Here is a 60,948-nt window from a genome sequence, read left to right as displayed (position 1 = left end):
TGTGCTTTAAGGTCCTTTCCAACCCAAACCACGCCACGAAGCTGGTAAAAAGGGCTGGAGAACAATCCTCATGAGGAGCGGCTGAGGGAACTCTACTTTAGCCTGGAGAAAAGGAGGCTGAGGGGAGTCCTCATCAGTGTCTACAACTGCCTGAAAGGGAGTTGTAGCGAGGTGGTTGTTGGTCTCCCAAGTGATAGGATAAGAGGGAATATCCTCAGGTTGTGCCAGGGGAGGTTCAGATTGGACATTAGGAAAAATTTCTTCACCGAAGGGGTTCTCAGGCAGTGGCAGAGGCTGCCCAGGGGGTTGGTGGAGTCCCCATCCCTGAGGGGGTTAAACCACGGGCGGATGAGGCGCTGAGGCACCTGGCTTGATGGTCTCAAAGGTCTTTCCCAACCTAACGATCCTGTGATTCCGTGATTCCAAGCGGCAGGCTGGGCTGTCACCTGTGCCCCGAGGCTCCCCCCCCCCCCCCGCCTGCCCTCCCCCCCGTCCCTGAGCATGGAGCGCGCGGGACGAGGCAGCGCCGCCGCCGGTAAGAGCGGAGCCTGAGCGCTCCGAGCTCGCCCTCTCCGCCGCCCCGCTCGCTTCGGCTTCCCCCGGGGCTGCCCCGCCGCTCGGCCCGGCGAAGCGCCCCCAAACAGCGGGGGTTTTGCAGCAAAACGTTGGTGGGGCGCTGCCGGGCGAGCTCTGAGCTGCGGGGCTCGTAGCGCCGCGGGAGGGGCCGCGCTGACCCCACAGCTGCCCGAGACGGGGTTCTTTCCCTTTTCCGAAGCATACACGTGACTCCTCCAGGTTTTAGGGGAGTCCAAACGTGTCCTGGAGCAGAGAGGAACCGGGCTGATGGTTTCGGTGAGCTTTGGGGCACAGGCGGATGACAGAAGGGACCTTAAACATCAACCAGTCCCACCCCCTGCCGCGGGCAGGGACACCTCCCGCTCAGTTGCTTTCTGGGTGCTTATTCCCAGCTTGCCTACACCTTAAAATATGGACAGCGTTCAGTGTGTAGCAGGAGCTGCTCTGTTTGCTTTATCTGTTTTGCAAGCTGAGCCCTTGAGTTTGAGCTCTGAGAGCTTCGGGCTGTTCAGAATTATAGAATCACAGAATGGTTTTGGGTGGAAGGGATCTTAAAGCCCATCCAGTTCCACCCCACTGCCGTGGGCAGGGACACCTCCCATGGGATCAGGCTGCTCAGAGCCCCATCCAACGTGGCCTTGGGCACCTCCAGGAATGGGGCAGCCACGACTTCTCTGGGCAACCTGTGCTGGAGCCTCGCTACCCTCATCGTAAAGAATTTCTTCCTAATGTCTAATCTAAATCATCCCCCTTCCAATTTAAAGCCATTTCCCCAGTGCTGTAACTACGTGCCCTTGTAACAAGTCCCTCCCCAGCTTTCCTGGAGCCCCTTCAGGTACTGGAAGCTGCTATAAGGTCTCCCGGGTGCCTTCTCCAGGCTGAACAACCCCAACTCTCTCAGCCTTTCCTCACAGCAGTGATGCTCCAGCTCCTGATCCAGGTGAAAGGCTCCTCTCCACAGGCCTCTTCCCCGCATGTGTTCAGAAATGCTGGTAAAGGCTCCTCTCCAAAGCCCTGTTCCTGGTGTGTGTTTGGAGATGTTGGTGAAAGGCTGCTTTCCAAAGGCCTGTTCCCAGTACAAGTCTGTGCGTTTGGGACTGCGAGAGATAAGTACTTAAGAACTGGGAAAGAGCAGAGAGAATACCATATGAAAATACTTGCGTCTTTAAGGCTGAGTCTTGGGCAGTATCAGCAAGTGTTTACCCAAACTGAGCAGAAACATTGTTTAACAAAAGAAGCGTGGTTTTAAAGTAACAAAAGGAGCAGTAAACACATTGATTCTTGACCACAAAAGAATAGTTAGTTGGATTATTTTGGTGTGGAGATGAGATAGAAAAGGTTTTCTGTACTGCAGAGTACTTACCCTTTCTTCAAAAAGTATTCAGTATATACTTTCCTGATCATGAGGTGACTGTAGGAAGAGAAGTACGTGGCCTCTAATGATGAATTTTTGGGTAAAAAAGCCCTTCTCCCCTCATCTTTCAGCAGAAGTTAATTTACTGGTGCACCTGACAGTCGGCAAAGAGCTGCTCTGCCCAGCAAAGGCCAACAGAGAGAACTCAGCTATTCTGTACTGGACAGACTGAACACTGCTTTGAAATGAATAGACATACTAGTTCCCAAACGGTAACACTCCTAGTGCTTGGTAAGGGAGACGATTTTAAGACAGGTGGATCTTCGGCTCATGCTCCATCATGAATTTCCAAGGGAATCTGGTGTGTGTGATGTTCCTGGTTTATATTTGACTAGGAGCACTTCCAAGAATCTCTCTGTTCATGCACTTGTTTGGATAAGGGCCCATTGCATCACCTCAGTTAGCTTTTGCACTGCTTTTGCTCCTGCTCTGTTTTTATACTCTTCCTTCTTAATTTGTCACGCTAGCAGGTAAATGGAGAGAAAGTGAATTTATCTTCTGAAACTCATTTTAAGTTGCTGCCATTTATCTAAAGCACCTACTTCATCCCCTTCAGTAAAATAATGATGTTGTTCATTAGTTCCTCTAGCTGCTCATGGCTAAATGCACCGTAGTCAGATTGCTCTTTTTTCCCCTCCTATCAACCACTTATGAAAGTCAAACATTCATAATAATTCTATTGGGCTTTTTTTGGTAGTCTCTCAATTCTACTGATGTTTTAAAATAGAATATCTCTAGATGAATGGGACTTGGTTTTTCATGCCCAAGCAACCATTGTACTGTTGGGCACTTCAGTTAATGTCTACATTTTTCCCCTTACTTTTTCATTACTCTCAAATTGTATGTTTAGAATAGTTCTTCTTCCATCACTTTGCTCATTTGGAACAGATGCTATCATTTCTAGGTATCGTGTGAAGTTTTGTCTCAGTTATTTAATTGGGTATACCAATGTTTAAAATAATTACGGAACAATTGGCCATAGATTGAGTATACAGCACACTTTAAGAGTACATTTGGGACAGCCATTAGCTCTTCTTGTGCAAATGGTGCTTTTCAGTTTGTCATGCTGTGATTGAGATGCTACAACCGCATGTTCTTGAGGTCTGTTCCTGTACCTGCTTTTCATCGAGAAAGATTGCTTATGCTTCTAGGTTTCTAAGCCCCTTTATAGGGCCTAGGCAAACCTTAGAATTGAGAAACAGGCCAGCTGTTGTCCTAGAACCTGAAGTTTTAAATGTTTAAAATTTATTGTCACAAGTTCTTTTTGATTTTAGAACACATTGAAAGTCAGATTGGTATATGTTAACCATCTAATAGCAAAGCTAAGACAGACATTCAGTGAGTAACAATGTATATACAGCTCTGGAGCCTGAGCAATAGTCACCAGATGAGAAACCTGTATGTCTGGTTTAACAATTGCTCTAATGAGGCCTTAAATTTCCATCTGTCTCTCTCGGAAGATGGAAAGCTCCCTGCCTGCTATGAAATCCATGTTAATCAGTTTACAGGCAGGAGGTCAGCAGCCTGGAAGGTAGAACCACAAAATTCAGGTAGTGTATAGGTGCTATATGTCACAGAAACATAGAATGATTTGGGTTGGAAGGGACCGTTAAAAGACATCTAGTCCAGACCCCTGCAGCTGCGGTGAGCCCCTGCAGTGAGCAGCTTGATCAGGTTGCTCAGAGCCCTGTCCAACCTGACCTTAAATGTTTCCAGGGATGGGCGATCTCCCACCTCGTTGGGCAACCTGTGCCAATTTTTCACCATCCTCATTATAAAAATTTCTTCCTTATATCTAGACTGAATCTCCCCTCTTCAGTTTAAAACCATTACCCCTGGTCCTGTCAGAACAGGCCCTGCTAAAATATTTGTCTCTATCTTTCCTCTAAGCCTCCTTGAAGTACTGGAAGGCTGCAATAAGGTCTCTTCGGATCCTTCTCCAGGTTGAACAACCCCAACCCTCTCTGTGTGTTTTCATAGCAGAGGTGTTCCATCTCTCTGATAATTTTTGTGGCCCATATGTGATGAATGTGGCCCCTGCACCTAGAAAAGCTACTCAAAGCCTTAAGATGACACTGATCGACAACAATACTCCTTTGATGTAACTAAAATCTCACATATGCAACAGGTAGAATTTTATTCAAACTGAGCAGTGTAATTCAGAGGTAACAGCTGTCATAACCTTGCTTCCCATTCTACAGGTCAGGCAAGTTAATGAAACCTTGTTTTCTTTAACATAAATACGTAGTTATGGCTTATAAGGTAAGAAATCAGGAAACAAAATCCTATTTCCCTTAAAGAGAATACACAGTCCAAATCCCAGCAAACAAACCCGAGTCCTTTTCCATAATAGCATTGCAGTGAATACACTCCTTCCCTTGGGGGAAAGTATAAGAAAACAAACAACACAAGAGAAAGTCTAGCTGGTTTAAATTTGCAAGTGGGAGGAGTGCAGACATTATGGTTGTGAGTATGTTATAAAAGCCTGCGTAGAACGGGCTGGTGTGCATTTTCTATGTTGTATAATGGTTGTGTACTAAAAGGCTCCCAAACACTTTGCATGACAATTCACAGTTCTGCTGTGTTGTCTTTGCAAAATGATTGTCAGAGCTTTAGGCTGCACATATCTGAAGTGAACTGTGTCCTGCTCAGTTACCGAGAGGTCTGTGGATGCTTAAAAATGTTGTGTTTGTAACCTTTCAAACTGCTGTCTAGTGGCTGGCCTTTATAGTATTGCTGACAACAGATGGCAAATGGCTCTGCTGATGTAATTCTTGCTAGTGTTTCATTCCTGTGAAGTTGCACAGTTTCAAAATCTCAGAAAGTGCCTCCATGTTTTTTCTGTGTCATGATTTCAAGCCAAACTAAATAAAAACATTTTATATTAGTCAAATTCCCAGGGTGTCATGTGACATTTTTGTAATGATTGCCTTGCAGCAGTTTCAGATAAGTGCACGTTTCACAGCAATTTAAGGCCTGTGTCCTTTAAGTAATGCTTATTAGTACGTAACAGATGCCGTTTAGAAACATTATGCCTTTTAATAGGCTCTGCTTTTAGACTACATGTTCTCGTTCCAGGCAGACCGTGGATCAGGCAAGCTTGGAGGTATGCTGTCGTTTATGCAAAGCCTAAGTCAATTTTCTGCTCTGAAGTCAAGCCATGTGTTTTTCCTTCTTTCTTCCATTCTGGCCATAGCTGCCTTGCTGTGTTCCCCCCCACCCCCCGCCCCAGTCATATCTTTGGCTGATTGTCAAGCCATTACAATCAAAACCTTTTGCATTTTTAACCACCAGCAGTGGTTTCTTTTGTCCTTACAGAAGAGACTGTGTAAACTGAATTTAAACAATCTCAGCCTTACTGTCAAGAGCACAGCAAGCACAGAGTTAGCCCTCTGTTACCAGCCTGTCCTACCTTCTCTGCTTCTTCTTCCTCCCAAAAGGAGAAAAAGGGAAAAGCAGAGCCATGCTGATTTTGGAGCACCTTCAAAGACATGTAGAATAGCTGACATAATGGCATAGAGAAACAAGAGAGATGTTTACATATTTCCTCTACTATGCGCAGCTGTTTATGAAAGCAAGTTCTGAGACAGGCTGAGAGGCTTGTAATTGCTAGCACAGGTGACGTATTAATTTGTAGCCATACAATAAATTTAGCAAAGTGGAAATTACTTTTTTTTTTTGTTTCTTTCCCTTTTTTTTTTTCTCAAATTAATTGCTTTATTTTGAGATTAGTCTGGCTGTATAAATTGCTTCTTGCAAGTACTTTGGAGAAAGGCTGCGGGCAGACTTTTGCATTGTGGTGGTGGGAGCAGTAGATTTGTCAGATGTGCAAAGCATTTACAACTCAGATTATGCAGTATCTGAAACTGATATCCCTGAAAATCTAAATAGTATTCTCATATTTTCATTGCTGCGTTGTTTGTTTGGGGAACCTTGTCCTTGGTGATAGCAAGCAAGGGCTTTCAGGAACTTTTGGTGTGCCCCCATCCTGCCATAGTTGGTGTGAAATGAAAAGAGGAGCTTTGTATTGTAGTGCAGCCTTAGGTTTCCCGCACCTGACTTGAACAATGGTGGTAACAAGGAAATGTATTTACTGTGGCACTTGAATAGTAGCCCTGGTGTCAGGCTCTGACAGTGGGTGTTTCAGTAAACATTTTAAATACTCCTTAGTCTTAAAATACGGCTGTTTTCCGAAACTATCCTAACTGGCACTCTGGCTGGCTTCTCTCCATGGGATGAAATCATGTTCATGCTAGACCGTTTGCCAAACTCAGTTGTCATTTCCTGCCGTTTCACTAGTCCTTGTTTATTACTATGGGAGACATTGTCTTCCTCTTTTTACTTAAGTTGTGGGATGACTTTTGGCCATATCCTCGTTTCTGTCTTCCAATGTTGTAAGGGATCAAATTAACACTATCTGCATTTGAACTTGTGATTCATAAAAGCTCTTCTATTGTTCAAGGAATCTTTTCTGTCATCTTCCTTTCAAATCAGCCTCTTTGAATAATGAAAATACTTCAGTGATGTATTTCAGTGTCATTCAGGGCCTCCCATTTCTTCTTTGCTTAGAGTTTGAGTCAGACTGATTTAAGCTCCGGCCTGGACTATGAACTCCTGCTGGCTACAGATGGGATGCAGTGAGATGCAGCACTGACATAGCTGTGTTGGGAAAAGCACCTGCTATGGACGTAGTTGTTCTGGAAAACTTGTATATTTTTCTTGTATGTTTTATTGTAGTTAGGGGGCAGACAAATAATTAAATTGGCAAATTTATGTTTGGTTTTTTTTCATATGCAAGAAAATCCATAGCACTGCCTTTAGTAGCTGAAGTTACAATTTTCCAGGAATATTTCTGCCCATTTTTTGTTTATATGGAAAACAGTACATACGAAGAATTTGATTCTGATGTTCAAAGGTTTAGAGGTATTAGCAGCAATTTGACTGAATGAATGGCATTTCCTTGCGGAAAAACCTGATGAACCTTAAAACCTTAACTGATTATAATCCTGAAAGTCCCTTTTCTTTGGGACATCTTCTCAGAGTTATACTGCAAGCTTCCTCCTCCTTTTTTACATGTAAGCTCTGTGATGAAGAGAGTTAAATGTGCAGAAGTATGAACTCCTGGTATATCATCGTTACAGCTGGTAGCACTTCCATGGTTTAACAAGATGATACAGTTTTTATTTATAAAGTCTGTTTCTGGACCATAATACCTCAGCTTTTTTCAATTATATTAGGTTAGGACTGTGCAAAGCATGCCAGTCCAGATGTGCATTCACTATGTAATAGGACAAGGGGTAGCCTGTTTACACAGATGTATTTGTATTTATCTGTACTATGAGTTGGGTGTGGCTTTATTTTTCTAACTGTTAACACTGCTGAAGATCCATCTGAGGGAAAATAGATATAGTTGAAACGTGTTTGCTGGAACTTTTAAGTAGGGAGTACTGCAGGTTAGAGGTGATTAATGCCATGATGTGATCCCATCAATATGCACTTGTTTTTCTAGCTTTGAAAAGATTTTAAATAATGTGGTTTCATCTAGGTATTATTTTAAGAAGAGCTAAATAATTAAATCACTTATTTAATTACTTTGTCTAATTTTTTTTTCCTTTCCTAAGTTGCAGCTTACTTTAAGTATTGGAAAATTAATGACACATGTCACATGTGATCCCAGTCATACAAGGTTCTGAGGGCCTGAGAGCTCATTGAAGTGAGTATAAACTGAAGGTGTTTGACATTTTTCAGAGTTAGACTTGTCTAGTCTTTGCCTTTGCTCATCTACGTTTTATAAATAGATGTGCATACTTAGAGATTTTTTTCTTCTCTTCTCTGGAATCAGTAGTAAAAATGTGTTTGCAGGTGTGGGATGGCTAATCTGATAGCATCCTACATTTGGGATGCCTGGCATTTGGCCTGCCCTCCATTAGAGTGACAGAATTTGGAGTAATGAGATGTATAGCTACAGCTGAACTAATCTATTTAATCTGTTTGACTTCTTAATTGGGAATGGGATTAGGATTATTTATTTTCTTTATGCCTTCATTTATTGATTCCACAGCAAAGATTATTTAGGGACAGAAACATGTATTTATTTAGTTTGTCTTCTGAACCCCTTCTTGCTATTTGAATTGTGATAGAGTGGTAAGTAATATACAAATGGCATTTTTTTTGATAGAAACATAGAAACTTGTTAACGCTAATGCATTTTTTTTTCATCTTTTGTATACCAAAAGTGATTGCTCTATTAGTAATGGTGAAAAGCAATGCAGTGGGGGAGAGCATTATTTTAATTACTGATGTACAGAATGTGTTGAAGAGCTGCCTTGTCACGTTGGACAGATATCACACGATGGCATTTGCCCACCAGCTCCTGTGCTGCCACACATTGTTATGATATTGAAGTTTCACTTATGCTACAACTTGGGCTCTTGGTATGTACTTGCTCAGTTAAACACAGGATATGAGAGTCAGGTTCTGCATATACTCGCGGGAACGTGCCAAAGACCTCTTCCTTCCTTTGAAAGGTTAAACAAATATGGTTGTCTAATGATAACCACATGGGTACAGTTGTTCAAGCTCATTGGAAGGAATGGAGAAGAGCTGTTGTTAAGCGCTGCTGGTTAACACACAGTTCCCACTCCTGTTGAGAGTGTAATGGAAAGCACTTTCATTATATGTGCACAATTTAGAAGGGTAAAATAAGTTGCTTTTAGATCGTAGACACGGTTGTGGTTGTACTGCCATAGTGTGGCAGTGCCAATCTACAGGAGAACAGAGAATAGTTTATGTTATATGACTTCTTTGTCTTTTTGTGTTGTGACTTCAGAGGCACTGATAAGGAAAACGTCACATCCTTTTGAAGTGGTAGATAACACATACAGTGAACTGATAAGAAACCAGACAGAAGATGAAGTGTTTTGTTTGGGGGCCACAAAAACACACCTGTATTAAGAATAAATCTTAACAAGTTCTGGTCTCAGTTGGCTGGTATAATTGCAAGAACATTCCTTCCTAAATATTGACATGATAGACAATCTTTTTGTACTGCTGCACACGTGTTTGTCTCATATTGCAAAGTGTTTTCTGAAAATACTTCTTGGACAAAAAAATCACAATACTGTCAGAAACATTTAGAATCTGCTGAAGGGATTTTTTTTAAAATTGTGAAATATATTGGCATGAAAATAAAGCCAATAGCAAAGCCAATAAATAAAACCAGTACTGCTATTGCAAGCATCAGAAATGGCAAAGCTGAATAAAAAAATGACACTTGAAAGTTAGAAGCATTAGGTTCTTTTTATGGATTTTATTTCTGCACCACTAGAAATCACACAAGTATTTTTTCATACTTTTATATGTAAAAGTACGCATAAACTTGCACCAATGTACAAAGATGCACATTCAAGATACAAAACCTGTGGTGACTGAGGGCTCTTCTCTAAACATACAGTTCTTAATGGATGCGTGTAGTATCATTCTCAGTGTTTGTAAAACATGAAAAAGTAGTTGTAGGATAAATGATTAATTCACTTCAGACGTAACTCTTTTCATGCTTCATCTACAGTGAGGTTGATGTATTTTACTTTACAATCTGGCTGCATCCTAAATGCTCTTAGAAATTTCTGAAATGGACTTTTCAACAAATCGCTATTTCCTAGGAGTACCAGCAATACCTTAATGCATTTTAGCAGTCCAACATGTCTAATCTGAAATAACTGCATCACCAACTCATTGGCTTAAAGAAACAGGATTAATAAGCTGCATGTGAATGCAGGGAGAGAAAAATCTTAACAATGAAAGCAAGTGTCTTTTGTTTAATAAATTGTGTATTGGGTTCATGATCAAAAAAGAATTGAGTATATTGGCAATATATACTAATTTGAAATGTAAATGAGTATTTAAAATATCTTTACAAAGGGAATTGATTGTCCAAAGTTGTAGCTGATTTGTTAGATAATGGCAAAATAGTAAAACTAATATGTAGGTATTAAAATGACCAGTCTAGTGAAAGAGAGCTGGAGGAATATAATGCCGACTTGAAGTGCTGTAGCATTATATTCATGAGATACCTCTGTGGTAATGTATATTATAGTTAAATTATTTCTATTATGGCACAGGGTTCAGATGCAGAGGATATAGAAGGATCATCAAAAAGGATTTTCAGAATATATAATTAGATCAAAGCATGTCATTTACCTCTGGGCATTACAGCAGTCTGTAGTTACACTTGTGCCATTTCACACACAAGTGTGTGCACCATGTGTTTTCTGTTGTATTGAGAATAAATTCTTTTGCCCATGGAAAAATATTTCCTGCTTGCTTTAACTGATAGAATGAAATTCTTGCTGAAATCTGTAGTGATCGGGGTCTGTCTCTAATCTACAAAAATTAATTTCTAGTTTAAGATAGAGTATTGTCTTCTCTTTTATGATTGCATCTTAATCAGATCTAGCTTGATATTGATCTTTTTGGATCATAAGTGGAGTGAACTTTGCCTGACTTTTACCTCTCAAGAAGAATATTTGCCCACTTCATGAAACCACCATAAAATTCGATGCTCTATTCTGAAGGAAATCATAGGAGGAATAGCAGTGGGTTTAGAAAAAGCTGAGTTGAGGGATCAGGACTGAAACAGGGGCCTTGGTTTATCTTGCTCGAGTTGCATGATATGTCAGGCTGAAGTACCAGGAGATGCTGAAGAGTGGTGTCTCACAAAGGTGACTGACTGGTGTGGACAGTGCCTGCTTGTTTGTATAGCTGGTTTTAGCTGTGGCTTTAAAAATCAGATCCTCAGTGCAAACTGATGGCAGATCACTAAAGGGTGAGGAGACTGCTTACACATCCTCGCTTGAGAATGTAGCCCAGACTGCTCCATGGAAACAAAAGAGAGGAGAATCAGAAGCAGTGTTAGTTTGTACTTTAAAATCTGTTCTGTATACTTGAAATGGAAATATGCCTATTCAGATTTCTCATTTATTTATCTCTACCTAAGTTTTTTTCCAGTGGCATGGCATACGTTTCCTCCTCCTTTCCCCTGAATGCCCACACCCCGTAAAAGACTAAGTCTGGTACCTGTCTGCAAGCCTTTCATTGTCACTGCTGCTGTAGAACCCGCCTAGATGATGTCTTGACCTTGTTTAGCAGCTTTGGCTATTTCAGATGGCCGCCACTTCATCGTGAATGTCAGGAATCCCTCTAATGCAGTGGGCCTCCCATTCTAAATTTACTGTCCTTATGGTTTATGGTCCCTCCTCTGTGGCTGCAGCAAGAGGCCCCCTTTTTATGACTCACCCCTCCTGCCCCCCTTCCCTGCTCCCTCCCTCTCCCCGATGGTAACCCTTTGTGCACAACGCCTGTTGGAAAGAAGGGCTCCCTGGGTGTCTAGCAAACTGGCTGCCAAAATGTAGTCTTTTATTGCTGCTAGGTAAGATCAAATTTGAATGAAATCCTGTAATTCAAATCAGGTTAAAAGGCTGTCCTTGGAACTTTGCAATTTTGGTATCCCAAGATGCTGATAGGGGCCTCAGACTGAAGCACTCACAGGAGAATAGCACTGCTTTTATTTTAAAATGAGGTTAACGAATTATTTTGCAATTGATTTTGGAACCTTCGTAACATCATGTTAGCCAGTAATAATTACTGTTGTAGTCATACATTTAATAACAATAGCAATGCTTATACTTTGTCCGTTTTGGGGTTTTTTTTGTTTCTGTATACAAAAAAAAAAGGGACATATGTAAAGGGCAGATATAATGTCTTCATTTTGTACTGGGGAAAACTGGGAAACACATTAGTTAATGTAAAAAAAAAAAAAGTCAATCTAGTAATTTTTCTCCTGCCTATGGCAGCTGAGCAGCATTACTTGTCTTATGATGTTCACAAAAGCCAGCTTTAGCAAACTGACTTTTGGGGACACTCCAGGGTACCTATAGTTGGACTTATGCTCTGTATTGTCCCTAAAGGAACCTCACTTTCACTCTTCCTCCCTCTCCCTTATATACAGAATCTGGGACAGATTTGTTTTCTTTGTGAAATTTTTTTGGACTTCCCCTTTATTGGAATGTGTGCTCCTTAACTCACTTAGGTGTTTTCAGAGTATTACACAGGGAAGACAAGTTAAGTGGAAGTCTAAAGGTGGTTTTTAGAGGAAAAAAATTACTGCAGTGGAGAGATGTATTGATGGGAAGTTGATCAGAAGTTTTCTCTAAAGCTTCATTATTTAATCTGTGACATTATTTCATCCTTCAGTGGTCACTGTTACCTTAAAATAAAAGTGTATTATGTACCACCACAAAGTTTGTGTAACTTTGAAAGTACTAGTTGTTCTGCTCAGTGAGGAGAAAACACGATTGTGCTTATTAAGTTGCTTTGGTTTAACAATGGCAGGATGTAGCCTTGTACAAGGCATCTCATGAATAGTATTTATTAACAGGGCCAATATTTTCCTCTGTGCTAAAGATTTACAGGCTGGGTTTTTTTTGCAAAGAATTAATTTACTAGTAAATTCACTTCAGTAAATTACTGTAGTTTTTAATAATGATATTTAATTTCTTTCCCTTATATGGCTTCTTTGCCTGATGGTGTTACATAGTACACTGGGGAAGGCCACTGCCGAAGAAAACTGCCACTGCTAAGTGCGGACTGGGATTTTATAATGTGACTTAATATGCCAGTGTTGCAATGCTATTTTCTCTCCCATTTTTTCACATAGAAACATACTATGAAAACCATTTACAGAGTAGCTTCTGTTCAGCATTCTGACTACACAGCTTTGTGTCAAGCTTCAGGATGTAAGCTGATTGCCTGCAAAGGGCAGGAAAATAGTGTTTAAAGCATTTTAAGTAATGATGGGTGGCGATGAATTATCAGTTGTAGTTCCTTACTCTTCTGCTGAGGAATCAGATACGGACTCACTGCCAGAGAGAAGATGGTGGGACCATGGGTGAATAGTCTGACCTGGTACTGCAAATCCCATGCCTCTGCTTTTATGTGGAAAGGTATCATTTTCAATATGGCACCTCTATGAATCATTGTTTTTGAATCTTAATATAGCCAGTTCTGCAATGGCCGTGATAAGACCATTCATTGCCTCAGCTGTTTACCTTGCACTCACTATCAGTGCAGTTATTTCTCATTAAACTTGGGTCACAGGAGCTGCAATGTGAGAGCAAACCATGATTAAAAATAGAGGATTCAGGACTAAGATTCTAGCAATAGCAGTGTGGTAGAAGATTTTGTCATCAGTTTGGGGCTTAGAAGAGTCACAGGTACAGTTTGATGAATGAAAGCCTCTTAAATTGAAACACTTTATTTCGTATGGTAGAAGACTGGCAGAATACTATTTGGATTTTGTGACATGGTTTAGTAGGCATGGTGATGTTGGGCTAACCGTTGGACTGGATGATCTTAGAGGTCTTTTCCAACCTTAAAGATTCCGTGATTCTGTGACTGTTAACGCATTTCTCCTGATATTCTTTATCTTGAGCTTGTTGATAAGCCACCAGTCAGTCTGAGTTGTTATAGCAGAAAGTGGTGGCTTGGTTCCTCACAAGCACCACATTTAGTTAACAGGCATCAGATGTTTGTATGCAGTTAACAAATACCCTGCATGAATACCCTTCACCACTGAGTCACGTGGATTAAAAGTTGTGCTGTATAAAAAGATGATGGTTGCTTTTTTGTGAGCTCTTTTGTAGGTTAATATTTTTGAACACTTCATTGTTGTGAAACTGCCCAATTGAAGTTACTCAAAAAAGAGAAAGAGAAAACAAATGATATAGAGAAGATCATGGGCTGACACATAAAGGGGCAGTCTTCCAAGAAAGAGTGGAAGCTTTGGAATTCTTTTCCTGTTATATTTTTGGGTAGTACTAAATCTCAGGCTGTGTTTTGACAAAGTTTTTTTGCTCTTCCAGCTCTAAAGCGATTTACTTACACCTAGAGAAATTTGAGTCTGTGCTTGTTGGATTAATAGGAGACAAATGTGATTTGATGCTGCTGTGGTTCTGCTCTGTAAAATTGCATGTCAAGAGGTAAATAACGTATAGCTAGGTTTTGATCAGCCTTGCTGTTTTAGACTACGATTATACAAAAGTCTCTAATGGGAATGATAAGGGCCTGGCTACGCCAAGCAGCTGCTGGGGAAATTGAGGTTTTGAAATTCATGTTTTTTACTTAATTAAAAAGTAAAAATATCTTGTGTTTTATTTTAATTACAGGTTGCCTTTACTTGGTAGATACATTAGCAGGAGATCCAGAGGTTCTGCAAGTTGATGCTGAAACATACTATGAAAAACTCTTGAAGGAATCATCCTCCATTCAGGATGTTTTTTCGATCCCTGGAGGAGAAAAGGTAGTAGGGTGATGTTTTTCATACTGCAAGTTAGATACTTGTGAACTAGTTTGTTGGTTTTAGTCATGGTCTGTCTGTAAATATGGGTAAACTGGTGTGGCTGGATTACAAATCTCTTGAAATCTGCAAATTCTGCATAATTTCAAATACTTTGCATGTTGCAAATGAGAGATAAGATTAAACTACAAGTCTGAAACCCTCTGGGGGTTCATGAGGGTTTGAAGTACTTAGAGGAACTTTCCATCTTGACGTGCCTCCTTACAGGACTGAATCAAAAGTGAATTTAATTGTTGTTTATACCATGGCACAGCTTTGCCTCTACTGTGCAGTTTACACAGGTGTTGTGATATAGTCTATCTTTCATTTCCATTCTTTACAATATTGATAATTTTGAATATAGGTTCTCCCAAAGGAATTTTGATCAGCTGTGATTGATCCATGGTATAAATAGTGTAGATGCCAATGCTTTAGGGTCCATTCCTAAGCCACCTGGGGAATACAGTGGAGGTGACTGAGGTAGTCTATTAAAAATTCTGTCCCTTCACTCTGGGCATTTTATAGATTACAAAAAATGTACTGGGCTAACTATTATTGTACTATCGAACCAGTAGGTGGATTAGTTGAAATAAAGGCTTGGAATACGGCGGCTTTTCTACAGTTTAGGAAGATGATATGCAGTAGTTTCCAGAAAAATGCTGTTTCAGGTGGGTAGCTTCATCTCTGAGCCGTGAATGTAAATACTTTAAATACTCTTTTGTTGCCCTCTAGTGGCCCATGCACAGTTAAGTACAAACAAACCTGAAAATGCAAGGGATCCCCCAGTTTAGGGTTTCTGTGTCCTTTACCTCAGCTTTTCATGCCTGTCTGGTTGTACTTCTAGAGGCTCATTTGCTGCGCCATTCGAAGGGCGGGTGAGTTAAAATCCCGAGCAGGACTGTGTGTATTCTCGCAACAGCCAGACACAGCGAGACCAGCTAAGAGTGGACTTCTGGCTTTTGATCCAGAACTGTCTGGATTTTGTGGCTTGTCATCAGACCTTAAATACATCACATGACTGATTTGAGTCTCATAGCAACACATTTCTCTTTGCATTCCTTGAATTCAGGTCCAATCTAATCTGCAGTCAGGCAGCCAGTCAAGAGCATAAGTAGTGGTAATGTTCCTGCTATATTGTGTTTTTCCTTATGCTCTGTAATGAGTAGTTCAAGAAGACAGATATTTTATAATTAAAAATAAATTAAATGTAATAAGATAAGTCTCCCATCCCCAGTGAACATCAGAGCTAACAATCCCTATATACCTGCAACTTGAAGGGTGAGGATTTTGTTGTTCGAATAATGGCTGCAGTTATCATGCTTGTTTTTTCTTCTGGGCATCTCAATTAAAGCAGGTTTCAGGTAGCAGGAACAGCAACCATGCATAATTATTTAGCAAGAATTAAGTGGCTGCAGCCCACTTGCTCGGCTCACAGACTTCTTTTTGGTATGGCATGGTCTTTGGTCAAGCATTCACTACACAAATTAGCAAGGATTATTGCAAGTCAGGATGGAAGTGCATTGGCAATGTTCATGCACAGAAAGCTATGCTTGGCTCATGCTGATGTTGTTAGCACATCGGAAAGTGCACATTACCTTATAAAACAAAATAACAGTTATAGCAATATTGGAAATAGTACTGGCCTTTTCATTCTAGTAATGCTCTCATTTGCCATAATGACACCAATGCTGTTATATTTGAAGCATGCAAGGAGCGACTGAATCCTCGGAACATACTGAGATCTTGGGAAGCTCATGAATACAGATTTCGGGTAGTTTTCAGATTTTTTTTTCCTGGAGTTCAGTGTTTGCATAGATGATCCCAGGATTCTGGCACTCATAAACTAGTGAATACTGGTTTCATCTTAAAGTTGTTACCTTGAATCATCCATATTCATGCTACTCCTTCCATGCAGCAAGAAATATTAAATGTATCACATGACTGATTCGAGTTTCATAGCAAACTGACAAATGGGTGCAATTAGAGAGAGAGGCACACCCACACATACACAATGGACGAGGTTTTTGAAAGTACAGTACATACTGTGCTAAATTATGCATGCTCTTTGCCTGTACCTAAACTTACATGAGAGCATTTGCAATATTCATATGGAAATCGTAATTTCTGTGCATTAGAGCTGTTTGAGCACAGTGATTTTGTGTTTATGTGCCACATAATTTAGAAGTTTAGTCTAAGACTGAGAGCTGTATTTTGATTTTAGCCTTGCCTGCAACATAACCACCTTTTGCCAATTATCTACCCTCCCTGTGCCTCACAGATAAACTGCCCAGGCACTGCCCTAATGCTTTGATACTCCCTGTACCCTGAGGCTTAATTCATTGTTTGCAAAACACCACAAGTGCTCAGCTAGAAGATGCTGTAAGAAGTGCAAGTTGTGTTTGTTTTTATTTGATGTGTCTGGTCTTTCATAACACTATTTGTCTGCATGTAACAGTGTTGAAAGCCAGGTTATGTACTAACTGTAGTAAGTCGGCATTAAGGTCTTCACTAACTTTGGTAGCTTGATTTCTTTTAAATTAACATTACTTACTGGTATCATTAGAATATTTCGTATGTTTCAATGCCTTGAAGATCAGGATTAAGAGCATGTTGTGCTAAGCTAATACCATGCATGTTAGTAAAACATACCATAAGTGCATCCAGTACATGAAATACTTCTTGAAAGCTTTGCAGTACAAATGGCTACAGGGCATGTTTGTTTTTTAGGTTAAACTTGAAGATTCCTGTGTGTGTTTTGTCCCTCTCTACCGAAATAATCCTACTTGCAAAATGTTGCTGTTAACAGACCCAAAGGATAAAGAGACAGGTTAGAATTGGTCAAAATATTTTGAAATTTGAGTAGTTGCACCTTGTTTACTTTTAAGATAATCTGCTGGTTCATATATTTAAATATTTTGGGGTTTGTTTTGAATATGAAGTGGATTCAGTTTACCTCTCAGGAATTTGTGTCGGTGGGCTACTGATTTGAAAGCGAGGACTGACAGTCGAGGCTTTTTAATTCTATGCATAACTCTGTTGGTAGCTGAAAAATCACGTGGGTAAATCTGTTATTCTCTCTGAGTTTGTTCAGTGGGGTAATATTTTTCTTATTCCAGGTGGTGTGAAATGTAATGTGTTATTGTTTGGATAGAAGTCTGAAATCCTTAAACAAGAGCAAATGGGTATGTGGAATTGTATTAGGTCTTACTGATTCTTATTCATATTATTTTTACTTTAAGATGTTTTCTTCAGTCCTGTGTTTAATTGCCTCCTGTTTCTATACTGAGAATCTGAGTTCAATCAATTTTATTTGTCAATTGTCCCAAGATGTTCTTCAAACTCTACTAGCCTTGCCTTGCTTACTGTTAGTAATGCTGGTGCTTTCCTATTACAGCTGTGTGTCCGCCTGAAAGGCATACACTGCAGTTGAGTAAAAGGCAGCAGAAGTCAGCATGTACTTACTGGTGCTTCTATTTCATGAGTCACTGCTTAGATTATCAACAAGTTCTTCAGATTTGATCAATAACTGTATCGGAGTTTTCTTTTCCTGCTATCAGGATCTTGGGGTCTTCAGTCACAGCCTGATTTCTTCCTTCTCACTCTCTTAGACAAACCTCTTTAACTATGGGATGTGAAAAAATCACAGACATAAAAGAAGTAATGAATCCCGACACCACTGTCATTAACAGGAAACTTGACTCTAAGTTGCATAGTACCAAAAGCACAGGTTACAACCCACCTAGAGTAAACAGTTTTGGAGCCGTTGTGCAGCAGTGGGCTATATGATTTTTGTAACATCTACAACAAATACATGAACCTGTGCTTTGACTCATTATTTCACTTAGGGAAGGAAATACAGAATACATGAAGCCTCTAAAACTTCCATATTGCTTCCAAATATGGCATCAAACTAACAAAATCTATCATTAAAAACACAGTTGTTGGGATTTTTTTTTTAAGGATAAGCTATAAATTATGCCTGAAAGGGTTTTGTAGCTAGCGCTTCTAATCATACAACAGTGCAATCAAAGAAGTTTAGCGTTCTGGTGTCGGTTCTAATGTGGGTCAGGTACACCTAAAGCAGCTACTGTTACTGCAGCTGAGTGCTCATTGTTCAGTCCAAACCTCGTAACCAGGCAATTTCTTCGTAAGAACAAAAAACAGATTAAAATTACCTGTGGTTAGAGCTGTACTTCGCGAAGTTTTCCAGCTCCTTTTATGTATGCTTTCAATGGGATGTTTGCTAATGAGTTGTAATCCATATAGTTGAAGGTAGGAGACTTTTCCAAGTGTAGTTGAAAGACTTGCCAGTACCTGTGAAATTATTGATATAGAATTACTTTCCTGGTGTTAATTTGTGTATTCCATTAACATTTTTAAGAAGAGAAATAGGCACTGGTTGATGAAGGAGAGAGGCATCTATACCAGAGGCCAAACTTGCTCAGTGAGTGCAGTTGTACATACCCTACTGACTCGCGTTCAAAGGAATGTAGTTGAAAACAGCATTAAGTTAGTTGAGGCTGCACGAGAGGATATGTGACAACTACAACACACAAATAAAAATTACTACATAAATGTAGTTGAAGGCAGTGCATTTAACATAAATCTTCAGTTAAATGATCTAATAGTATGAGGAACAACAAGTATTAATGAGATACATGCACACAAGGAAAACACGATTTCCCACAGGAACAAGTCAAACAAGTCCATATTGGAGCCTAAATTATATGATAAACATCTACGTGAAAAGCTTCAGCCTAGCAGAATAAACACCTTATTATATTATAAACAACAGACTGACTGACTACTGTGCCCCCCTTGTCAAACTTCAGCATGAGTCACCAGCCCATAGTGGCAGAAACAGTCTCATGGAGATTAGTAGGTCTGGTTATTTAAGTAAGGCCTGCAGCATCTGGCTTTTAATATTCCCTTTTAAAAGTATGATTTAGTGGATTTTACTGGAAGTTCTTTGTTTCTGGATTTTATATGCAATAAACATGTGGCCAGCCTTCCTACACACATCAAATTTGACTGACGTGATTTTTTTCTTTAGATGAGGTTTAATAAATTTTCATTAGTTCTCTAAAGTCTGCTGGGGTGTGTGCGTATGTGTGTGCATACCTGTACACACAGGTATAAACATTGGAAGTATTTTGTCAAAATGCTTTCCCCACAGTTTGACAGATTTTGAATTGGCTCTTCCAGCAGCAGACTGTGTTAATGTCTCAAGTCCATCTGGATTTGTTTACCTGTATAACCGTTTGTTCTGACCACTGAACAATTCACATTGTTTCAAAACCAATTCCTTCAGAGGAAAGCAATATTTATTAATTCAGTCGTTCAGTTAAGGACATGGGCAGAAAGTTAAAACACTAAACAGACTGCATGACTGTTTTTCCTTCCTTGAGCTTTACATTTTTCTTGTGAACTTGAGTTTCATCAAACAATCTTTATGTAGCTGATGTCTTCTCTTTCTTATATGTTGTTGGGTGTGCCTGCATTTTAGTTGTACTTCACAACAGGAGTGCTCTCAGAAGCAAATTTCCTGGCTGTCCCCACGTACTGTGCTTCGTTTCATATTGAGGAGCAGTCTTGGAGTGTGTCAACTGGATTACTTCTGGCTGAAATGAAATTAGAAGATGCACTCCAGAGGCATGCTGATGTGCCTCAGCCTCTAACAGGCTTTTAGTTTTCAGCACCAGGCTAGAATTTGTGAACATCAGGCTCTCTGCACCATATGTTTTGCTCTGTGAATTCAGTTTTGTTAGTGTTGGTCTTACCAATGTAAACATGGCCCACCAATTATTTTTTTCTCTTGTAATTCATTGCTTATTCCTGCCATAGCTGATGTGGTGCTCCAAGACCATATCATACCACTCCCAAGAGCCATAACCTTCCTCTGCTCCAGTGCTTCTACTGACTGGTGGCTGACAAAGCCCTGGCTACAGCCTTTTCAGTTTAGTTCTCCAACTCTGTCCCTGACACCATCACTTCTTTCAGCTTCACTCCAAGATCTCCATCTTTGCTCCCCTCATCCCTTAAACTGAACTCTTTACAAAGCTTTGGCAATTGCTGGGGTTAGCAACGTGCCTGGACACTACCTTAATCTCAGTGAGAAAGCTATATACAATGTATGTCTTATGTTCATATGTGATGACATTTCCTCTTTCAGCTTGTGTTTACACCTATAATGGTTAATGTCTATAATACTTATGAAAAAATATCTACTGTAATATACTTATTTTCCCACAATTGCAAAAGAAAATATTGTCAATCTAGTAATTTATGTTTGAAATTCTAATAATTTAGACTCTGGAAAAATACTGAATTTAACAGCCTAGCTACAGGTTTGTGTGCGAAGAGCTTAAAAGTTTCATGGCACTCGATTCTTAAAGATAGGTTAAAGAGGGGTTGATTCTGACAGTGAAATTTACATCCAGATGGGTTGTCCAGAAGTGATGTGTAGCTTGTGGTCTGAAATGACCTGCATATTTCGAAGAGAAAGTGGATGTGGTATCTTTTCCATAGGACTTGGTCTTGGTTGGGAGCATTTTTAATTTATTTTTGATGGGCTGAGTGTTCTGTTCTGTTAGTATATCTGAACAGATACTGTTATGAGAATGTAAATTGTGTTGTAAAGGCTTACAGAGCATAGCATGGGTGATTAACATCTTTATAACACTAAATAAACATACCCTATCGTGGCATTTTCTGTATGCTGTATGTAATAATTTACAATAACTGTTAGATGCTATGGAACATTTATCACAAGACATTTGCAACAAATCACTGACTAAAACTGGAATTGCAGAAGAAAATGTAATTGGTTGCAGGAAAGATATCTATCTTAGATACTTGAATGGCTGCCATTACTGCAGCATCTGCATGCCTCCCAAGCTTTAACGTATTTATTTCAATAAGACTCCTAGGGGAGAGAGAAATGCTCTTATTTCAGCTATTCACGGTATGTCAGCATTGCAGAACACAGTTCTACGTAGGTACTCCGAGCTTGCTCCATTATCGGAGCTGAACTAAGCTCAGTTGCATGGAACTACTTGTTGGAGTAATTTACTGTGCTCCTTCCAAGGTGGGAATCTGGCAAAAACAGCCTCATTAAGTGTACCATCAATCTGAAATAATGCCAAAATTAAGGTAAAGATGGCTTTATCTGAAGTAAAGAACTGGTAAATTTTGTATCTGTTAAACAAACTCAAATTACGTCTCTCATATATAGCATTGCCTTTAATTTAGTTTGTAACTGAGGTCCGTGTTTCAGCAATTCAGATGAAGGCTGAGGAAAAAGAAGGACCAAGCTCGATGTTGCTTTAATTTTTCTCCTTTACTCTGTGTGTAGAGTCCTGATGTACACATTTCATTCAAGTAGTTGCACACCAGCGTGGGAATGTTTAACCAACATAGCCTAGAAAGTAAAAATATAATCCAGACCTGGGCTGAAAAGGGATCCATGTTTGCCAAGCTAAAGGAGGCATTTCATAATCACAATTGCATTGTACTTAGTGCTTAATTCAATTCAGTGTTTTTCAGTACTGTATTCCAAATACCCGTAGCGGTATGGAAGTGTGTGCTTCACAGACTCTCAGCTTGTTGCAGCAGTCTGAATGTATTTGTCTGACTGCAAGCGGTCAAAGTACTGAGGTTTAGCAAGCTAGTGCTTACAGGTCAAGCCACCCAACTGAGCATGTTTATACTCCATTAATTGTGAGCTGAAATGTGTCAGAGTGAATCCATTTAACTTAGTTTTGCAATTGCAAGATCACCCAGTTTTGGAGTTGCAAGATCAAGCACATTGCATCTTATATTGCAAGATGATTGTAATCTTGTACATCCTGACTCACAGGATTCAGGTGATGTGTGTAACTTACTGTTGGCGATAACTTGATTTCTTGTAATCAGGTGAGCATAACCAAATGTCGTTGAAAGAGCAAGAAAACTGGGAAAGGAGAGAGAAGAAACATGTGGTCTTACAAAATGTGTTTGCATTTGAAATAGTGTTCCTCAAAGTTGATTATAAAATGAAAATGAGAATATGGGGAAGCATGGATGGATTTAACTGCAGACCAGATGTTGACTTGAAAAATGATAACAAAAAGCAAAGTACATATGCTTGTGTGAAATCTGGAGAAATGTTTTTCCTTCAAGGAAGGCATCCATATAGATAAGGTTGCTCATGCAATGTGATGCGACAGTTGCTATGTCAACTAGTGTTCCCTTCCACACATTTAAATTATTGAATAGCACAGTAAGTCTTCTATAAAAGTAGCTCCTTAGAACATGGTTATGAATCTTCCTATTTTCCTCAAAGATTTGAAAAACTTTTCTGACCTTTACTATGTGTCTTGTATGCGTCTGAACTATGTGCCAAACCTCTGTGTAGCTCCCATTAAACTCAGCATTTGGCCCATTATGTCCCCTTTGTCTGAGTCAGCTCCCTTTGTGACTGCATGTTTCATGGATGTGTAATGGAGCAGTGGCTGCTTTGCATTTGATTGAGGGAACAGATTGAATCCATCACAGAAAGAGTATGAAACTCCCATGCAAGTAAGTGCATAATATTTAATGAATTGGATCTGGTGCTATAAACAGACATCTGCTCTTGCGTGCAGTACTTTCTTCATTGTTAACCCAATACACAAAGTGCAATGCTTTTTGGCGCATGCTTTAATGATTTATCTGAAGTACAAGTTAGCTAAGTGGAATCTCTAGCCTTAAAGCCAATAGGAGCTGGTAGAGGCTGAAGGTACAACAGCTATTTGATAAAATGGATGTGAAAACATTTGTGTTTGACTGGCATGGGAGCAAATATGGATATGGATACACGTGGAAAGTGTGAAAGAAACTTCAAAAATGTAACCTTTAGCTCGTAGCACTCTTTGTCCCAAATGCCATTCAGGCTTACTGTGCTGCTGAACAGATGCCATGCAGGAAGTGCTTTATTCATATGGTACACTGGTTGTCACACCAAAGTGACATCAATTCCTGAGAAAAATTACCTTCACTTGTTGCCTCCTGTGGTACTGAAAATTGGATATCAAGGGACGTGGAGATGAAATTGAAATACAATCATTGTTCTGCTATCTCACAGCCAGTCAGACTGGAGTCAGCTGGAGGGAGAAGTAGATCTAAACCTGCTTGTGGAAAGGTTCAGAATCAACTTTGTGTTTATTTGCAGGTAATATGTTTCCTCTGTCTTTTTCTTTTTGTAGTTTTGGCAGTTTATCTGAACCGGTGCTGGTGGCCTGTTGAAGATGTAGTAAAGACAGCTGATCCTTCGAGAGATGGGCTAATTTCAGTAAGGATGCCATTTTTAACAGTTATCTTTTCCTAGAACTTTCCAGCTAGAACAATCCTATGTACTTGTCCCTGGTCTCCTATAGCTCATACCTTATAACCTATGGTACCTGGGCTATATATGTGCCTTACCAAGTACTTCATATCTTGCGTGGCACAGTGACATCACATTAACCCTCTTCAAACAATTCTGTGCATGTAGTTTATGATTCATCAGTAGAATTTATTGGGTTTTGGTTTTAGTTTACCCTCACTATCTACTAAAGAAATAATCAGGTAAATTGAACTTCTAAATTAGCAATAACTCTTCATGTTACAGTGTTGCTTGACTGACTGATGGGGAGTGTTACTGCCCTTTGGAACAATATCTTATCGGGCTAGTTATGTTGGTTTTTTTTTTTCTTGCCTTGAATAATGTTTCTATTATGTTAATTTTATGAAATGGTTGTTACTTAATAATTTATATTGCTGTAATTCTTTTTTCCAAATAATTTGTCTTAGTAGGATACAATTACTTTTTCATAATTTGAGAGATTTGGGTGGTTTGTAGTCTGTTTTCAACTAAGGAATGAGATACCTGCTGCAAGTGAGCTTTGTGTTGCCATGAGGCTATTTAAGTTAGTGCTGTTTCCTACCCAGCCCTTTGTGTCCAGCTTTAGCCTTAATTCTTTGGTTCCTTTATGATCTTTCTGTAATATCTGCTGTACATAGAGTTTAATTATTCACAGAATTAAGTGGGATTTTTTGGTGGTAACTGAAGGGAGGGATTTTGAGATACAAATCATTGTAAGGCAGAACTTTGAGCAGAAACATGGACTTTTGGGCTTTCAGGCATCTGCTGTATCAACAGAGAATGCAAAATATCGGAAAACAGTAAATTTGCCCTTTTTAGCTCATTGCAAAAAAATAGGTTGTCATTATTTGTGGGAACTAATTTTCTTTTCCAGCTTTCATATAAAGCTTGTTGGCACCACTTTTTACGTGGATAACCAATATGATCTTGTTTCTTTATATTCCTTCATCTTCCTGTCCTATTGGTTGTCTAGTAAGAAGCACTGCATAAAATCTAATTGTTCATGTTACACCTAGATTATAACCTGCCTGGGACATACTATATTTATTTTCTGTTTTGTACAGTGTTTACCTCAGTTAGGTCCTGGGCCACTGACATGGTAAGACAGGTAATAGGGGAGAGGTGACCAGAATAACAGTGAATCTTGTTTTTATTTTGCTTTTGGGTAGGGTTAGACTGCCTTGATCCTGTTTCCAAAATCTGTGACTAGTTTGCTGTGACTACAATCAAGATACTTCTTTTCCTGCTGCTTTTGAATTTCTCTGTGAGAACAGGAGACATCTCAAGCTGTATAAATTGTTCTATAAATTATTCTATGTCCTGTGGATAGAGGGTGGAACATTGGGGAAAACTGTTTTTTACTTTCTATCTGAATCAATTCATGTGGTATTTTCCCCACATCAAGTATACGTGTTTCCATACCTCCTTCTTCCCAGCCCCTTTTAGTTTTGAAACCTTTTATGAAACACAAAATACTATTCTCTGCTTTATTTTTCTTTGGCCTGTTTTTGTTTGTTCTCTAAGGTCCAGACATTTGGAGAAAGGATTGTCCTCTTTGTTCTGAACTGCATTATTTTTGGAATGCTCGAAGGGAGTGCAGCTGATGATGCATTCTTTCTACCTCACTCTGCCACCGAATGTGCCAAGATACTCTGGAGAAATGGCGAGGCTGTTGCCTTTTACTCGGTCAAGATGAAAGGTAAGGTCATTTTAGAGACACATTTCCATTGGTTCCTAATAGCTAGAAAGGTAGTCCTTTTGTTTATCTTTCAGTATAAAAAATCCTGGCTCTCATTTACATTTTTATATCCAATCTCTCTCAGAATGAATTTGGGGTACAAACCTTCCCAGGATTTGGAAGCCATCCATATTACTTGCATTTAAACATGATGACTCCAAACTTTTTTCTGAGTTACACTGAGTCATCTAAGGTACTGGCTTAGTGCAATAAAATATATTTTAATGTAGCCAAATAAGAAGGTTGTACATCTAGGAAAAAGGAATGCAAAGTGTGCCCACACATGGGGGACTATATCCTAGAAAGAATGATAACAAAGATAAGAAGTATAGTTCACAGAGGAAAACCAGTGTATCAGGCGCAGCTGGTGCTGAGAAGCGACAATGTCCTTGGATACGTAAGAAGCAGTGGCTGGATTTTGTAGAGGAATGTGTGGGCGTTAGGTTAATCCTGGAATTTTGTCCAGTTCTAATACTACCAGTTTAAAGGATGATGATTAATTGATTTAATGATTAATTGATTTAATATTTAATTGATTAATTAGCCGAGAAAAGAAATAATGTATTTGATTCTTTAGAGATACTTGCACTAGTATAAGTTTAGTGAAGGTCTTTTATTAAATACAGAGCTTGTATTGATGCAGGTATATTGCTATTAACCAGCCTAGACTGGAAAAGGTTTGTTTAGAATAACTCTGGGTATGCAGTTGAGTACATACTCCCATGTAGAAGCTGGTTACCAGTCTGTGTTTAAGATCCGTGGGTGTCATCTCAATAGCAGCAGCTTAAACACAGAAAATTTTATATTGGAAATTTTGTATCGTTGAAGGTAAATGTATTGTTCTAGTCAGTAGCCACCAAAAAAGAGCAAATAAGAAACAGCTTGAGAGCTATACATATATGGGTTGCTTTGGAGTCCAGAGGACAGTCTGAAGATGCCTTCTCTGATAGAATTTTGAAGGCCATCAGCAATAAGAGGTACTTTGCTCTTCAACTGCCTTGGGGTTGTGCAAAATCCTTGTTTATACCACTGTGCTGGTACAGTGCCACAATGTTGAACCAAGTCTCAGCCTATGATGAAGGAAGTCTGTGACTATGCCGATGGACTGGTTTGTATTTGGCAAACACTTCAATTGCCATAGTACATTTTCCTTTAAGTTCTTAAATATTTCTAAGCAAAGCTTTTGGAAAGAAACACTTGTATGGGCTGTAATGATTCATGCTTCGGTAATATAAATTTGCACAGTAGTCTGTTATGGGTGGAGTATTAGTCAAGCTGAAACAGTTTCTGAGTAAGTCGAGAGTCACAGTTTGGTTTAAAACCAGGTCCACATAAAATACAGATTCTTCAAGTTCAACTTTGTCAGCATCTGTCTTTTGTTGCTAGTGTGGGTTTTTTTTTCTCTGTTTGTTTTGTTCCCCTCTCCCCCGTTTTCAAATGAAAATTTGTTAGTTTCTGGCCTGTGTCACAAATTACTACAGCCTTTGGCCAAAGACTTTTCAGGAAGGTTGAAACTGATTGGTTTTGCCCCTTTTGCTTTTTGCTGTATGCATTTAGAAAATAATTCCTCTTTCTGAAGTTCTGTGATATCAATTTTATAACAGTCATGCTCTGGCTGATCCTATTCTCTCTACTTTCTAGAAAAAGCATGGATTTATTAGGCCCAAAACAGGTTAACATAAATGTCTTTTCTTAGAAGATTTGTTTCACATGGTTGTTTTGGATATTTTTTAACTCTTTGCTTGCTTTTCTTTTGTCACAATGAAAGTTCTTTTTTCTTTTTCTGTTTTACAGGACATTTAGTAGGGGCAGCTTTAAGTACAGGACTTCATATTGTGCTGGGCCTCTGTTACAGCTTCTCCTCCTGGGAAGAAATTATTTTCCTCTATGCCCACCATGTGATTCTAATTCTTTATTTCCATGTTCTGCAATTACCTGGCCATACTTTATAGTTTTATTTTCTTCACTTTGTAATTGAGACTCTCATGCTGATGTTATATTCAACTGTATTTCTCATCTGTGAATTTTCCGTTATCTACAGTATGACAAAAAAATGTGCTTTGGTGGAGCCAAATAAGTCAGAACAGATCTTTGGAGCATGACTATTTCATAAGTCACTTGGGTGAATCATAGAAATGGTGACCAAGGAGGAGAGAGTCTGTTCTATCATTGCTACAAATTTGGAGTGCTGTTATGCAAACTAAATTTTCAATGGACCTCAGTGATTCCAATTAACTATCTTGGCAATATTGTGAAGTCATTTCCATTTACCAGTTCCTCGGTGGCCTGTGCCAAGTGAACGTGGTAATTTCGGCCTGGTTCCACATGTACATCGATCTTATGAAGATCCTTAGCTGGATCTCTTTTGATAGCTAAAGAGGGACAGATGGTCTTGAGCATCCGCCTTTCTCAGAGATGCGGTAACTGCAAGTCAAGGTTTTGAGAGGATTTGGCAGCTACTGACACTGGCCATCCTGCACCTGTTGTGTAGATAAACAGAAGACTCATTCTTCAAGGCTATCACTTTTCGTGAGCATTAGACACCTTTATTAAAACAAAATTTATTCATGACTACACAGATCATCACCCTAGCCTCTCTGGTATGTGCCTATTCCTGTCCAATGACAGGCATGCAGCATTTACCCCTGGGTATACTAAAGATTGATGAGATGTACTAAGCCACTAATGAGGCTGATAAGACACTTTGTCACGTGCCAAGATAAATGTCTCCAATTTTATCTATGTCAGCGACTTCCATATTAGACAGCTAAGGAGTTAGACCTCACTGAATGTAGCTACTTAAAGGTACAGCAGGAAATTACAGTTCCCCATCTCTGTCTTTGCAGACAGCAACCTGAAAATGAAGTATTTTGCAGAAAGCCTTCATATAGATACTTTTTTTTTGAGATCTGTTTTATACTCTAAGTATTTATTTCAGATCTTTTTTTTTTTTTTTTTTTGGTATGCTCTAAAACTGTGTGAAAGCCTGAAAAAGAATGTGTTTTGTGTAGTGATGTAGGATTAACGACTATGGTTACTGACACTATTTTTTTGTCCAATGTGACCACGTAATTCCCTCACAGTTTTCTCTTCTTTTATTTACCGAGGATTACTAGTTATTCAAAATGGACTTTTACCACCTTCACATAAATGTCAGGAGAGCTTAGAAGATTCATCATGCAAGTAAATCAGTAAGGAAGTTGGAGGATGCTATGAGCCAGGAATGTCTTGGTCCCTTTAAGGATAAAACAGAACACTTCCGCTTTTTAATATACAGAAAAAAGACCTCAGCTTTTTTTGCCTGCCGTTGTATATTACCATTTCTGTACCACATAGGAGCTGCCTAGTTGTGAACCAAGCTGTCTATGATATAGAAAGCAGTCAGATTGCCAAAGCTTGTCCCTTCCCAAGCTCACTGTGTCCCTTTTGTCGAAACATTAAAGTGTGGAGAAAGATAGTATTCTCTGTGCTGTGAGTCAAACCAACCTTAACAAAATTGGGTCCTCTGAGAAAGCTGTAAAACATGCAATTGAACCAGGAGTAAGTGCATTGTTGCCTTCTCATTCATTCTTTCCAGATGCTCCACAAATCACAGTTTAGGAACAGAATCACAGAATGCCAGGCTGGAAGAGACTGCAGGGATCATCTGGTCCAACTTTTTAGGTAATATATAGTTTAAATGAGGTGTCCCAGAACTGTGTCAAGCTGAGTCTTAAAAGTGTCCAGTGTAGAGGAATCTGCTACTTCCCTTGGGAGGTTATTCCAATATTCGGAACACCTAACTGCAAAAACTTTAAGCTGATACCAAGTGGGCAGCACAGCAACCCAGGCCTGGTCTCTGCTTTTAGGTACCTCAAGGCTTAGAGTTGGTCTTTGGAAGTGGTTACCCAAGTTCATTTCATGCCTTTCTTCATACAAGACTTCACAAATTCCTTTTAATACTTTGGCGAACAAGGTGGTGTTCTCTGGAAATAGATCCCTAAAATATAATAGGATTTTATTTTTCACTGATTACAAATATTTCTTCTAGAAAAAAAAATTAAATCAGAATTGAAGTTAACCTGACAGACAATTAGCTGAAATCTTGTTGGATAATTGCTTTTCTCTCCCTCTGTTTTGTAGCAATAATATTTTTAATGTGCATTTCTGAGGCAGACTGAAGTTTCTGGCTGTAATAAAAATTAAATGACTACATACCAGTCAAGACATGAATTAATTTAATTTTATTGAAACCAGAACCTTTGTTCCCCTTCTCGCATACAAACTCACACAGTGGTTTGACCTTGGGTTCTATTCAGCAGAAATATTCCCCACCCTTTACACAAGCACTCAGCCTGCGGAAGGCCTGTCCAAACATGTGTGTGCCAAGCCAACTTGTTCAGCAGGGAAATAGTCAGTATACACAACCTTGTTTTGTTTGGGTCTTTTGGATGTGGGGACTGGATTGTTTTTTTTTTTCTGGTTTGTGGCTCTTTGGGAATGCTAATGGCTGTCTGCTTTCTTGCCCTTGGAATATCTGTTTACCATTTTGCTGGCTCATAAGTTGGTCATTTGGCACTCATGACCTAACCGAACAGATCAAAGGCTTTCAAAGGCCAAGCTGTACGAATACTTCCATCTCCATCACCAATGCCCTTATTTTCCCTGTCTCCTCCCTCATGTCAAAACTTTGTCTGTTGGTGTGTTTCAACAATGAAACAAACCTCTGAACCAAATGTTTGAGAGTCTCCTGGTCACCTCTGGGCCACCATTAGCTTACGGTAACTTCTTTGCTATTGGATGGGAACTAGAGACAAAGTGGCCTTTGTTCCAAAATGTTTGTTTGTTTGCTTGCTTATTTATTATTTCAAATGGCTCTGGGCTATGACTCTTCTAATATGTTTCCCAGGGACAAGGTGAAGAATGGCTTCATGGTTTCTTTATTTACAGTGCCTTTAGACAGTACCAGTTTTTGTCATCTTCTCAACACCATATTAGAAGCACAGACATAAATCACTCAGCTGCTGGGATTGCTGCACAGCAGTCTCGTCAGGATTTATAGGAGACAGACTATATAAGATAATAATAAACTTAAAAGGACACTTGCAACATGCAGGAATTCTTAAAGCAATTGAGTTCATGAGGAAAAGTTTGTTCCTTTCCTAAAATGTATGGTGCAACACTGCTGGAATCTAACATCTCTGTTGGGCTGGCAGCTAACAATGGGACTGTGGATATACTCAATTTTTTGGCTCATGAAAAAAGAGTAACTACCCATCATGTGTTACAAACACTAAAAGGTTATAAACACCACCACAAATAATCCATTTCCAACAATGTGCTTGAACATGTGTTTGAAGTTAAGCATGAAGTTAAGCAGGGGAGACCGAGCCTGGATATGAATCGATTGGTTATATAGCTACATACTCTTGTTGTATGGCTGAGTATGTGTGATGTGGATTCTTGCTAAATGGATAGCTACAGTCTTAACAAATCAAGGTCTAGAATTAAATATAGTCATATATGCTTTGCTAAATTAGTGTCCTATAAAAGAAAGTCTAGAGAGTGTCTAGTTATTACTAGACAACAACTCAAGACTTCAGTTTGATAGAGGTATTGTCAGCATGATAAAGAAAAAGAAATGATATTAAGTGAAGGTCTTATATTGGAATTTCGGAGCAACCTTTCAGTAGCAGATCTGTGAAACTATGAAATAGGTCTTAGTGCAGTGATGGAAGTTTCATGTCTTAAAACACTGAAAACTAGACCTCGTGGTGCACTAGTAAATGGTAAGAAAGAAAATCAAGAACATCTTGATGACATTTAAGCAGCAAAGTAAGAAAATTGAATTTTTCTCTGTTATAAAGGCCTGCATATCCATTTCTATTTAAACTGCCATGTACCTAGATAGAAGCAGCATAGCATTTTCATAAATAGTTTCTAAAAATGAAAATAAATCAATGAGAAGTTTCTGTGGTGACTGTCTCCTATATGTAGATAGCTGGTGAACTGATGTTGGTCATTCATTTCCAGGTTGAATGCAGTTTGACAGCATAAGTACTGTCAAGTACTTTAAGGCTTTGTTTTTATAGTATTCTGCAGTGAATAGAAGTTGTGCAGTGAACTGTTAAGTATCTCTTGCAATAGGATCCTAAGTCATTTAAGGTGAACATTAAAATTTTGGACCCTGAATGTCTGTTCTTAATCAACTTTCCCTTAACTCCAGTTTGATTTTACCAAACATGATTGCTTTGACAGCTTTCTCTGAGAACTGAATTTTAATGGTTCAGTGGCTTATACTTGAGTCTGTATTTTGTCCTCATGTAGAGCACTATGTCATATCCCCATGATTTCAAGTGGAAGGGTATCAGGGCAGTTTTTGTGGCTAGAATCATACAGTGGTTAGTTAGTGCAGCAATACCAATTTTGTTTTCAAATCTGTATTTTTTTTACCGTCTGCATATAGGGAGCCTATGTGATGGTACAACCAGTCAATGTTACTTGCTGCCGGTTTTGGATACTATATTTGTCCGGAGAAAGTGCAGAAGAAGTGGCCTAGGGATGAAAATGCTGCGTGATTTCTGTCAGTCTTTCATGGCTGAGGATGCCTTGGGGATCAGCTGCCCTATTTCTGCTGCGATGTATCAAGGTAAATCATTTGATGTGGAAGTATTAGGTAAGGGTCATGTATAATGTATAAATTTCAGTGTGGTCTTGGTAGCATTTTCTTAAGTGTATAAGAGTTCAATGCACTTGTCTGAACTGAACTGTTGTTAGTGTGCAACTGGTTACTTTACTTGAAACATCTGGAATTTCCTGTAGAAAGGTAGACTGATACGTAAGACAATGAGAAGCATAAAACTCATGCTCCTATTTGACATTTTTGCATTTTTACCTTGCTCTCTCATAGAAATAGAACTGTGTCATTGCCCTAGACAGCGACTTACCCATTTTATTTGACGCTAGAGGGAGAAGAGTCATAAGATGTTGTCAAGCCTTCACTATGCATGTAATACTCTTGTAGATACTGCGTTTGTAAGAAATTTGATTTAATAAGCTATATACCTGGGATCTGCTCATTCATCCAGTCATTCCAGTACTTGTTTTGTATTGACTGTCTTTGAGCATTTGGCACTTCTAAGAGATCATTAAGTAGTTATTTATCTTCTCTGTGTTCAGGATTTTCCTAGTAAACCTTTTCAGGTTTTCCTGGTAAAATTTGCAGAAAAAAATTTGTGCACACAGTATTTGTAAAACTATTTTCTTTAGAAACAGTCCTTACTGTCATTTTGGGGGGGATGTTTCTATTGCCCGATGACTTTACAGCCATTTCATGTTTTATCACAGAATGGTTTGGGTTGGAAGGGACTTTAAAGATCATCCAGTTCCAACCTCCCTGCGGTGGGCAGGAGCAACTTCCACTAAATCAGGCAATCTGTTCTTTGTCTTGGTCAGTATGTCACTGAATGTATGCAAATTTACCCCTATATAGATATGTACTTCAGGAGTTTCTAAGGTACTGCTGCTTATAAATTCAGGAAGGAATAGTATTGACAACATTCTTTCTCTTGTCCCAGTAATATCAGTGAATGACAGTGATCTGTTCATTACTGTAAGGCAAATGTTTACATACCAGGATAAGGGGTTTTGTCTCTACATCCCAATGTTAAACTCAACTCACATTCTAGACTGAAGCAGATGGACAGGATTTACTTGTGTCTGTTGAGATCATTCCACATAGATTTTTCCTAAAATCCCCAGCTAAAAGAAAAAAAAAAAAAAAAAGGATGAGAAGAGACAGCTAAAAATTTCAAAAGGAACTAATAAAAGTAGGTCTGAGAGAATTTCTGGAGTAGAATACACTCCCTCTTCCACTGTAATTTTCGCTAATGCATGCTTTTACCCCTTGGTTTCTCCTATTCAGTTTGCCAGAAATTCTTGCAGACTTATCCTGAGGAGCAGAAGCGACTGTGGGAGGTGGAAGCACCAGGAGATTGGAGCCAGCGAGTGAATATCTGGTTAAAAATTCAGATGGAGTCATCCTCTGCAGGAAGTGAGTTAAAATAAAGAGCGTGAACTTGGCCATATTAGTTATATAAAGAAAAGAAATAAAATCAAGAGAAGTGATAATAAGTTGTTTCACTGTTGTTTGCACATGAAGAAGCTACTGAGCGTGCAGTCCAGTTCACTGATCCTTTCCCAGTAAACTGGACAGTTCTTAGAAGTTATGAAGTAATGAAATTGAACTGCAGAGCATCTGAGAGATACCAAACAAAACGCAGTTTTGGCATAAAGCAGCTGTAACTCCCATTGCAGTACACTTACAGCAGGGTTAGCCCCAAAATTCCTGTTGCACAACACAACGTCTGGTTTATAGAGAGGGGTTCGTTTAATTACCTTCAATTTGGTACCAATATGATTCTTGGATGGAAACGTGAACTTTTTTATTACGTTTTTTGAAGATTCAAAATACTGTCCTACAGGGTAAATCCTTGCTGGGAGCATTTTCTGCCTACTTCACAAAAGGTAGTGACAGGGTAGGAAAACCTTTTGACAGTTCATAAGGGGATCTTGTTCGTGTCATCTCTTCAGCTGGCTTGGGGATCCAGACAGGCCTCTCTGCTGCATGCACACAAGTTGTGGTAAGCAATAGGTTCCAGAAGAAGGGCACACGTTGTCTCTTTCTGGAAGTGCAGCAAGGAGTGCAGCAGAATGAATTGCTCCCATCTCTTCCAATATCTTTCCTGCTTTGTACTGGCTTGGGGACCTTCAGTTGAGACTTTGCATTTCATCTTGTCTGCAGCATCCCATGGGAGAGTTAAGTCAGAGTTTAGTCCTAGTCTGGGTTCCTCTGAAGCCATTATATTTATGTTCCTCATGCTTTAAACTAGCAAATCTGGTGTTCCTCTTTCCTTTAATCCGTCTTGCTCAGTTCAGTTTATTAATGGCAACTGAAGAGAACAATGTCAGATCAGCAAACAGAAGGTGAATCCTGGAGGAGACTATACCTTTTTTTTCTTTCTTCTTTTGCCATCTTCTGCAAAATAAACAAATAAACCAATCCCAAACTAACCAACAAACAAACAAAGAGAAATGACCCAAAACATAGGTAAATATAATTCCACAAGAGTGGCTGTCAGTAAATAATACATGTGAGGCCTGGGGGCTGCCTTGGCCAGCTCTGCATGTAAGTGAGATATCTCATATCTGAAAAAAGAGGAAGGATGGAAAGTATAAACCAGAAATTGTGAGTGTTTTTGTATATTTATATGGAGTATGAATTGTAATGTAATGTAATCTTTATAGTAGAAGGGACCAGAAGCAAGTGAATTTGGCCCTAAAATATGTAATAAAAATCTGCTTTTGAAATTATAGTCTCCACTGTGGTGCGCAGCTCTCTAGGCATCACTTTCCTTTACACTAGATGTGCTGAACAGGCTTTATTTCATCCATCTTCAGTGGAAAATCAACACACTATAAAACCAATATTTAAAACAGTGTGCAATACTTTTACTATATCTGTTTTACATGTGAAGTCTACTTGTGTGCTTCTTGTGCTGTATTATCCCACTACTGTGCATATCATGTACCTAGGGAAATACAGAGGGAGCGTACAGGACGGATGATGGTTGCTAAAGCTAGAGGAGAGTCTCCCTGGTTTGTTTTGTCCTAAAGGCAGCGTCACTGCTGCATAGCTCTATGTAATGGCTGGTGAGGAAATAACGAGAATTTTCCAGGGTTTCATGATATCTGTTAATAGTAGGTAAAGCAGAAACATTTTCTGAGTGCAGGGATCCTTTATCATCTGGCCTAGTGTGCTGCTTACCATGTGTGTAAAAAGGAGCTTGTGTTTCCAGAGTTGTGGTATAGGAACAGACAGAGGAAAATGATGTAGCATAGAATGAAAACCTCTGAAACCTCTGGAGTTGTACACTTGCCTGTTCAATATGCACACAGTCATTTAGATCCTTAGGAGGTCTCTTGGGTACAAAGCGTTTCATTCCTGCTTGCTCTGTTATGTAGAAAGCAAAACACAGTGTAATTCAATATTGTCAGCTCCAATCGGGACCTATGGCAACAACCACAAAAGCAGACAAGTCTTATTTTAATTTGATTTCTTAGATTCGTGTCAACATTTGCAATGCTATATTTTGGAACAAAATTACTGAGAAGAAAAAATGAAAATTCTACTGATACTATATCTTCCCTCAGTACTCAGGATTGTCTCCTATTGATGCTGTTGCAAGAATTTAGCAATCATAGATATTCCAAAAAACGTTTCTATAAGCAAGATTTTAAATTTTGCAAGGTTATGTGGCTGCATCTAGTGGCCGTACAGATAAACTGCAGCACTCTGCTCGCTGCAACTGATACTTCAGTTTGGATGTGCACTGGTACATAAGCATATATATATATATATATATTTCTGTCTAAATGCATACATATATCTATAAAAATAAAACTCTTTTGCATGTTGTCACAAATAGCTGCAGTCATTCATTCTGAATTAATTCTTATTGTTTGAAAAATTGGGAGATTTATTTACACCAAATAGTCTCAGAAACAGGAATATAGTGACATTTCTCATCTGGGGCTGATTAGAGGAAATCATTTAACATGATATATTTACACACACACGTAATTGATTCATATAGCTAATTTCTATAGCTACAATGGTTTGAGAGGCTAAGGAGTACACGATAGTTTTTGCTAAGTGTTTTAATCTGATCCTTACTGAAATACGGGAACTGTAACCAAACTGCATACAGCAAATTCCAAGGTTTGCATATGTAGTGGCTCTCTGAACTGAACTGTGATTTTTTCCTATGCAAGCGGCTTGAGTGTGAAACCTTTAGAATGAGTAAGTTAAGCTCTTTGCAGTCTTGATTATTTTAGCCCACTACTGAGCTGCCAATGCTTAGCTTTTTGCAGGATGGAGGCCAAAAAGAGGCAGAGAGGTTTGACACCTAAAACCTGTTCAGGGAGCATGTATCTACGAGAACAAATCACAGTAATGAAGCTTTTTCAAGTAATAAAGAAAAACGAGAGACGAGTGGAAGCAAAACAAAGAGCTCTAGGCATTGTTTCCCCGGCACATTTTGGTTGCCGCACAACAATTAAATCAGTTTGTTTTCTTCAGACATGGGTCTCCCGGGGGAGCTATGACAGCACTGGCTCCTGTGGTGTACGCCCTTGCGTTGTGTGCCGTGGTCAGAGCCCACCCAGCCAGATCAAGGCTTGGAGCACTCCCAGTTTTCTTTATGCTGACACTTCTGGGAACTTGGGCAGAGCAGCAGGAATGAAGCTGTTCTATACAACCTATGGAGCTAAATTTCTTGCCTTGCGTGTTGCTTTGGTCGACAGAGACATTTTGTATTAGGATCAAGTCACTGTTTATGCTGTTTGTGTATAATTTGGTGTTCTTTCTGTCTTGATTCTGATTTCAGGGCATTGAATACATTCCTGGTGTTCGGAACGTGGCGGAAGATGCCACAGAAAAAAAGATGACACAGCAGAAGCAGGGACTCTGAACTCAGAGGGTTCTGAACAACAGGACTTAGAAAAAGGTCCAGGCAATACTCGGCAAAGCAAAGGATTCAGAAAAAGAGCAGGCCGTGGGGGCTTTAGTTGGAGACAAGGCCGCCAGACAGTTCAGAATTATACTGTAATTGCACTTTCAAAAATAAGCAAAATCCAGTTTTAAAAATGGTAATTGACTGTTCATAATTTGTAATGCTGGAGAGATTTCTTCAGGTAAAATATAATTTTTTTTTTGCAAGACGTGTTCTCCATCTTGTGTTTTGTTTTAAATAAAGCTTTTGTTTGCTAATTATCCTTTTCTTTTTCTTCTCACTAAGTAATTAAGTGTAGTTGAGTCTAGTTATTTCCCTGCTCTGGAAAGATTTTATTGGATTGCATGAGAAGTCCAAAAGGGAATAATTGGAGAGGTTGTAGATTCTGATGTAAGAAGATATTTCTATGGAAACCACATGCTGCACTATGGAAGAGAGATACTGCAACACACGTTGGTATCATAATGACAGCTGTAACCTTCCTTTGAAAGAGAACAATTGATGTTCAATTGCTTTCATTTGAGCTTTTCTAGCAGAAAAATCTGCTGTAAAGCCTGTGGTGGACAGGGTGGCGTACAAACCCCATTAATGCAGAAGTTTGTTACAGAGAGGAAGAGTAGAGCAAGCTGCAGAACTTAAACTGCCTTTAAATTCAGGCACTGTATGTCACGGTATTAAGTTCAGAATGTAGAAATTTGTGTAGATTACATGTTCCATGTTTTATTTCCTATGGGCTCTTGTCTAATGTTTTGTATTTAATTAACTTGGAAGTATAATATATTTCGCTAGATTACTCATGTTATGGCTTGGTAAGGAAATTTTGTTCTTTCACCACAAGCTACTTAGATTTCTTTTTTTTTTAGTGGGGAATTTCTAAAGCTTGAATGTTGAATTAATAGTTACAGGTGAAACTCCTGAAGATCAGACCTTCAGTGGCAGAGAAGGCTTTGCAAAGAGGTAGACTCGGGAGTGAACAGCAGTAGGGTTTTGATGAATCCAAATAGGTCCAGCAGCCTGTAATTCTTAAGTGAGCGCCTTGGAACAAGGAGTGGTAGCTATTTCTTTCCAGAAACTAATGTAGCATTTCCAGGGAGACAGTTCTGTAGGCAGGCATTGTAGGTACACTGTAGGGATGTGTGTTTTTCCCTCTGTACAGTGTAATTGCTCACATATAGCCCTGTCACACTGTTCTTGTTTAAGGTCATGATTTAACATCGTGTTTATTCATGTATCCAAGTAACCCCTCCCCTGTAGAGCTGCTCAGTAAACCATGTGCCTGAGACACATCAAAATCAGACCTTTCTAGGCATCTTGTTGTTAAAAAAAAGCTATAATTGGAACTTACAAGGTTTTGCCAAGAGAATTAAAACACTGAATTGTGTGCCAGCCCTAATCATGTTGCTATGGTTCTCATCTCAAAGAGAATGCATTTAGGACTAACTTCATAATCAGTTCATCTTCAAGTTGCTGATTCATCAAGTCTCTAAGAGTGTGCTATAACGACTGCTACAAACTGTGTCTCCTCCAGTGCAACAGCCTACATTCTTGCTTAATGTGTGGTTAAAAACATACCCTTTTTTTTTTAATACAATATTTGTGAAGAGTTGCGATGTCAATTGCTCCTAAGTGTGATAGAAAATGATTATATCTCTCCTCATGAGTGCTGTTGTTAGAGTTGCAGTAGCATAGCAAACCAGTCTCGTGTCTAGTTTGCACGTAACAGCCTATGATTGTCAAGGTGAGGTAAAGTGGAGTTGTTTTAGCAAGTGGGGACTATTATGTAGTTAAATTTGATTTAAGTCTTTTAAGAAAGTTTTATCTTAGAAGGCCTCAGGAAACTCTAGATGAATTTGTATTAGAATAAAGATGATGGATAAGGTACTGTGTGTGGAATGGGCAGACACCTCATTTGATTAAATTCGTTCTGTACCTAGGGACACTTTGAGTCAGAGGACAAAATAGCAATTTTTCAATATCTCCAAATTGAATTTCTGTTTCACCTCTGTATTTTCCAGTGATCCACTGGTTGTGTTAACAGCCATTTTACTGGCTGTTCTCATGGAAAAGTTGTTTCTTTGTGTAGTAATTGTCTTCCTTGATTATGTTTAGCCTTTTGTTTTCTAAGTAATGCTTTTTCTTCAAAAATGCTCATGATGGCAACTGGGCATATTATAGAAATAAGCAAAGATGCATTTGATAAGGTGGTGTTGGCAGATGGCTTGGAACTTTCTAGTCAAAGAAAGCTATCCCATTGTCTTTCTAATCGAAACGTGACCATTAGGGAAGTTCTACATTCAGTTCATCTGCCTTCCGTGGCAAATGAAACACTCTGAGCTGATAGAGTAGAATAAGAGGATACAGACACTTGCTCGTTAAGTTCAGTAAAGAAGCAGAGCCAGGAGTTTTCGAGGTCCTGCTTAATGGTACTAAACTCCTGGGTGACAGGTTGCAGGGTGACAGAGGCTTACTCCGTGTTACTAAAAAAATGCTGGCTTACAGAACAATTGGTCTGAATATTTATTTTTTTAATATATTAGTGCTTTAAGGTATCTGATTAATTTAGAAGCTTGGACCTGCAACTCATTCTTGTCAGTCTGAAGCACTCCTTAGTGAAATCGCAAAAATCATAAGAGGGTCTGAAGCAGAAACAGATCCGGTATCTTTACTGTCTTAGTAAAACATAAGAGAAAAAACAAACAAACCAACACCACAATCATATTTTTCTCACAGTTGATTTTTTTTTTTATTTAAAAGAAATCTGCATTTACCCCAGGATAGGATGGTTTTGGAGTGTTGGAAAAGTTGGCAAAGGCTTGAAAGAGCATTCCAATTTTTGGAGTTAAGTTTTTAAAACCTTGGATTTAATCTCTCTGTATCTACACTCTGGTGGTTGTGGCTTGACATGATGATGCTTCTGCTTAGGAGGCAAAGCAGTAAGTGTGTGTGTGAGAAAGAGCTGGCAGACCTGCTGAACCAAAATTTGTACCTATTGTTCTTATAGCAAAAACGCTAAACTGTGGCCAACAAGTAAAATGTTAGACATCAACGTTAGTGTTAGCAGTGATCTGGGTTGGTGTGTGCCAACCAAATACGGTATTTAAATTGCTCTCAAGAAAAGTAAGCATACAGATTTTAAGGCTAGAAAATTCATTCCATTAATCTGTCATGATGTTTCATATAATGCAAGCCAAACAATTTCATGCATGGTTGCTGTATCAAATATCATTGGTTATGTTTGAAACAACCCATTTTTTAGAAAGTTTGTTTTGATTTGACAGTTTTGATTTTCAGATGTTGGCCAATGGAAAATCTGCCACATTCACTGGTGATTTGTTCTAAAGTTTTGTGTTTACAAGTACATCTGATTTTTTTAGTCTGAATTCATTTTTCTTTAGTCTCCTATGATGGATTTTGCTTTTCTGTTTAATGCTGAGCTATGGCTCTTATACTATCAAGATCCTTTCAATGTGGGGATGGATACCCTGTAGTCCGTCATGACATTAGTGAACAGCACTGTTTTATGGATTTATCTCTGTGAGGCAGAGTTTCCTGACCTTGATTCATTCTTCTTGTACTTTCAGAGAGCTTTTCAATTTTTCAAATTTGTCTCAGAAGCCTGAACATCATCAGAGACCCAGTTCCAGTTACAATCACGCTGACTGTTATGGGTTAGCATTTCCCAGCTGCTATGACCTGTGGTTATAAATCATCACAGGATTCTTTTGTGCTTGTGGGTATCCTAATGGTGAACATGCACTGTAAAACTTAAACAACACAGAGGAATTAAGAGGTGTCTGGTTTAATGAGTTGTCTTTAATGGTCACAACAGCTGAAGTGTACTATTGAAAATGTGGTCAATCCAGCATCGTCTTTATTATTACCACGAGATGGCACCATTACATAGCGTAACATTATCATAATATCGGGTGCATGAGACAGTGCCCAAGGTTTGAAGATGTCTCGGTTTGGCTGGATGACTTCAGTGAAAGGTTACCAGTTGAGAGAAAGAAGGATGAGAGTGTGGTAAAGCTTATCTTGTGTCCGCCATTCAGTCTCATTGTGTCTGTGGAGTTTGTCTTTCAAGTATTTGTGAAACCAAGATGAAGTCATAGAGCAGCACAAAATGCAAGCTGCACCCGGATTGTGTCCCTTCATACTCTTGTCTCGTTAGGAAATCTGGGTGGGACTTTTCCCTGTTGAATTTCGTATTTTCCCAGCATTAGATGATTCTGTCTGTTGTTTGATGGATAGCTTGAGCAATAGGTAGGAAGAGGCGAAATAGCGTCAGGTTGAACCAGGGTAGGTTTAGATTGAATATTACGAAAAATTACTTCTCCAAAAAGATTGTCAAGCGTTGGAAAAGGCTGCCCAGGGAAGTATCAGAGTTGGGATCCCTGAGGGTATTTAAGATATGTGTAGATGTGGTGCTTGGGGACGTTTTACTGGTGGAGTTGGCAGTGTCAGATTAGTGATTGAACTCAATGATCTTAAAGATTTTTTGAAACCTAAATGATTCTGTGATCTGATTTTCCATTTTTGTCCCTTCTCTGCCTACAACATAGTTTGCATCACATTAATACTGCACACTTTCTTTGACTTTTTTTTCAGGTAATAACAGCTGTCATATAATATGCTGTTAATATTCCTAGCATTAGAAAAGCAAGAGTGGTCTATATTTGCGCTAAAGGAGAGAAGAGCAGATTAAGTCAGCGAATGATTTAATCTAATTTTTTCTCTTGAAACATTCATGTTTAGTTTAATTGATAGAATAAAACTTCAGTGCAAGATAAAGTTGTACCTTAAAGGCAGCTCTCCATCCTAATCGAAGATTGTAATGCAAACGTTTCAAAGCAAGTCACTCTCTGTTCTTCCATTGCTTTTTGAAAGCCCAGTGCTATCTCTGTCTTGGGGGTGATTTCCCAGTCCTCCCAGCCTGCAGTATCACACTCTGTGATTAGTGTGACAGGATACATCTGTCTGCTAAATGGGAGGAGCTCTGTGGAACTCTGAGTTTATCATGTCAGCAACTTGGGCTGGTATCCTTCCCTCCCATCTTTGTGGTGACATTAAGTTATTACAGGATCTGTTTTGACACTCAGGAACTGCTCTTAATTGATCTTCTAGAAGATCACCTTATAGAAACTCTGATGCCTTCTTTCTACTATGATTTTGGTGGAAAATATTTAGATGTTTAGAAATACAAATTAAACACTCAGTTTTGTACTTCCATTACTTGATTATTGAGAAGCGGGCATCCAAAAGAATACCTTATAAGTAGGATAAAACATCTAACCTGTCTCAACTCATTAGTTTGAAAAATAAACTAATTTGGCACTTTTGTGTTAACTGTGTCCAAACAAAATTTAGGTGACATCCTTAGAGGTGAGTGCCTTGCTGACACAATTGGGATTGATTCCGTCTGAGTGACCCATGTTCCTAAAGAAAGCCTTGGCATGTCAGTAAAACCCAACAGTTGGTTTGGTGTCATTTAGGGGAGTTCAAATCCACATTTTAGTGTCCTTTCCTCTGGATGAGGAACAGAGAGAACAGTCTAAACTTTAGTACCTAGCTGGATCCTTCTTAAGATTTGAATATCAAGGATGTTGCAGAAAAAGAAAAAATTAACATGTCCAAATAGAATTTCTGCTTTGTTAAATTCGTTGCTCAACTGCATAAACAAGGAATGCATTTAGCTACAGTTAGTTGTTTGGCATATTCCTTTGTATATGTCTTGTTACAGATGAAGATGCAATAAAATTTAAGTACGCAGGAGACAAAATTAGGCGTTCGTTATTAGACTGCTTTTCAATTTATTTCCTCTTGCAATCCAGCTTGATGGTGAAGTCTCAGTTCAATCTTCTCTACTTGCTGCAGACTTTATCCTTGCTTTATTGAATTTTTCTGTCTTGAAGGTTGTTGGATTTTTTTTTTTTTGTGAGATCTTTTTGGTTTTAATTTAAACTGAAGGCTCCATTTTTGGAAGATCAATAAACTCCATCTGGAAGAATTCTTTTCTCCCAACCACCTGACAGTTAGGTGAAGTTGAACTTTTTTTTTTTAATTCCCAGGGAGGAGAATTCACCATGATGAGGACATTTGAGGATGTCGGTATTCATTCACCAACGTCCAATTTGTAAATTAGTAGCTTGGCTTCTGTGGACTGTGATGTGTTAAAGGTCAGTGACCATGAGAGGAGAAACACTTCAGAGCTACGCGTGCCCTCTGGTCAACAGGAGTGGCCTTGGCTTAATGGTATTAATTTCGCGCTGCTTTTAAAAGATACAGGTGTGCAGCATACCTTCAATCCTCTTACCTGGAACCAGTAATCTTGTCCCAGCTTGCTGCAAGGAGCAGGGAGGGAGAAGAGAAAAACCCTTCCTAAAAGGATTAGTTCAGCTGACTAATTTTCTAAGTTTCTCCTTGCATGGCATGTCCCCTCTTTTCCAAGCCTTTGATAAGTATCTTAACTAAGATGCATTTTAGTTAAGCACTGTATTCAAGACACATGATATAAAAGAGCCTTCTGATTCCCCTACCCTCTCCCGATCTTGGGTTGGCTAAATCTTTTTTAAATCTATTTTTCTTGTGCTGCATGCAGAGCCCATCTGCTGTAATATGGACTGAAATGCTGCTTTTATCCTTGTTTGCGTAGAACATTGGTGGATAAATGGAGTGAGAGATGTATTGTCCCTCTTTTCTCCATGTCACAAGCACAAATATCTTCCTTTTAAAGCGTCTCTTGGTAGAAGCCGAAGCCTTTGGCGCAAGCCACCTCCGCTAGTGTGACCTCTTTTGTGCATCTGGAATGGAGGAGCAGCTCTGTGAAGCACAGAACAAAACCAGCAAAAGAGCAAGAGAAAAGGTCAAGAAAGGGTCTTGCTCCCTGTAGACATCAGAAGTTTCTGCAAGATGATATTTAGCATGTCCTGCCTGAACAGTTAAGGCATCAAAGACACCAGCACTTCGATAGGTAATATCCTTGTGAATTGTCAAACAGATCGCAAAGCACACATCTCTGCCGTGCTAGGGGTGGGAGGAACGGACCTTATGTCTTTCTACACATTGAGACCAAGGACTTCAGAGAGCCTTTGGCTTCCAATGGTTGGGTGTACCATGCTGTGCTCTGCCCTTGCCTGGCTTTTGACTTACAGGCCTAAGCTTAGAGAGTGGTGCTGTGGTCCTACAGAAGAATGGGAAGGCTGATTTCTGCCAAAGACAGAGCTGACATCAGTTTCAAGCAATGGAAGTGCTTGATTTTTGCCTCTGTATTTTTGCCTGGTCGCAGCCCTGCAGTGTCTGTGTCTCAGACCAACCAGTCTCTTTGATGCAGCGTAATTACAGTGACAGAGATGATTCCATGCCCCCTCCCATTCTAGTAATGGAATCTGAAGAGGAGGTAAGACGGATTCTGATAATTCACCTCTCAACTTCACAGGGTGAGGATGCAATATTGCCTGCTCTAGCCAAGGCAAAAAGCTACTGGTATTAGAAATCCAGGAGGCTGCTGCTGAGGACCCAGAAATGCTGGGAAATACAATCACTTTTGATGCCAGATTATTCTGTATATTTGTAGTAGTGGATTGGTGTAACTCTGATCAGAAAGAATCATCTTTGCCAAATCTTGTGGTTAAACCCCTGTCCAGGACAATAAGCTCATATGGTGATGACACAGGCTGAGTTGTGTTCTTCATTGTTGTTATAGATCTTTCACAGTCCCCTGGTTTCATCTGCAATTTTTCATGCACAGGCACAGTTCTCCTCCTCTCCTCTTGCATCCTGGCCAGGAGTAGCATGAAGCCTTAGATGAGTCTGCTTTTCCTTACAAAACCCTGCCAATATCCACAATCAATTCAAAGCGACTTACCCTGGATTCACTTGCCCTTACTTAAAAATAAACATGGACTGCTGGTTTTTATATATAAATCCTGAAAAAAAAGCAAGGAAAAAAGAAAGAAGAAAAAGCAGAGAAGAGAACTCAGTTGATACAGAGGCACGTGGTATAATGTCAGTTTGGCTAAATTCTTTCCTGTGTGCTGGAACTCATCCAGGGTGAAACTCACTGTGTTGCTGCTTTCTGGTGCCAACTTCGCTTGTACAACCACCGTTATTGGTGCACGAGCCCTGCCTTTCTGGCCACAGCCTCCAGGTAGTCCGAGCCCCACTGTGTCCTGATGGTAGGTATTCATGGGAACCAGAATCCCATGTTGTGCGTTGCTGCTAAGGGAGCTTTTTGAATGCAGAGATGCTCAGGCTACGGTCAGTATCTGAGTAATAGCACCACTTGTTGAGAAATGCCATTTGAATCTCCGGTGTCTGATGCTGAGGAGTGAACTCATTGTGAGCCAAAATTAGCCAGGATATACTTTGGACTTTATTAAATTCCTTTAAGGCTTTCCAAGTCATTTGCAAAGGCGCAGATGAGAGCTTCAGTGAGAGGATGGGTTAAGGAAAAGAATGAGGTTGTAGGAGAAAGGGGGGGGGTGATGAATTAAAGCGCCTTTGTGGGCGTAAGTCCCTTTGTGCATCTAACTGTAGTTTTGACCTTCCTAATTAATGATGTTTTCTTTTCTTCTTACTGTATGCAAGCTGTCCTAGCCTGACCTATTGGTTCACAAGATAAAAGGGGTTAGCTAATCAGAATGGAGATCCCCTCTACTGGCTTATCCAAATCTTTACTAAAAGTGTGATATCCATGAACACAAATAGAACAACACATCTAAGAATTATGTATCTGGGAGTTGAAAGGGGGGAAGGTGCAGGAAAAAAGGAAAGAAGTCCGTGAGGCTTTGAGGTTATTTTAAAAACTGAAACTGAATAGGTTAATACCCCTTAAGCTTTTTGGTCTTTAATTCTCTTAATGGTACGGCATAAATTGTTAATTGTATTATTAAAAAAGCTTTGAAGACTGTATTAATGTAATGTGACCTCGGATCAGTCAAGATCACATTTTCATTATGATTAAAAGATTCCTTGTCCTGCAACATTGATCTCGTCTTCAGCTGAACGTGGCAGAGGGAGAGGGGACGTTTTCAGGTGAGGGCAGTAGATGGCAATATTGCATTTCATTCTGCAGTGTGCTCTGCTAGAAACGCTCACCTCAAAAAGGGGCCATGAACTTTTCCCCTCAGCTTCTGAGAGTGGGTTTGTGCTTACATAGTGCATTAAATATTTCAGAAGCAGAATAATTCGAACTCCCATTGTGAATCCAAATTTCTCCCATGACTGGTGTCAGGTGCCTGGGTTACAAACTACAGCACCAAAACAGTCCCGATACTGCATGTGAGCTCTGAGAATGGGCATTGCATGCTAGGGACCATCAGCATTGTCTGTCCTAGTAGGGATGCAATGAGGCAGGATATGACCCCTGAAAGTAGCCTCTCCCACTTGGTTACTATGAATTTTCTAGCTTTGCATCAAGAGAGTGAAAGCTGCGTCCACTGGTTTAGTTTATATCATAATTGGGGAAGTTCAGAAAGGCACCCAGCTAATGCGCTGTCTTCCTTTGTACTGTAATATTTGGACAGACCTTACAGCACATCCTGGAAAGGGTGAGAAGAGACACTTTAGGAAGAGCTAGGAGTCAGGAAGGTGTGTGTTACAGGGTCTTGCACACATCGACTGTGATGTACCCTGGTGTGCTATGCTGCTAAGTAGGCAGACAAGGATTTTGGAATGGAAGTGACATCTGGGGTCAGTGATTTATGAAAATGAAATACGCTGTGACAGGTTGAAGATACGGTGTGTGTAAAGTGCTGCTCCTTCTTTGTCCTGTGGGCATATGCCATGTGTCTCTACAGTTTTGGGAGGTACCAAGGTAATTGCCTTAAAACTCCTTGCTACACAGGGTGTTGCAGGGATGCTGGCACACACACTAAGCGATGGGAGGCAGAGGGGTGTGCTGGCTGGTGTTAAAGCTTCAGTGCTGCTGACTTTTCTATAAATAACTGCTGTCTGCTGTAATTGGTCACATCACAGTCCATGGTGATCTTTTATATTATTGCTGTCTGCTGGAAAACTCCCGAAGGCGTAAAATAGATACCAGGAAGATCCTGCACCCAGCAGTGTGTTTCCCCATGTGGCACAACAGGGTAAAACAGAAATAGTGTTTACAAGGAGCTGATGAAGAATTTTGTACAGCAGGAAGGATAAAAAGAAGAGATTGCACCTCTGAAATGATAGCAGCAGGCCATCTCTCATGCAGGATATTGCTGGGTCTGTAGAAAGAGAAAATCTTCACAGGGTTTCTAGCGGTGCACTGAATGGGTATTATTATTTCCCTCTGACTTACTTACGGGTATTTTTCAGCTCCCCATAAAATAACAGTGTCTTGTGAGAAAATGGAAACTAGAGAAAAACCAAGTAGGTAGTTGGCTTCTGTGAGAAGTGTAGAGGTAAATGTGTAGTGCTTTCTATCCTGAGGGATTCAGAACACTTCACAGACCAAGGATGCTGAATGCTGCATGCCACCCTCTCTTACACGCAGCCAGCTTGTGGTGGGGAAGAACGCTGAGATGAAGCCACCCAGTATCAAAAATCAATGCTTTTATTAAGGGAGGGCAGAAAAGCGCTGGAGTTTGATTTTTAAGAAGATAATCTGAGTGGAATGGTTTTATTGCCAAGCTTTGCTGGTAGTGAGCATTTGAAATAGTTACTCTTTGAGAACTGAGAGCTGTAGTGGCTTCAAGGCCACCAGGTGAGCGTGCAGAGCATGGATGCGTGTCCCCACTTTGTTTCTATCTGTCTGAAGTTGCGTTTGCTCCTCTACAACACACAGTGTGGTACACCACATGCATTAAAGAATGCATGCTTCACTGGCCTAATATAAACTTTGCTCCTGTTGACAAAGAATTTATTAGAACTGAAAACTTTCCAGCATTACATAGAAGCTGGCACGGAGAGCAGGACTGTAGAGGGACTTGTCAACAGCCTCTCAATTGACTTTTGCTGAGTGATGTTTCAAGATTTGATGCTTTTAATGTTAGAAAGGATTGCTGTGAGATCTTAGCTTTTGTCTTGGTTATTTGCTGTTGGTGGGGACTCTTTGGTTCCAGCAGTTTGATTTTTTTTTTTTGTGATTTGGAAGAAGCATTGAAAATCTGCATAGCTTTGGGTCAGAAATATATTCTCCTTCAAAATATGCCAAGAAAGTGTCAATGTGACAGAAGTGGGGTAAAAAGTCTATGGGAAAGAGAACAGCAAGATAACTTTGGTGGCCTCAGACAGCCTCAGCAATTGATTGAGAGCTTGAAAGCAACCTATATGGCTTGCTGTAAGAAGGCAGATACTGTACAAAAGCAATGGCTCACTTATGCAAAAGTCTAGATTATTCTGGCATGGATTTGCTCATCCAGAATGAATTAACTTGCCATGATTGGGCAGGGTGCCTAGTAGTAGTCGGACATTCCATGCTCTGTGTGCTGAAGTCTCCAAAGTAATGAAGAATTTGGCCCTTATGCTGCAGAACACTCAAGTAACATGAGACTAGGCTGAGACTTGTGCCTGCTGGTCTTCAGCCTCAGTGTCAGCCCTGCTATATGACAGTATCAGTTTATGTGGGCAAAGGTGTGTCCAGAGCCATATTCATGTTTAACTTTCCTTAGTGTCCCATTTTCTTCCAGCCAGGGTCCAGTGACTGCATAGTGAGTGCTGTCAATTGTTCGTTCTGCTCCTGAAGTTACACGTGCATGTCTATCTTAGGTGCCATCATGAGCAGACCTCATATAGACTGTGTGTATGGACTCGTCTTAAAACATTGCAACAGCAACATAGTGGCTAATTTATAGCAATTGCCCCACAGAGGCAAACAAACTAGGAACAAACTGTCGAGGTGACTGGCAATTGAAAGAATAGACTGGAGAAATAGGAGGGAAAACTTCAGTAATATCTGAAAATCCGGTTGGAGAATTTCGGTGTTTGCCTTCATTTGAAGACTGTACAGGTAGGAATTCAGCACTGACAGTCCTCACACTCTCAAACAAAGTTCAGAGAAGACAGAATCCATTCAGAAATATAGTAACCTGTGAAAAGAAGGAAAGCTTTGGGAATATAAAATCGCAGCTAAAAACAATGCTGCAGTCAAGAAAATGAGTGCATCTTATGCAGCTCTTTGAGACCCAGCAGCAATCCTGAAGGACCAGTTTGTTCTGGGAGAAGACAACAAGGAAACAAAGAGTTGTGTTTGGAGAAGACTGTGGTCTGCAAGCTGCGATACAAAAGCTTTTCTCTTCTGTCTTTGAGGACTGTGCACCAAGAAAGATCCTGTGTAATCTTCTGAAGCTAAACTGGTGCTTTCCAGACAAGTCTGTGCTACTCTGGCACCTAGCAGGAAGGTAAAGGTAAGCTGGTGAGATGCTTTCTGCCTCTTGCTCTTATTCAATCATTTCTTTCTGCTTCAGATGACTAGTTCTCATTGAGAGTAACTAAATTTGGGAAGGGAGAGGAGTTTCACCTCCTAGATTGCTGATGTAGAGCTAGACTTTTGTTTGACTAACAGTTATTTTCTTTGCTTGAGTCTTCACATACTTGGAGAAGAAATGCACAAACCCCTCTGACACCAGTTTTCACCATGACAGTAATTTGAGTAGAAACAGCTTTGCCTGCAAATAAATAAATAAATATTATATGAAAAGCTTCAGATGGAGCTGCCATGTTCATTCTTGTTTCTAAAGCCCCCACAGGCCATGTCACATATGTGGGTCATGAGGTCTATCGATTATGTGTCAGACCCTTAGGTGTCAGTAATCAATAACACTAACCTGCAGGAAAGGCAGCAGAGGTTTACTAAGCCAACTCTTCTCATGGTTCTTTTTCTTCTATTTAAGATTTCTGTGCCTCTCTAAAAATAACAGAATGCATACCAGCAAAGCAGGGGAGACAAAAACATAATTTTGGCTGCCAACTCATTTACTGTCAATTTTCATCTGATTCTGCATGGCTCTTGGCGAGAAGGCAGGATGAGGAGGGGCAAGACAGGAAAGGGTATTTCCAATTGAATGGCTTCTGAGAAGTAAAAATGAAAGTGATTGAGTTGGGAGGACCTAAACATTTTGACCCCGAGAGCTTATTAATATTTAACAAGGTGCCAGATTTTTCTTTGACACTGGAAATTGTTGCGACTGTCTGTCTCCAGCAGACTGAATCTGCTTTCTCAGTCCACCATATCTAATGCACCTACTTCCAGTCTTGAATAGTTCGTATTCACAAATGCTTTCCTTTATTTGCTATTTCTGAGAATAAAGAAGGTAGTTTGGCAGACTAAGTTGTGAATTTTTTCATTCAAACTTCATATCTCTTTATGTTCTCAATGGGTCACTGAGCAGACTGTGGTTTTCTTGTGTTGATTGTGGTTTTTAGAATAATTCTTCAAATAACTTTTAACAAAACATTTATTTCCCTTTTTAGTTTGAAGATGACTTGTGAGCTGTTCACTGTGACAGTTATGTCTTTTAAATGTAAGCAGTTCTGATGAGATAAATATAACAATTTGGATTTTGTATTCCTGTTTTTATTTGTATTAATGCAATACTTCAAGGTGGCATAAGAAATCAGGATCTATCGAGGGTGGGGGAAGAATCTACACCATAAAGATAATGCAGCATCGAACGAGCAATACCCAATAGAGCAGATGAAGAGTAGGAGAAAATAATATCTTTATGTATTATTTAGGTGGTCTGCATCCCCACTCTTTTGGTGCCTGTCTTTGTCTCTCTGCATTATCTAGGTGGATTAGCTTCCTAATGTAGATACATAGACCTATATGACTTTTCCAAGGTCACAGGAAGTTTGTGGCAGGGCTGGGTGTTGAATCAGTTCATCCAAATCTCAGCCCTGTGCCCTGAATATGTTTTTTTTAAAAAAAAAAAACCAAACCAACTTTCATGCATTGGTAAGGATTTGTGTTTGTGTACTGCCAGTAAAATCAGTGAGAAATCAAAACCCTTCCTTTGCTAAAGGGTTAGTATTGTGTTGAATTGACAGAGAGGATCCCTAGATCAGAGAGCTGTTGGGTTTGGCTTTAGATATTTCCAGTCAAGACCACGAATTCTCAATGCTGTTTTTGTGAATGCTCCACAAAAAGGGTGTAACCTTTGAGGTCTGAAAGTTTAAATATTTAGGATTTTCTCTTGCAGATATTTGTCCATCTACTTTGGCAATTTTTTCATTGCATCCCGAGACCGATATCAAGGACCCTCTGTTTTGCTTGTTTAAAGAGTAGTCCAGAACATCTTTTAAAAGTTTATATATTATTTTTATTGCTCCACCTGCTCTGTAAAGTCTGTTTCTGATAATTCATCTGGTCCCCTTAACAGAACTAGACAAACATTTCGCGGTTGGAGTTTGCAATATGTATTTATGCTTTGCAATTGGGAAATCGGCCTCCATTTCTGCATTCAAAAAATTTTAATATGAAACCTGAAAATATTTTCCCTCTCTTTATAATGTTTAAATTGCAAAGCACCCTGTTGCTGCCTTGAGCTTCCTAAGTTGTGTAAAATCAGTCATTTCAATGATAATCCACTTACAACTGTGCTCAATTACTGACTTGTGCTGTGAGCGGCCAAGTATTCGCCTAGCTGCAGAGGATAAAACCTATGTGGAAAAATTAGGTAAAATGTGAATGCCTGAAAGGATAAACCTGGAGAGAAAGGCCACCAAAAGAGGAGGAATGCTTGAAGCTGAGAACAGAGGCACTGGAAGAGAGATGGATGTGAAGAAGAAACATGACTAAAAAGCAGAGAATAATGAAAGGAAAAAATCAAGAAAAGAAAATATGAAAGCAGTGTGGCTTGGTGAGTGAGGCCTGGTCTAGCAGATGAAAGAAAAGATTTATGCCCAGCTTTGCACATGAACTTCTAGGTGACCATGGACCAGCTGTATTCCCTTCTTGTCCTCAGTTTCACCTTCTGTGAAATAGCTCCTGTGGTACTTACCCTCCTCTGAGATACATGGATGGGAAAGGGTAGACAAGTGCTACAGTGACACTGGTTGTTCTGATTTATTGTTTTTCTTTTGCTAAGCCAGCATTTAGCCAATGGCACTCTGCCCTTTCACTTGTAGGAGAACTAAAAACCTAAAGAAAGAAAAACACACTGCTCCTCAGCTCCGTTTCGGGAAAGGAGGGAGGCTTTTAATTATTTAAACATCTCCTTTTCATGTTGCTTCTGGTTTTTGAATCGTTATCATTACAGTTGTTAAGGCTATAGGCTCTACATAAATCATTTAAATAAATAATAAATAAGTCATATCATTAAGTAATACACTGGTATTATTTATGGCTGTAGGGAGAGGGTAAGAGTACTGTGTATGAGATTGTATTTAAAATGTAAAGAAGCTTTTGTTAGGCTCATAATTTTAAACACTGCCTTCTGGAGTGAAGGCATTAGCTTTTGGAAACTGACTCGGGTGGTGGATTTACTTTGAAAGAGTTAGTTGCCAAGTTGACTATCTGTGATCCTCCTGTCCATTGGGCACATCACGTGTCCCATGGCATGGCCCCTGCTGTCCTGCACACTGCTTGTTCCTCTTGTTCTTGATTTTTCTCTCAAGAAAGACCAAAGGTTTTGCATCAGGCAGCACCCAGCGCTGTGGTGTTTTGAATAGCAACGCTGACCTGCGCAGCCACTGCAGCATTGTCCGGCTTCACAGCTGCTCAGGTCCTACAGCAGCACACGTACGGCATTGCCTCCAAGTTATTCCTTTGCTTAACAGGATGTTTACTGGGCTGCTCTGAAAGTCTCATCTCTCAGCTTTATCACTGAAGTCCTCTCTCCCTCGGTAAAAGCAGAACCAACCATTTCAAGTCATACTATATATATTAATAATACACATTTGTAAACTAAGTTAGGAAGCTATCACTTCAAAATCTTATTTCTGAAGTGAAAAATCAAATTAATTTCATTTTTAATATAATGTGGTTAGAGAGTGACTAATTTTTTGTTTTTCCTCTGAATTTTTGTCTGTTTATTTTTCCTTGGCTGAATTTTCCATTATATTTGAGTATTTGCAGGAAAAATTTTGTCTCAGGTACTCTTGCTTGTGGCTCATCATTGCCAGGTGGCTGGGGACACATCAGTTCTGTAATTTGGTAAGAATAAGCGAGGCAATTATAGAAGAATTATCAGTGGGTGATGAGGAGAAATATAATTTTATCAATGATTATGTTTCCATGCATGGTGATAAGTAACTGTGCTAAACTGGTACCTAAAATGCGTAACTGTTTTTCAGGAGGACTTCTTAAATCCAGATGAGTCGCATGGGTTCTGAACACAGGATTTCAGATAGAAGTAGAGCAGAACTAGAGGGGAAAATGAGAGGAGGCTTTTGCCGTTGCAGGGTGAGGTGGGTCAGAGCGCAGCTCCTATTGTTGGCAAACACTTTCCTGCTTCTCTGAGATGTTACAACCTTACATTTTGACCTTCTCCTCAACCCCCAAAGTGACGTTTGCAGGTGGTTCCCATGCTGCTGCCTGCTTTTTTTCGCACTTCAGGCCAGCTTTGCTAGGAATTGTACCAGTTCTTCTCCAGAAGCAATGAGTTTTCTCTTCGAAGGCATATGCTAACTTTCTGGATTTTCATAGTATGCAGAGACTCAGACAGTAAAAATACTGACTTGCACATTGCCTCCACCCTTGAGAGAATCACATGGTTTTGAAACCCACGGGAAACTCCCACCATTATATACTGTATTTTAGTATCACATGGTAAAACCCAGCTCATCAAGATGGTGTAATACTACTGTAAAAGGTGTCTTGGATTAGCAGGAAATGAGGAGCAGCGGTACTCCTTACCAAGGAATTTGATACCTGTATGACCTGTGAGTCCTTTATCCCTAAGCAGGTCTTTTATCCCAAAGCAGAGATTTAGTTGAACTTTCTGAGGTGCTGTGTTCCACAGGTGGTTATTTGCTGGTGTCCTGAATACCTTGCAGAGCTGCGGCTAGAATGGATGATGGATTATTGTCCTAACTTCGCTGAACTCATTGAGGCTGATCTTATTTATGCCCCATCTATGCTGTGCATGCCATTATCACAAAAATATTAAAAAAAAAAATGCATTTCAAATTCAACTTCAAAGTACCTGCTTGAAGTTCTAGAGTTTTAGGACTATGTTGTAGGACTTACCTTCTTCTACATAGCTGAGGAATATAGTTTTCCACTGGCAACTTCTCTCTTCAGGACGTAAAAGCACAATTTCCCAGCCTTTGCTTTTGAATCAGTTAGTTGGACCTGGCTCCAGCGAGGTGGAAAAGACCTGAAGTTTCTTTTCCCCTGAGGCAGGATCCATGCAACTCATTGCCAGTGAGAAATACCACCAAGTCAACATGACTAACATTAGGAAACTTACTGCTGTCCTTGCCCTTAGTGCAGGTCTCCAGCTGGGACTTCAGCTCCCTGCACTTAAAGCAGAGATTCAGTGCACTAAAGCAGTACATCCATGTAGCCAGCACACGTTCTGATCCCCTTGCCCAGTACCACCAGTCACTGGTATAGCTTCCCCCTGCTTATTCTAAATTTGCTTTAATTTTCTTTTAAATAATTCTTAAGTGTGACTTTTTCTGTACAAGACTGGGAACTATGACTAATTATAAAATCATTACATGGTTAAACTCAATTAACTTCAAATAACCCTTGAAATTTGCTTAATGTCAGCCCTTGGCCCTGCTTGAACCAATAAATATTGCTCACCTTTTGTAATGGATGTTAAAAAATGGTGTTTGCAGAGCATGATTGTTCAGAGTCGGCTTAGCCAGAGAGTGGCCTTACAGAACAGGGTTAAACTGGTCCCAGAGAGCCGGATACCACCGCAACAAGAAGGGCAACAGGCTCTTCTGCTCCTTTCTGGGATATTTTTCCCCCCAATATTTTTCTCTGAAGTATTAAGGCTTCAAATTCTTTTCAGCCTTCCATTCAATGGTTCCAATCTGCTTTGTAAATGTTGAGAAGGATTAAAACTCACAGAACCACCAAGGTGTGGGGAAGTACTGCCATACCCATTTAGACAAGAAATACCAAAGCATGGATAAGTGAAGTGAATCGCATGAGGATCACTGGCAGGAGTTCTGATGTCCTATTTTATGTTTTAGCTGAAGGTGTTTCTCACTTCACACTGCAAGTTTTGTAGAGCTGTAAGAGAGAAAGGATCTCTTTTCGCAGTTATTGGGCACATCTGGTTATTGGGGTGTTTTGGTTTGATTTGTTTTTTTTTCACTTTATGAAGCCATCTCTGGATCCAGTCTGCCTTACAGCTAGATGCTGGCAAGAGAGTTGGCCAAAGTGTGCAGAAGAATCCCAGCCGCTCGATTTCTGTGTTTAGTTCCTGTGAGGACAGAAGGGGATGTCATTATTGCTACTGTTCCTGGCAATCTGCACCGACTGGGAAACTGGAGCGGACGGTAGCATTGTTCTCACTGAAAGTAGACAGTAGATGATGGATATCTATAGACTATAGAATTTTCCCAATAGGTAATTAAGTGGGCATGGTAACTAGACAGGCATAAAGATGCCTGATCATCTACTCACGAACGTCCCTCATGTGGTGTGCTGGCCATGAAACGTTCTCAGAATTTTATTGACTTCCAGCCCTTCTCCATGAAAAATCTCAGCTTTCCTGCTGAGTCCTGCCTGGAAATGGATTTAGAGGCCCCATAGGGAAAAGATTTCAGGCCTTTTCCCCTCCTTTTTTTTTTTCTGTATTTTTTTTCTTGGAGACAGTACATAGCTCTGCAATTGCTATTGAAATAATAGTATTTGGGAACTGCCTCTTAAGGAAGCAGGAAAACTGTTAATCAATGCACCTGTGTGCAATAAAGCAGTGTGTTTGGTTTTCAGATTTTTGGAGATTCCTTTTTTTTGGTTCTTTTACAGTAAATAGGAGTGGATCACTGCTGCGGACTACTAACAGAATCTCTCCTTTCTTTTGATTGCTGGAACTCTTGTAGTTCTTTATAGAGTCTTGAAGGACATCACATGAGGTCTCAATCATCTATTAAACAGTGGAAGCAGTGAGAGCGAAACAGAATGTAAACACTCATCCCTAAACTTGAGTGTTTAGTCCCCAGTTTGCTGTTTGAGTCTGGTCTCGTGGCTGGGAGTGCCCCAGGGTCATCACTGAGCAGTTTGTTCAACTGTGACTTCTGGATGATGAACGTCTCGGCTTAAATTACAGATCACTATCCTATAACAAAAATCACCGCTGTTATTGGCCTCTGCAGGAGCACCAAAGGGTGACCGGACAGTGTTGGAGGGCTTCACCTGCTACAGCACCACTCCCTCCCTACTGGAGATGGAAATTTGTCAACACTATCCCATGGGATGTACAGTAGGGAAGTTTGGCTCAGTGCTTGCCTGTCTTTTTATTATAGACAGTTTTCCTGTCTGTAGCACTGCCCATCAGATTAGTTGAGGTCAAAAGCTGAATACTTGGATTTTTGACCTCTGAATGAACCTCACAATAAATAGAGACAAAGAAATGGGTTCTACAGTGTTCCAGTACTTGAGGATGGATTTGAACATCAAAGGACGGGTAGTTCAGAAAGACAGAGACACACTTGTGTTCTTGAAATCAGAAGGGTGTGTGAACTCTTCTTATCTCTTTGGGGGAAAACCCTTCCCCACGTGTCTAGCTCATGCTATCTGTTTGTATTGTGCTACTCCTTTTGCCATGGCAAGTGCTGATAAAAAACATTTAAAAGAAACAAACTGGGGTCCAAGATGACTGGGAAATGAAGAGGTAATTATGTTTAATTACTTGCATTAAAATGGTTTCTGGAGAGGAACTAGTTTGGGAATGTCTGTCTCCCTGTTTAGACAGAAGAAAAGCTCCTTGAAGCAGACTACCTGTTTGTTGTCTACCTAGTGAGGGCAAAGCAAAGTCCAAAGAAGTTCTGTTTTCCTCTCAAAATGAACAAATGTACAGAAGCAGCAACGGTGGGTGTGCAGTAAAATTTTGGACCATCCTGGAGCGTGCCGCAGCCGGTGCTGAGCTGAGGTTTGTCTGCACTTTGGGCCCAGCAGCCTGTAGACCTCATCTTGCATTTGTCATTCAGGAGCCAGTGGTAATACCTCCCTGCTTCCTCTTGACAGATTAATTTTGATCCTTAATGTCCCCTTCCACCTGCTAATCACTTGATTGCACTCACTCCTCATGCCCTTTCCACCTGGCAGTGCCCTGGTTTTGTTGTTCTCCCATTCTGCTGCTGCCCTCTCCACCTTTTGGCTATTTGTTCTCAAACCCCTCTCCTTCCAGCTGGCCATCCCAAAGGCAGTCACTGATATCCAAAATATTTGGATATCCAAAATTTTTTTGACTTTTTTGACTCCCAACAATCTGGGAGCCTACTGATTGGTGGGAGCAAGGAAGGGGGAGGTGTGTAAATCGGGAATCTCCCTTTTAATTTGTGCTTTGTTGCTGCTGGTTTGACCTTTAATCAGGTGCTTGGCTGCTGTTTGCTGGCTGATGGTTTTTACAGAATGGTCCCTTGTAAATAATATACAGAAAGTGCAGAAGAGTAACAGGAGATTGTAGAGCGCTCTTTTATTTCCTGGGAGCCTATTAAAGGCAGTTTCCAGTTTATCTCTCCATCTCCCAAGTTGCCTCCTGCGTCCATCCACTTGTGCATTTATTTAGTGGTAATATTAGCTACTGGATCATCCTCTAGGATTGTAACAGCATGTTTCAGAATAATGCCAGAGATGCAAAGTGCGCTGAACCTATTATAAAAAAATAAAAGGGCTTTCCTTGATGGCATTTAGCTCAATAAACACAGTTTGTCAGAGATGTCTTTATCTCCTTACATTTAAGCTATTAAATGTTGGTAAAAATAGCTTCAGAAATAAAACATGAAGAGAGCTTCTGGCAAAGCCCTGTCCAGTTTAATTCATACATTAAATATTTGCTAGTAGGGTCAAAAGCTGAATGCTTAGATTTTTTGCCCTTTGCATGAACCTAGCTAAAATAAAGACAAGGAAATCAGTTCCGCAGAAGCTGTCTCCAGAATACTAAGATCAATTTAAACATCAAAGGATGGAGAGATCACACAGATGGACAGCCATATTATTCTGCACAATTACTACTCGGAGAGGTGTTTCCTGAATTCTGAATCTTGTGCGGGGAAGATAATATTAAAATTTTGGAGTTTTAATTATGTAAAAGACAGTCCTTGATCCTTCGCTCCTGAAAACCAGAACAGTTTATTTTGCATTAATGAATGTAGAAAACATCCCCCAGTAGGAATCTCTGCATCGATGCAATCCTTTTACAGTCAAATTAGCATTTATATTTCTAAAGGTAATTTTTAGACAACACAATAAATAAATGATATGCCGGTAACCTCCAGATGGATAAAGTGGTGCTCAGCTGGCATTTACAATGCAAATTGGCACAAGATTACATAATGGCCAACTCCATTGGTCTTGGGAAGGAGGGAGGGCTGAGCAGCATTCCGGGTCTAGTGCTGGACTTCACACCTCTGCAGACAACTTGTATCTTGGCAGGGAATAACTCACTCGTTCAGGGCTTGCCTACAGAGCACAACAAGTTTGCGTGGAGGGCAGGATCGCTCGTGACTTCAGGTTTGCAATCTTGGAGATCCAGGTTCAAAATGCACCATTGGTATCTGGTGTAGAGTTAAATTCTGGAAAGATTTCTCCGAATTGCGGCTTATTTAGTCTGGGATTGAATGCTTTTACTCTGAGGCCCTGAGAATAAGAGAGAGAGAGCAACAGCTGATTGCTCTGAGCAAATGGGACTGAAATTTGCCTGAAGTCTGTTAGAAGTCTATACATCTCCGCATGGGCTATGAGTCACGCTTGTGCTTCAGGTTTCAATTTAATCTGTTTTAATACTTTTAGTATATTCCTTGTATTAATAAGATGTTGACCGGGATTTCGGGTTTGAGGTGAATGATTTTCGTTGTTCAGAAGTATCATTTTACAGTTGGGATTTCCTGATGGCTACTGAAACTTCTAACCTGAACTTTTTTTAGGCAGCTAAATAAGTGTCTTCATTTTCATTAACTGATTTAGGGAGCTCCTGTGCTTTTAAAGGCCATACCATGACTTATTACATTACCTAACATAAGTATCAGTCTTTTGAAAATCTTAGCCATGATTATTTTCTCACTGTGTATCTTCACAATCTATTTGTTTGTTTTTTTCAGTAGAGGACTGTATTGCATTGTGTCGATCTCATGATACTTTTTAGGTTTGGGTGGTAAATGGTATTAAGAATGGATTAAAATAAATAAAATGAAGCCCAAGGTCCTGATCTTTGTCCATTGGCATGAAGGAGAATTTTGTCATTTACTTCCATTGGCTCTATCACAGAAATGCTATGTGGTGATGAGTATTTGCTTAGTTTGGCTCATGTGGTAGTCAATAGAGTGACTTGACTTCAGAAGCAGAGTGTTGCCTCGCTGTACATAATTAACATTACAGTGCTGTCGGTTCTGCATATGAAAATCCAAGCTATTGTAAATTGTGGTTTCCTTGCCAACCATATCTCAGCTCTCGCACTTCTGTAGTTGTCTCTATGATGCTTTGTGCAGTGTTATTACCCCTCACCTAATACTGAAGCTGGATGGATCTTCAAAATCTAGCTATTATTCTTTCCAGCTGAAATACATTAATATGGAAATAAAAATAAAATCAAAGATGTTTCACTTCCCGAGTAATTCTATTCTAGAAACATTAAAATAAACAGATTTGACATTGGGAATCTTTCAAAAAGATATTTTTTTGGCAAATGCTCAGAGCTGATGAATTTGCATTCATAAATGTAAGCATTTATATCAGAACCATGATTAAAGCATTAAAATTGACTCTTCTGCCAAAGTGTGGGTCATGTAGCTCGAATTTCATGTTTTAAAAAGTTCATACTTGTAACAAACTGCTTGTCTGCAAATTACAGACAAAGACTTATTGCCAAGAATTACTTTCTGATGAAGTTCAAATAATTACTATATGTTCACATCTATGGAAAGGAAGGAAGCTAATTTAACTGGCAGTGTTTTTCACCGAACATTACTTGAGCAAGTGGCCATCGAGAAAGCTTTCTTGCATTTCTTTTTATTTCTCTTTGATTTGTCCCCAGAAGATATTGTTCTGGCTGGATCTGCAGCTCTGGGTGGGATTCATTGGTTCTCAACATTTTTTTTGCGTGTTCTTGGCTGAATTGAAGATATCCATTCAAAATGCTTGTAACAGCTGCTGATAGTGCCATGGTGAATCTACTAATAGTCCCTGCTTAAGGTATAAGCAATACCTTAGTCCTTCTCTTTCCTTGTTGAGACAATTGTTTGCATTGCTTGTTTCCATGTTATTTTGATCTAATACATATATCGGGTGATAAATCTCTTCTTGATTTAAATTACTTTGCACATGGAAGACCTCTCTAATCCACCTTATGCCCTTCCTGCATGATCCTTTAGGATGCAAATGTGAAGGCATGCTGAGGAATGAGTGGAATATGGTAGTCTTCCTCCCTCAGGGTAACGTGGTACCACATCAGGAATGTAATGCAATTGCACCTTAAAGCTCGAGGTACTCCGGCACTGCCCATCCTGAAGGTGGAAGCTACCATGTTTAATTTATATATGTCTCTATACTGCTGTAAGCAAAAGGTTATGAAGTTATAACCACGACACCTGCAATTTGGTGGCTTTGCCGTCTTCGGTGGAACGGTGCCGTGGAATCTGTTCAGGGACCTCCACCTGGCTACCCGTCCTCCCTGTACCTGCCCTTGGATATCCATATCCATACATAGACCCAGGCTAACCAGTATCTAAGGTGTAATTTGATGCATTGCCCTTAGTTACATGACTGGGATGTTACTCTACTTTCTGTGTCAAATCAGAGATCCTCTCTGTTCTTTTGATTCCTTCACAATCCAGACTTGATAA

General features: G+C 39.7%; 1 protein-coding gene across 3 annotated transcripts; it reads left to right on the top strand.

Annotated features, from left to right (window-relative positions):
• Positions 1-434: 434 nt before the first annotated feature.
• FAM169BP (Protein FAM169B) lies at positions 435-37,240 on the top strand. 3 transcript variants are annotated; one of them, XM_054078029.1, is made up of 8 exons: positions 435-535; positions 14,212-14,345; positions 17,109-17,208; positions 23,606-23,691; positions 25,288-25,462; positions 31,947-32,129; positions 33,405-33,533; positions 36,928-37,240. In XM_054078029.1, the coding sequence occupies exons 1-8, from the start codon at positions 502-504 to the stop codon at positions 36,933-36,935; spliced, it is 849 nt and encodes a 282-aa protein (XP_053934004.1). In that variant the 5' UTR covers positions 435-501; the 3' UTR covers positions 36,936-37,240. The 3 variants fall into 3 exon arrangements, with proteins under 3 accessions (XP_053934004.1, XP_053934005.1, XP_053934007.1); XM_054078030.1 differs by lacking the exon at positions 435-535 and adding an exon at positions 13,811-14,025; XM_054078032.1 differs by lacking the exons at positions 435-535; positions 14,212-14,345 and adding an exon at positions 14,945-15,049 and having other exon boundaries at positions 36,928-37,238.
• Positions 37,241-60,948: the final 23,708 nt, after the last annotated feature.

This window comes from Cuculus canorus, chromosome 12 (genome assembly GCF_017976375.1).
Source record: "Cuculus canorus isolate bCucCan1 chromosome 12, bCucCan1.pri, whole genome shotgun sequence".
Taxonomy (NCBI): Eukaryota; Metazoa; Chordata; class Aves; order Cuculiformes; family Cuculidae; genus Cuculus; species Cuculus canorus.
Note: the sequence above shows the minus strand (reverse complement) of the source record. Positions and strands in the feature narration are given on the sequence as shown.

Excerpts from the sequence above, each read along its gene's own strand:
- FAM169BP (XM_054078029.1), top strand. The coding sequence starts at position 502 with ATGGAGCGCGCGGGACGAGGCAGCGCCGCCGCCG. Across the intron at positions 23,692-25,287 it reads CGAGAGATGGGCTAATTTCA|GTCCAGACATTTGGAGAAAG; the intron begins GTAAGGATGCCA and ends TTGTTCTCTAAG. Across the intron at positions 32,130-33,404 it reads TTCTGCTGCGATGTATCAAG|TTTGCCAGAAATTCTTGCAG; the intron begins GTAAATCATTTG and ends TCTCCTATTCAG.